Source organism: Dendropsophus ebraccatus, chromosome 8, assembly GCF_027789765.1.
Source record: "Dendropsophus ebraccatus isolate aDenEbr1 chromosome 8, aDenEbr1.pat, whole genome shotgun sequence".
NCBI classification, from domain to species: Eukaryota; Metazoa; Chordata; class Amphibia; order Anura; family Hylidae; genus Dendropsophus; species Dendropsophus ebraccatus.
Genome location: NC_091461.1, coordinates 14,989,328 through 15,053,243, shown reverse-complemented (window position 1 = coordinate 15,053,243; position 63,916 = coordinate 14,989,328). Strand labels below are relative to the sequence as shown.

Here is a 63,916-nt window from a genome sequence, read left to right as displayed (position 1 = left end):
CCAACACTACTATATCCTACACTACACTTCTACTACACATCTGGTCGTTCTATTGTCAAGTATTTATTGGGAACTTTGTCAAGTGTGTCTCAGAGGCACACTTGACAAAAAAAACCTTATATTGTTTACCCTGTATTACCTGCTGCACATTTACAAACAGTAAACCGACTCAACTATATCCTAAGACTCGGATTATTCGCAACCCACCGACACAGCACACACTGCAACCTTGGGACACTTCCCCTTTCTGTGGGTGGCGGGTCCTATCATCTGGAAGGGTCGCTATACCACTCTGGCCATCCGTGACATAACCCCAAGCGACCCAGTAACAACCCGGCAGGACACTGACCACAGGGAAAAAGTGTACAACCGGCCTTGTAAAATAAAAGCAGGGGTGCCATCACACCTGTGTGCCCTGCAGGCACTGGCGTCACGTGACAACGTCTCGGCTGTATCTCGGCCAACCACAGCAGTGGCGTCACACTACAACACTCTAGCAAGTGACCGGCCGATCCTCCGACCAACACCTCCAGGGGTACACCACAAAAGGATTGGTAGGTAAGGATAGTGACACAGGAGAAGGTTTGGTAGGTAAGGATAGTGACACAGGAGAAGGTTTGGTAGGTAAGGATAGTGACATAGGAGAAGGGTCGGTAGGTAAGGATAGTGACACAGGAGAAGGTTTGGTAGGTAAGGATAGTGACACAGGAGAAGGTTTGGTAGGTAAGGATAGTGACATAGGAGAAGGTTTGGTAGGTAAGGATAGTGACATAGGAGAAGGTTTGGTAGGTAAGGATAGTGATATAGGAGAAGGTTTGGTAGGTAAGGATAGTGACATAGGAGAAGGATTGGTAGGTAAGGATAGTGACATAGGAGAAGGATTGGTAGGTAAGGATAGTGACATAGGAGAAGGATTGGTAGGTAAGGATAGTGATATAGGAGAAGGTTTGGTAGGTAAGGATAGTGACATAGGAGAAGGTTTGGTAGGTAAGGATAGTGACATAGGAGAAGGATTGGTAGGTAAGGATAGTGACATAGGAGAAGGATTGGTAGGTAAGGATAGTGATATAGGAGAAGGTTTGGTAGGTAAGGATAGTGAGATTGGAGAAGGTTTGTGTTAGGAACCGGACAGCAGGACAAGACAAGACAGTGAGCCCTAAGCTCTGCCCCGCCCACTGTCCTCTACCTACTTGCCCCCCTAGGCTAAACCCCAGGGCAGCAACTGGGCGGCGGTCCCTGTACTGGCTTGGTGGGACAAAAAGACAAGACAGACAGACAGACAAAACACAATGAGAATGGTCAGGAATCCGGGTCACAACAGTCTGGCAGTGCAGTACAAAAACACAATCCAAGAAGCAAGGTCTATAAACAGGCAATATGGTCAGGGGCAGGCAGCTAGCAGGGATGGTCAGAACACAAAGCAGTAGTCAGGAGATGCAAAGAAACAGAATCCACAAGCAGGCAGAGACTAAGTCAGTAACCAGCAATGAGTGCAGAGACTGAGGTAGTTATATAGTAGGAGGCCAGGGTTCTGATCAAGAACATAATTGGACCATCCCCCTGATCTCCAAGCACAGACACCTGAGAACAAAACAGATCCACTGGCAGGAAGACCTGTCAGTCACAGCAGAACCAAAACACAGATTAACCCAGACATGGCCAGACAGAACTCAGCAGGTGAAGTCGGGTGTGTCTCCCAACATATAAACCAGCGTTCACACATTGCAAACAAAAACACAGAAACAGAAGACAAGAATATCAGCGCCTTCTCGGCCGCACAGCACGAGCCGAGGGGCGCATAATGCTCTGCAAAGATACCATCCTGACAGTTTGGTAGGTAAGGATAGTGACATAGGAGAAGATTTGGTAGGTAAGGATAGTGACATAGGAGAAGGTTTGGTAGGTAAGGATAGTGACAGGAGGTTTGGTAGGTAAGGATAGTGACATAGGAGAAGGTTTGGTAGGTAAGGATAGTGACATAGGAGGTGTGGTAGGTAAGGATAGTGACATAGGAGAAGGTTTGGTAGGTAAGGATAGTGACATAGGAGAAGGGTTGAGAGGTAAGGATAGTGACATAGGAGAAGGTTTGGTAGGTAAGGATAGTGACATAGGAGAAGGTTTGGTAGGTAAGGATAGTGACATAGGAGAAGGTTTGGTAGGTAAGGATAGTGACATAGGAGAAGGGTTGGTAGGTAAGGATAGTGACATAGGAGAAGCTTTGGTAGGTAAGGATAGTGACATAGGAGAAGGTTTGGTAGGTAAGGATAGTGACATAGGAGAAGGTTTGGTAGGTAAGGATAGTGACATAGGAGAAGGGTTGGTAGGTAAGGATAGTGACATAGGAGAAGGTTTGGTAGGTAAGGATAGTGACATAAGGGAAGATTTGGTAGGTAAGGATAGGGACATAGTGGAAGGATTGGTAGGTAAGGATAGTGACATAGGAGAAGGTTTGGTAGGTAAGGATAGTGACATAGGAGAAGGTTTGGTAGGTAAGGATAGTGACATAAGGGAAGATTTGGTAGGTAAGGATAGGGACATAGTGGAAGGATTGGTAGGTAAGGATAGTGACATAGGAGAAGGATTGGTAGGTATATATAATGGTATGCTGGGCTGTATATATATAATGGTATACTGGGCTGTATATATATATATATAATGGTATGCTGGTCTGTATGTATATAATGGTATACTGGGCTGTATATATATTGGTATGCTGGGCAGTATATATAATAGTATGCTGGGCTGTATATATATATATATATATATATATAATGGTATGCTGGGCTATATATAATGGTATGCTGGGCTGTATATATATATATATATATATATATATATATATATATATATATATAATGGTATTCTAGGCTGTATATTTATATATATATATATATATATATATATACATATATATATTGGTATGCTGGGCTGTATATACAATGGTATGCTGGGCTGTTTATGTATAATATGATGGGCTGTATATTTATATAGTGGTATGCTGGGTTGTATACATATAATGGTATGCTGGACTATATATATAATGGTATGCTGGACTATATATATAATGGTATGCTGGGCTGTATATATAATGGTATGCTGGGCTGTATATATAACGGTATGCTGGACTATATATATAATGGTATGCTGGGCTGTATATATAATGGTATGCTGGGCTGTATATATAACGGTATGCTGGGCTGTATATATAATGGTATGCTGGGCTGTATATATATAATGGTATGCTGGGCTGTATATATATAATGGTATGCTGGGCTGTATATATATATAATGGTATGCTGGACTATATATATAATGGTATGCTGGGCTGTATATATAATGGTATGCTGGGCTGTATATATAACAGTATGCTGGGCTGTATATAAAATGGTATGCTGGGCTGTATATATATAATGGTATGCTGGGCTGTATATATAATGGTATGCTGGGCTGTATATATAACAGTATGCTGGGCTGTATATAAAATGGTATGCTGGGCTGTATATATATAATGGTATGCTGGGCTGTCCCGGAGGAGCGATCCTCCCCACTAGACACCAGGGAAGTTCTGCATAAAGTAATCGGATGCAGTTGTCAACTTTGACAGCTGCATCCGATTACTGAATTAGCGGGCACTGCGATCAGACCGTGCACGCTAATAGCCTCAGTCCCGGGCTACACGCGGCACCCAGGATTGTGGCGGTTCAGAGCGAAGTCGCCGTGCGGCCCCGCTCTGAATACCTCTTGCGGCCACATGACGTACCGGTACATCATGCGTCCCTAAGAGGATAATGTTATGCTAGGCTGTATATATAATGGTATGCTGGGCTGTATATATACATAATGGTATTCTGGGCTATATATATATATATATAATGGTATGCTGGGCTGTATATATACATAATGGTATTCCGGGCTATATATATATAATGGTATGCTGGGCTGTATATATAATGGTATGCTGGGCTGTGTGTATATTTATATAATGGTATGCTGGGCTGTATATATACATATATATAATGGTATACTGGGCTGTATATACATAATGGTATGCTGGGCTGTGTATAGATATATACAACCTGAAAAGAATTCACATCGCTGTTTTGGTTCTCCATAGACGGGTGGTGAGTATCCCCGCTGTGATTTTCCATAGATGTAGGTATATTATCTAGAATAAATAGAACATAATGTTAGTTTAATGACATAGATCCACTGTTTGTACATACACTGCTGAGTATCACAGTTACATATCGGGTTACACTACAGGTATACACCACTCACTTTACTAAATGTTTAGATGTTTTGTATTCTACATTGAGTCCATCCGGACCCAATGCTTCTGTCATAAAGATCCACTGTAGTTCTCTTTTCTTTAAGGCCAATTGCCTATCACCTCCCCTCATAGGCATCATCACTCTGTCCATCTTTTGCTTTCTTATACTATACCGATGTTGCGTCAGTCTGGTTTTAAAGTCCCATGTTATCTCGCCTACATAAATTTTGTTACAGGGACACCACAATAAGTACACTACATAGTCTGGGTTACACGTGAGATAATGTCTGATCTTATACTCCTTCTTTGTTTTAGGATGTATAAAACTCGACCCCTTTACCATCTACCTGCAGTTGATACATCCCAGGCATGGAAAGGATCCAGTTTTACGTGCTGTCAGGTAAGTTTGTGTGTCCTTCTTTATGTCAGTTGTGTCAGTTTTCACTATTCTGTCCTTTAGATTTTGTACACGTCTGTACGAGAGTAAAGGGGGATTTTGAAACTCTGGTATGTCAGGAAAAGTTTGTTTCACTATGGACCAATGTTTGTTCACTATTTGTCCTATTTTAGGGGAAAGATGTGTATATGTCGATATAAATGGTATTCGTGTAACACTATCCCTTCTCTTAGTACTTTTCAATAGTGTGTCCCGGTCCATTCTAGTCACATCCCTTCTGCACTCAGTAAGCAAACTATGAGGGTAACCCCTATCCCTAAATTGTTTGCTCATATGTTTTAATGTATCTTCCAAGTTCTCATCTTTTTCCACAATACGTCTAGCCCGAATCATTTGGCTTTTTGGTAATGACTTGATCATTTTACTTGGATGGCAACTATTGTACAGTAACACATTATTGCAGTCAGTCGGCTTTGTGAACAGATTGGGGGTCAATCTATTGTTCTCCACTGTTACCTGCACATCAAGAAAATTCATCATTACTTTTATGGTGTCATCTATCCCATTTAAGTACATCACAAAATCCTCCAGGTTTGCACGGTCTCCCCTCCATACCATGAATATATCGTCTATAAAGCGCCTCCATATCAAAACATCTTGAAAATGGTGCGCTGTATAGATCTTGTCCTCTTCCAGTGATGTCATTACCAAATTAGCGAATGTGGGGGCTACATTAGCCCCCATGGCCACGCCCCTTCGCTGTAAGAAAATTTTATTGTCAAATCCAAAATAGTTGTTAGTTAGAATCAGTTCCAGTGATCTCATTACTAGGTCTTTTTCTTTTGATTTTAAATGTAATTCAGGTAGCATTTTTTCTATCGCCATTAGACCCATGTCTATTCTTATAGACGTATACAAACTCGTCACATCCAGTGTCACCAGTAGAGCATTGTCAGGTATTTCTAGATTTTTAATGTCATTGAGAAATTGTGTTGAATCTTTCAGATAGGATTTGACTCTCATAACCAGAGGCCTTAATATCCTATCAAGGAAGATTGATATATGGCTTAAGACTGAGTCTCGTCCTGACACAATAGGTCTCCCAGGTGGACATTCTATGTTTTTATGAATTTTAGGCAAGAAATACAGTACAGGTAATTTAGGATGTGTCACAGTAAGATATTCCATAGTTTTTTCATCTATAATATCCTGGTGCAACGCTTCTGATAGTATGACTTCAATGGCTTTGGCAATTTTAAATTTGGGATCCCCCGTCAGTTCTATGTATACCTCTTTATCGTTTAACTGTCTGTATGCCTCAGTGAGATAGTTCTTTGTCCATAACCACAATAGCACCCCCCTTGTCCGCGGGCTTAATAATGATATTGCGGTTCTGGGCCAAGGATTTGACAGCCTCCATGTGTGATCTACTCATGTTGGGATAAATGACCTCACCCTGTTCAACTTCTGACCGTAATTGTTTCAACTCTTGTTTCACCAAATCACAATATGTAGTAATACATGCAGGTACATCAGGGGGGACAAATTCACTCTCCATTCTGATATCAAGGTTTTTAACACTCAATTTTTTACATGTATTAATTGTGTCAGCAGATATAGGGTTATAGGGTTCTCGATGTCCCGTCCCTGACTCTAAGTTTTTTGTGACCTCTCTTTTCTTGATTTTTTATTATATATATATATATATATATATATATATATATATATACTCACCTAATCCTAAGAGCAGCACTCCTCCTCTTCTGGCTCCATCTTGCGAGCTGCGGGGACAGGACCTCCGGCAGGCGTGATGACGTCACATCATCATGCCTGCCGTAGAGGTCACGTCCCGGCATCCCATAGGCTGCTGGCATGAAGTGCCGGTGGCCTATGGGAGTGAATGTAGGAGCAGGAGACACTTCCTGCTCCTACATTATGCTCACTTTAGTGTTCTGCCAGATCACAGTGCGACGGAACATGAAAGTAATCCGTGCATCCCAAGAAGCTGCGTGGCCGCAGCTTCTCGGGATGCTTAAAGTGACAGCGCACATTTCCCACTGGGATCCCGCGGCACCCCTGGCGGGTTCTCATGGCACCCCAGTGTGCCGCGGCACCCCGGTTGGGAAACGCTGAGCTAGAGGTATAACCAGTAGGAAGATTGTGATCTTTCTCAGTTCTGGACACCTCACCTACAAAAAGATATTGATAAACTAGGTGGAGGGTGTAAAGGCCCTATTCCACGGAACGAATGTCGTTCGTATTCGGCCGATATCGGCCGCTACGAACAATAATCGTCCCGTGGAATAGAGTGCAACGATCAGCCGACATCGTTCATGTCGGCTGATCGTTGCAGTCGCTTGTTTTTCAACATGTTGAAAAACAAGCGACTGATACAGCAACGATCTGCTGCCGTCGCTCCGTTGAATAGGAACATCGGCAGCAGACGCTGCTGTATCCTATGGGCTGCCCGGACGATCAGTGATCCTCCGAGCAGCCCCCCGCAGCTCCCCGCCGCCCCTCCTACACTTACCCACTCGCTGCTGCCGCGTAGAATAGGGGTAGCAGCGAGCGGGGAACGAGGAGCAAACGAGCGCTGAGAGCACTCGTTTGCTCCTCTTAACGACCGGTGGAATAGGGGCATTAGACCTAAAACATATCTGGAAAGACTTAGTGCCACTGTCGTTATAACTTTCAAAATCTAAATCAACAGTAGATGTGATATAAAGCAAGTTTGCAATTTACATTTGTGGTGCTCCGCTGGGGCGCTCGACTGGTCACTTGCCAGATGGTGCTGTCTGACGACACTACTGTGGTGGTTGGTCGGAATACACCTCAGCCAGATGGTAGGTTGTCGTGATGCCAGTTGGGCACACAGGTATGGAGGCACACCTGCTTTTATTTTACAGTGGCTGGTTATACCTTTTCTCCTGTGGTCGGTGACCTGCCGGGCTGTGAGGGGGTCCCTTGGGTACTTATTAAGGTGGTCCGGAGTGGAGTTATGACTCAATCGGACTGTCGGTACCGCCACCCACAGAAAGGGGAGATGACCCTAGGATGGAATAGTGACTGTGTAGGTGCCAGAACAATAATCACTGAGTCCAGTTAACATAAATAAATCTTCTTTACTGTAGAAAGACTTGATACAGAAGCAGATAATAGACTTCTGACTAGACACAATCTGTGTTAAGAGGTTCTGGAGCAGGAGAGCTGAACGGACTTGGTTGTGTTCTGAGAAGTAAATCGAACTTAGAGTAGTAGAGAGGAGTTTGTGTTGAGAGTTCAGAGTAGTAGAGAGGAGTTCGTGCTGAGAGTCCCAACCCAGGGTAGAAGTGTGCTCTGCTTGAAGAAGAAGTAGAATACTAAAGACTTGAGAATAGAAGACTACTTGTGCCGGTGTTTTGACCTTTGTTGTCGCTGTACCACCTGTTGCCCTACAGTGTCTGGTGACCTGTCCTTCTAGGGTGACACAAGTCACAGACCTTGTTACTTAAGTTGAGCAAGGTGGCAAAATTACCTGGTTACATGTGCGCTGCAAGATAGAGTACGTAGGCTTGTAGAAACTTTGCTCTATCCGGATCAGTTCCTCTTGTTTCAGGATACGGTCCTGCACACCCATGACTAGACTACACTGGACTGGTGGGGGACCTGGCAGAGCCAGGGCCCAGCTAAACTACAGCAGGGACCGTCTTGTCTTGCATCCTCTCTCCACCAAGACTAGGATAAGACTCCTAAGTGTGGGTGTGTACTTCCTCTACCCATGTGACAACTTCCTACAGGGTGTGTAATACCTCCTGTGAGTGGTGGAGAAGAAATTGCAGAGAAAGAAAAAAGAATAGAGAGTAGTAGATGCTTGGAACAAACTTCCAGCCGATGTGGTTGGTAAATCTACAATAACTGAATGTAAACCTGCCTGGTATAAACATATATCTATCCTAAGATAATAGGAAGGGGAATACTAAAAGGGTGGACTAGACCAGGGGGCTTTTTCTGCCGACAATCTTCTATGTTTCTGTTTGTATTTAATTACATTTTCCACCTCACTGGACAGATTGTTGCTATGTCCACATGGAGTTCACAATCTGGGACACACACACTAACCTATTGGTATGTTTTTTTGGGGTGTAGGAAGAATTTAGAGCACTACTACTTAGACATTTTATGACACAATTATATGTTCACTTTATGGCACTGTAGATTGTATGGCAGTACTATGTAGATGTATGTTGACTGTATGGCATCATTATGTAGCTATTGTAAGACACTTATCTTTTGCATTGGGCGGTGGTCATTTTTGGGCTTGTTGTTGTGTTACATGGGTATTGCACGCCGCTATCATTTTGACACTGTAATGTGTTCTCTTTCTGGTAATATTACATAGACACCACATGGAAGTACTATGCAGAGACATCAGCCTCCAACCCATGGCTCCACAGCTGTCACAAAGTAGTTCAGCATTCTCTCACACCTGAAGGCTTTATGAAAGTAGCGAGTGGTCTCCAGGCTGTGGTTCTCCATCTGTTGTGAAAGCTTTAGACCACAGGCCAGGGAACACTCATACAGATACTTAGCTCTGTTATTCTGAACCAAATGGTGGTATTATGTATGCTGTTTATCGCTGTTTATGTGGTAACATTGTATGTTGGTATTGTGTAGGCACAGGGTTGCACTTGTATGGTGGTGGTACAGTATAGGCTTTGTATGGTGGTGTTAGGTACAGTATGGCCCTTGTATGGTGCTGTTGTTAGGCACAGTATAGGCTTTGTATGGTGCTGTTGTTAGGCACAGTATAGGCTTTGTATGGCGCTGTTGTTAGGCACAGTATAGGCTTTGTATGGCTCTGTTGTTAGGTACAGTATGGCGCTGTGGTTAGGCACAGTATAGGCTTTGTATGGCTCTGTTGTTAGGCACAGTATAGGCTTTGTATGGCTCTGTTGTTAGGCACAGTATAGGCTTTGTATGGCTCTGTTGTTAGGCACAGTATAGGCTTTGTATGGCGCTGTTGTTAGGCACAGTATAGGCTTTGTATGGCTCTGTGGTTAGGCACCGTATAGGCTTTGTATGGCGCTGTTGTTAGGCACAGTATAGGCTTTGTATGGCGCTGTTAGGTACAGTATGGCACTGTTGTTAGGCACAGTATAGGCTTTGTATGGCTCTGTGGTTAGGCACGGTATAGGCTTTGTATGGCTCTGTTGTTAGGCACGGTATAGGCTTTGTATGGCGCTGTTGTTAGGTACAGTATAGGCTTTGTATGGCGCTGTTGTTAGGTACAGTATGGCCCTTGTGTGGCGCTGTTGTTAGACATAGTATAGGCTTTGTATGGCGCTGTTGTTAGGCACAGTATGGCCCTTGTATGATGCTGTTGTTAGGCACAGTATGGCCCTTGTATGATGCTGTTGTTAGGTACAGTATGGCCCTTGTATGGCGCTGTTGTTAGCTACAGTATGGCCCTTGTATGGCGCTGTTGTTAGGTACAGTATAGCACTGTTATTTAAAGAGACATTACCTGCTAAAGGCAGCTGATGGAATTTCATTAGATGCAAAGATGCAGCATCCCATGTCCCTCTGCCAGGTTTTTTCTATAGCAGTACAGGTATACGTGTATATCATACAACAGGAGGTACAGCTGACTTCATTAAATGTCTTTATATTGCAATTGTTACATCATTACATGTATAGGGATACAGAGGCACAGATACATTGGAGGGGACATGTGTATTAGGTAGTGCAACTGAGTTATCCCTGTATCCCCGTCCTATTCCCAGATCTCCACCCCACACCAGTATACAGCTCAGTCTCCTACAAGCTGAGGTACGTACTGTTCCCTGGTCCCTACTGATGTCAGCATGAATGGCTCAGTAACCTTCTTCCTGTATTGTGATCAGCCATGGTGCTATGCCCTATGATGGAGTACAGGCTGTATACTCCTCCTATGCTCATCGACACTTAGAATGGGCATTATTTAATAAGCCTAGTAGATGTTACTTGGGATAAGAATAGGATGATAATACTGCCCCTATGCCACCTATGTACAAGAGTATGTGATGATCAAGTGTCTGTGTCCTATAATACTGCCTCCTAGGTATAAAGCTACGACTACTATAATACTGCCCCCTATTATCAACACTATAACTACTCTAATACTATAAGTAAAAGTACAGATGTGAGCAGGTAGGATGGTTATCAGACCAGACTAGAATTGCTCTTTAGTGATTGTGCAAATTTATTTCCCTAAAAAGTGTCCCCTATGTGCAATGACCCTGGGGTCCATGTGTGCCAGCACCGCCATGCATGGGGTCTGCATGGAGACGATAGTGGTAATGGGGTCAGGGAAAGTGACAAGACTGCTGTAAATTCAGTGTTCTGAAGAAGATCACCGCACCCCACCATGGGGAATCTATATTGGGGTTTTTTTGTGGTTAGTTCTCATCGGCTTCGGCCTCTTCTTGAGGTTCTGGCTGGCGGCGTGGAGGAAGCCCGGCAAGTTGGCGACACTTCTCATCTGTTTATAAGAGAGCAGAGATGTGACATAAAGAAGCTGGCTGGTAACATGGCCTCCTTATGGTCCTTAGTCTTTGCTCACCTTGGATGATCTCGTCTTCCTTGCACATGATCTTTTTACAGATCTCCTTGTTCACCATGTAAACGCGACGGACGCTGCAAGGAGAAGGCTCTGGTTAGAGGTACGGAGAGGAGCAGGACCCTTGTTGGGGAGGACGGGGCAAGGGAGTGTGATGTATACCTGGTGACACACAGGTAGCTGATACACTGCTTGACCGGCTTCTGTACCGAATAGACGCGGGTACAGGGATACTGAACCTCCTTGCAGTCTAAGAGGGAAAAGATTGAGAATTAAAGGGTAACTCCAACTTTGCATTTTTATTTGTGCTGATAATTTTAGGCTCCCCCCCCCCTCCAGATACAGAGCATAAAAACCTCTAAATAGCCCTTAAGGGGGTGCTCAAAGGGTATGAAGTGTTCCCTAACTGTCTTCATTCAGCCTCCCTCTCAAGAGCATAAAATACAATTTTATTAATCTAATAGTCTTACAAAAGTTTGACTCCCTAAAACCGAGTCTAAAGTTTCAGCCACTGTGCTCCTGTTGTTAGGCTCAACCTATCTCTAGTAACTGGGACACAAGACAAAACACAGAAAAAGGGGGTGTTGCTTAGCTGGGACTATGGGCAGGAGAGAGGAAGAGAGACATTTTGTAGCTACAATACGTGAGCCTGTCTACTCTGTGCCTGAAAGGTAAATCAAGGCTTCCCTCTTATTTTCGTGCACCCATAAAGTTCTTGGCAGCTGTCCCTTGTGAAGCTTTCCATTATCATCATTAGCAGCAGTCACAATCAGGTTCAGCACTCTGTCGGTGGGTGATGCACAGAGATGAGAACGACTCCCCCGTAGTGTAATCATATAATTCTCGGCACTCACCAGTTCAGTTTATGAAGTCATTATTGTATCAATCCATGAAACAAAAAACTTTACAGGACGCGTTTTAGCTGCTTGTCTTTGTCAACTGACAGACAAGTAAGGGAAAGGAACTACCCGAGTATGCACTACTGATAAGCCCTCCCCAAACTGAATTGCAGTTTGTATAGAGTTCCACCATGGTCAATGTACACTCACCTCCAGGGCCCGGAGTAACTTTACTCCCAGAATCCTCTGTAACAGACAAAGTTCATGTTATTGTCAAAGGACATGATGACTTTTTATCCGCACCGCTGTCTATAAATTATGGATTTGTTTCGAAGAAATAATAATCTTGGAATCTAAATAATGATTGATATGTAACCAAGTTATAGCATCTATTAGGATCCTATAAAGTTATTAGCATAGCAGTAAAAGTTGTCAGAGGGCGCTATAGCAAACTTACACTTATGTCTGATTGGACTGCACAGCTACACAGAAGAACGGGGTCATAACTAACAGTTATGGGGTTATATACTGGCCTAAACTGTGCTATAAAAGAACATAAAACACATCATTAAATACAATGCATATAAATACTATGGGGGAGATTTATCAAACATGGTGTAAAGTGAAACTGGCTCAGTTGCCCCTAGCAACCAATCAGATTCCACCTTTCATTCCTCATAGACACCTTGGAAAATGAAAGGTGGAATCTGATTGGTTGCTAGGGGCAACTGAGTCAGTCTCACTTTACACTATGCTTGATAAATCTCTCTCTCTCTCTCTCTCTCTCTCTCTCTCTCTCTCTCTCTCTCTCTATATATATATATATATATATATATATATATATATATATATATATTACACCCAAACCTACAGATACATAAACAGATCTGCAAACACATTCCTCCCAAGAGTTTTGCTTCAATCAGAACAGTAGATCCTGACAACTATCTGGAGGGTTTACGTGGTATCGCCAGCTATCGGAGACATTATATGAGACTCTACTAGTTAATGAGAATAGTACCAGCATAGGGTAACGTTACTCTCTGCACTGTACATAATAGTCAGCGACAGAAAGTGAAGCCGGTGGCTGGTTGTATAGTAATAGCCAGAGACTGTAGACATGACAAGCCACTATCTGGGCAGAATAGTGCATACAGAGAATTTCCGACGCGTTTCTGACTTTTCACACATCCTTCTTCATGGCTAAAATATATACAGAACAAATCCTTAAAAAACTTAAAATTTGATTTCTGGAATCGTTCTTAATGATTTGTTTTTCTATATATTTTAGCCATGAAGAAGGATGCGTGAAATGTCAGAAACGCATCGGAGGCGATGGCTTTTTGTGCAGGTTTTGGTGTAAGATTGTTGCAGATTTATGAGCTATCTCTCATTTGCAGAAAGAAGTGCGACTTTTTCTCTGTTTTGAGCAAAATTTGGCAAAAAACCACCAACCTTAGTTTTCTGGTGAAAGCAATAATACCACCCACTCCCAGCCTCAATATTCTTAATGGAGCTAGAGAATCTTCTGAGGTTTATTTTACACATACACATTGCACACTTATTGAACATATCTGACTATAATCTGCAACTAAATAAAATAGGGGGGTCTCCAGGCACAGGGGTTGGGGATCCGTTTGTTCCTTCTATTAGTTCCTGTAAATAAGCAGAAAGTCATGCCGAAGGTTGCAGTTAGTGGTGGAGAACATCCCTGTTGCTGCACTGTAGCGCCCTCTAACAGCATTATGGGTGAATGGCATAGGGAGCACAGTGACATATATATATATATATATATATATATATATATATATATATATATATATGAGGGCTTCATATACAATGTATATAGAACGTATAGAGAACCTATACAGACTGATGAGCTCATAACAGAGAATGGGACAATAGCGGAGCCAGGTAATGCCTATGTGATCTATCTTACGTCGTACAGACACTCACCTGTATCTGTAGCTTGGGTGACTGCATCATCTGAATCACAATAAGGAAATATTTTGTTAATGTTAAATAAAATAATGTGGAATATAATAAGAATGGATTCATTATGGTGACGTATAATGTGTTTTATTTAATACAATAGCATAAAGTATATGTTTATTAGAGTGGTTTCATGCTTTTCTTGACATTGTTGGGATGCCATGGTTTTACTACAGTTATTAGACACGGAATGCAGCATACAAGGGGTTAAACAATGTTTCCAGGGATTTCTGTGATCTCCACTGTTACCGCAGGAATGTCCATACAAAATTCATTATGAGACGCAATCTTAAAATCAGCCACTAGATGTCAGCAGCGCGACAAAGTACAAAATACTCAGCCCTTGTTCACCATCATTCTGAAGCCAAAATCAGGAGAAAAAAATATAAATACTGATAAAAGAAAAAAAAAATCCTTTAAAAAAAATGCAATGTGTGAATAAAGACCTAAAATCCCCCTTTATAAGTTGCTGCAGCTGCTTTGGATGGAAAAACTTATAGCCACCTGTGTGTAAAAACATCCAGATATTTAGCATATTATATCCCCTTCCTTAGATTTGCAGCAATTGTATGGGGTCTGTTATGAGGGTACTGTTACTGCTAGGAGGACATAGTGGTTGACACTTCTATGGAGAGTTATGGATGAGGTCATGGACTAGGTTTAGCGGCACTGACTATAGATGACAATGCTATGGGGGGCATTGACTATAGCTAACAATGCTACGGGGGCACTGACTATAGATGACAATGCTATGGGGGGCATTGACTATAGCTAACAATGCTACGGGGGCACTGACTATAGCTGACAATGCTACGAAGGGAACTGACTATAGATGACAATGCTACGGGGGGCATTGACTATAGCTGACAATGCTATGGGGGCACTGACTATAGCTGACAATGCTACAGGGGGCACTGACTATAGATGACAATGCTATGGGGGAACCGACTATAGATGACAATGCTACGGGGGGCACTGACTATAGCTGACAATGCTACGGGGCACTGACTATAGATGACAATGCTACGGGGGAACCGACTATAGATGACAATGCTACAGGGGGCACTGACTATAGATGACAATGCTACAGGGGGCACTGACTATAGATGACAATGCTACGGGGGCACTGACTATAGCTGACAATGCTACAGGGGGCACTGACTATAGATGACAATGCTACAGGGGGCACTGACTATAGCTGACAATGCTACAGGGGGCACTGACTATAGATGACAATGCTATGGGGGCACTGACTATAGATGACAATGCTACAGGGGGCACTGACTATAGATGACAATGCTACAGGGGGGCACTGACTATAGCTGACAATGCTACGGGGGCACTGACTATAGATGACAATGCTATGGGGGCACTGACTATAGATGACAATGCTATGGGGGCACTGACTATAGATGACAATGCTAAGGGGGGCACTGACTATAGATGACAATGCTAAGGGGGGCACTGACTATAGATGACAATGCTAAGGGGGGCACTGACTATAGATGACAATGCTACGGGGGGCACTGACTATAGATGACAATGCTACAGGGGGCACTGACTATAGCTGACAATGCTACGGGGGCACTGACTATAGATGACAATGCTATGGGGGCACTGACTATAGATGACAATGCTACGGGGGGCACTGACTATAGCTGACAATGCTACGGGGGGCACTGACTATGGAATGAGCTGCCTCGTGTCTCAGCAGGCTGCCTGCATTGTGCAGCTTACTCGTTCTCTCTGCTACGGGTCATGGCGGGGTATAGGTGAAGCATAAAGGTTTTGCCTCGGGCAATCTCCTGAATCCCAGAAGGTGCAGTAAGGTAAGTGTGGACGAGTAAGACACGGTCACCGCCCCGACTGAGAGATGGATCCAGCAACGTGACGTCTTTTACATTCACCGCATAGCTGACATGGCATCGCACTTACCAGAATTTCTCCGGACCACATTCCCTGGAGCGGGCAGCACTGCGGGCACAAAGCAACAGCACAATGTATCAGACGGGCACCAACCATTGTGTAATCGTATATAAGACAAGTGACATCACTGAGGTGTCAGGTACAGATGACTGGTGGTAAAGCTATAACTGGGCCGGAATATCTGCTTTGGGGAGATTCCAGATTATCCTGCAGATCTGTGTCTGTGCCGGATTATCAGAATGTCGAAAGTAAAGAACTTTATCCTGTTTGTAGTTCCCAGCATATCCCACGGCTATAGATGGTAAAGGTGGCAGTGACTCCGCTATTATACTCACCGACAGCCAAAACCGCGAGAAGCAACAAGCAGCAATAACCACTGTTCAGACCTGACATCTCTGTAGAGAGAAGACAAAAATACTAAATATATTTAACATGTATAATGTATTCTCTCCATAGTTAGTGCCCATATAATAGAGTAAGACACAGTGCCCTCATAATAGAGCCAGGTACAGTGCCCATATAATAGAGCCAGGTACAGTGCCCATATAATAGAGCCAGGTACAGTGCCCATATAATAGAGCCAGGTACAGTACCCATATAATAGAGCCAGGTACAGTGCCCATATAATAGAGTAAGACACAATGCCCATATAATAGAGCCAGGTACAGTGCCCATATAATAGAGCCAGGTACAGTGCCCATATAATAGAGCCAGGTACAGTGCCCATATAATAGAGCCAGGTACAGCGCCCATATAATAGAGCCAGGTACGGTGTCCATATAATAGAGCCAGGTACAGTGCCCATATAATAGAACCGGGTACAGTGCCCATATAATAGGGTCAGATACAGTGCCCATATAATAGAGCCAGGTACAGTGCCCATATAATAGAACCGGGTACAGTGCCCATATAATAGGGTCAGATACAGTGCCCATATAATAGAGCCAGGTACAGTGCCCATATAGTAGAGCCAGGTACAGCGCCCATATAATAGCGCCAGGCACGGTGCCCATATAATAGATCCAGGTACGGCGCCTATATAATAGAACCAGGTACAGTGCCCATATAATAGAGCCAGGTACAGTGCCCATATAATAGAGCCAGGTATAGTGCCCATATAATAAAGCCAGGTACAGTGCCCATATAATAGGGTCAGATACAGTGCCCATATAATAGAGCCAGGTACAGTGCCCATATAATAAAGCCAGGTACAGTGCCCATATAATAGAGCCAGGTACAGTGCCCATATAATAGAGCCAGGTACAGTGCCCATATAATAGAGCCAGGTATAGTGCCCATATAGTAGAGCCAGGTACAGTGCCCATATAATAGAACCGGGTACAGTGCCCATATAATAGGGTCAGATACAGTGCCCATATAATAGAGCCAGGTACAATGCCCATATAATAGAGCCAGGTATAGTGCCTATATAATAGAGCCAGGTACAGTGCCCATATAATAGAACCGGGTACAGTGCCCATATAATAGAGCCAGGTACAGTGCCCATATAATAAAGCCAGGTACAGTGCCCATATAATAGAGCCAGGTACAGTGCCCATATAATAGAGCCAGGTACAGTGCCCATATAATAGAGCCAGGTATAGTGCCCATATAGTAGAGCCAGGTACAGTGCCCATATAATAGAGCCAGGTACAGTGCCCATATAATAGAGCCAGGTACAGTGCCCATATAGTAGAGCCAGGTACAGTGCCCATATAGTAGAGCCAGGTACAGTGCCCATATAATAGAGCCAGGTACAGTGCCCATATAATAGAGCCAGGTACAGTGCCCATATAATAGAGCCAGGTACAGTGCCCATATAATAGAGCCAGGTACAGTCAGGGCTGTATTTGTTGAGGGGGGGGGGGGGGCAGTGCATCAGTGAGTTATGTAGCTGTTGCTGCCATGATGTGGCCTGAAGAGCAAAAAAATCTCTTTCTCCTTTTGATTAAATCCACACGGATCAGAACTAGAGATAAACAAACTCATTTATATTGAACAAGCGATTTTAAGAAACCCTGTAATAGGTTTTATGTACTAAAAGAGTTTCCTTCTGTAGTGAAAAAGCAATCTCCCAGCCTCCCCCCTCACATCAGATGAAGCAGGATTTCTGTCTCCATTATGTGGCTATGGAGAGGGGAGGTGCTGTTAGGAGTGACTGAGCACGGAGCAGTCCTGCACAGCACAACACCCTGCAATCTTCTCTCAGTAAGTTCATAGATAAGCACTGACCTTTCTGACCCCAGAATCCTGCGGTTTAGGTGCCCAGAGAGTCTACAAACAGCTGACCTTCATGTCACCTCTTCCTGCTCCCTCATCTCCCCCAGCCCCTCCCCCCTTCATAGGCTTACAATGGAGAGAGCAGAGCCCGTCTTCACTGGCTTCTCTGTAATGAAGACGTGTTTGCCTGATAATGCACAGATAAGAAGTCAGGGGGGGAGGCAGGGAGATTGCTTCTTGAGTACAGAAGGAGGCTTTTTTGGCTGATGAAACCTATTACAGAGTTTCTTAAAATCGCTTATACTACGGATTTCTGCAATAAAAAAAAAACATGACAGTTACGCTTTAAACAAACTGCACTAAAACAGCTAAATGATTGCAGGCATTTGGCTGTTATAGTGCGGTTCACAGGGTGCTCTCATGTATACTTACCTGTCCACTCTCCCCCTGTGTCCTCCTTCTTCAGTCTCCCTCACAGTCACCAAAAGCCTGTTCAGCCAATGACAGACTGAGATGGGACAGCGCAGTGGCCAGAGATTGGCTGAGCAGCCTGTCACTTCAGAGTCCAGCTCTGAAGTTCCACCAGCGGCTGTGGACAGCGTGCAGAAGATACTGGGGAGGGGAATGATACTCCTATTTCTGGATGATACTTCGATTTCATTATGTATTCCTATTATTTTTTATAACTAAGCTTGTCTCTCTTTGTTGCTTCCCATCTACCCCCAACCTGTCTTACTTATGGGCAGTGGAGTGGACTAAGGAACCAAGCACTGGTTGGAATGGGGAATAACTCAGATTTTGTCTATTTAACCCTCTAGATGCTGCTGAAGTGACCGCAGCATTTAGGCAGTTAGATGTCAGATGGTAGGCCCCTGTCTGCACTGACTGCTGACTAGTTTAAATGGCAGCCTAAGGAAATTCCCAAGGTCTGCCATCTTAGTACTCCTAGGACACCCAGCTGTGGCATGGATTGCATCCTTCAGCAATGAGTTAATAACTGCAATACACTGCAATCCATTGTTTCTACAAGTCCCTGGTGAAAATAAGAGTATGTGTAAAAAAAAGGAAAAAAAAAAAAACACACTTAAAAAATAAAAATTCATAATAAAATTCCATATACCCCAAATGGTATTAATAAAATTTACAACCTACAAAAAACGAGCCATCACTCAGCTCTGTAGACAGAAAAAATTATCTAATGTCTCTTGGATAATGAGGTACATAATACGAAATAGCTGGGGAAGGGGTTACATTACCAGCTCTTGTTTTGTACAGACACTGAACAAGCAGGGGGGTGCTGAGAGATGTGAAACCAGAACTAAAAAGCCTTCAGAAGCTTAAATAGCGATGTGGCTGTGAATAGAGATGGTGTTACTGCGGAATAGTGCACAGGGACCTGGTGTTAGTGCTGCACCCCCGCCTACCCCCCTCCTATAGGGAAGGGGGTATAAATGGCCCCAGAAAGTTGTATTTGTAGGTAATGTAAATTGGATGGAGGCCGGGTATTTCCTTCCATCTGGCTCCACAGCTCCTGCGATATTGTTGTGTGGCCCCGGAGCTACAAGCGGTGAGGAGCTCTGATGCAAAGAATGTTACATTGTTACTGACTTCTTCTTTTTAGGAAAAGCCGGTATGTGAGGTGGAACCAGTAAGGAGTCAGGAATGCATGAACAGGCCGCATCTTATTACAGATTGTGAGGGCTTCGTGCCAAGGTGCCTGGGGGCCGGAAAGTGAGAGACGAGGATTTCTCCACACTGTTTAGATTCACATTCAACACGCCACATTTAAGACCATATGTGAAGTCCCGTATAACAGATGGCGACGGTCTATACCAAACCTCCAACCCCAAATACTTTCTATACCCTGAATATTGGTAACTACTAGTGGGGACAATAGCAACCATTACTGTGCCAATGAGGATAGTCATCCTATATTCCCCACTCCCTCATCTATTGCTCTGCCCACGTGAGCATCCTCAAGCTTCTAGTGAGTGGTATGCATGCAAGCGCTGCGAGAGAGAGTGCATAGGCTTCTAGCAACTTTGCTCTATCCGGATCAGTTCCTTACTTCTTTGTGGATACTGTCCTGTACTGTGTTCCTCTGGTCCACAGCATGGGTTAGGATGATCCCTGACTTATCCTCTTTAGTAGTAGCTTAACACTGCATAGCGTGGAATACAGTTACTTGAAGAGAAACTGTGTCTAGATAAATGTGCTGTCCTTCTAGACCACAACTTAGACTGGGGACCTGGCAGGAGCCAGGGCCCAACTTGACTGCTGTAGGGAGCATCCTAGCTTGCGTCCTTCCTCTACAGAATCCAAAAGCAAAAGGACCTTACACTTCCTCTACCCATGTGACTTCCTTCCTACAGCGTGTGTAAACTGTGCTGTGAGTGGGTGAAAAGCGCGCGTGTGTAAAAGTAAAGAAAGAGATGATAGATGAGAAGAAGAAAGAACTCTCATTGGTGTACAGACCCATGTGGTACATAAGCAAAACAATAACCCTTTGGGTACTACAGCTGTGTAATATCTAGATATACATACTTGTAATAACGACATCTTGTGGCAAAACTCTGGTACTGCTACATTACCACTTACACTTAAAAGTACAGGCTTTTACGAAGGGTGTAGCCAATAGCAACACCGCGGTAGGACACCACATATGGAGCTTGATTTAGCCGATTATTGCTCCGTGTAATATAGATAACAATCAGCTGATAAAATGATCAACGGCTGATCGTTTTTTTGGTTCTGGATCCTAAAATCATTAGGTGTTGTGTGCTCATCACTACATGTAATAGCGATGCGTGGCCGATGGCTAAGGATTGAATAAACTATTATACATTACCCCTTCACGCTCCCAGTCTTCTCCTGCCATCTGCTTGGTTCCAGGCAGGAGAAGACCGTGGAGAGGTAATGTATGAACAGTTTAGGGGAAGGGCTGCACGGACATCTTTTAGGGATGTCTGTGCAGCCCTTACTAAATGATACTCGAGCTGTGTAATAGGCTCAATAAACGAGATCTAGCAGATCGGCGCTCGTTTACATTATTGATCGAGCCTTTGTCGGCCCGTCTTATAGGTTGGGTTTGCACTGCATTTTTGCAGTCAGTTTTTTCATACGATTTTTGAAAAAAAAAAGGGATTAAAACGGATGTATTTGTATTTTCCCATGATTTCTATTATAAAAAAAAGGGTCAAAAAACGGACCAAAACACATACGTCGACCACATTTTTGTGCACGCTAAAAAAGCTGATGAAAACCACACAAAAGCACACAAATACATCCATTTTTTCAGGGGGAAAAAAAAACTGACTGCAAAAACGCAGTGTGAACCCAGCCTTAACCTGGGACTATTGGGGCTGACACTGGGGGAACTGAAACTTACATCGGGGCACAATGACTGATCCTACGTTTCCTACCGGGGGCTCAGAGGCTTATGGTGGCCTTATTGGATACAGTGGGGGCTGCAATTGGGGTATCGGGCCTGACATAGGTGCCTGGCAGACATCATTCTTTCAAATGCATTATGGTTAGCATGAGGCATTGTGGCTGACACTGGAGCATTGTGGTTAATACTGGGGTCAGTGCTTACTTCTTGGGTCAAGGGGGGCTTACTGGGGACACTATAAAGTACGACAATGTGGGCTGGCGCAAATACTGACATTGGAGCACTGTCACTTTAATTGTTATAGACGCATAGAGGGAGATTTATCATCGTGTGCAGGGGAGCAGTTGCCCATAGCAACCAATCAGATTCCTGCTTACATTTTCCAGAGGCCTTTATTCAAAATGAATGCTCCACTGGGGCACTGGCTGACATTATGTGGGCAATAAAGCTTACAGGGGGCACTATGGCGTACACTGGGATTATTGGGGCTGAAACTGGGGCACATTGATTGATACTGGGGCATCAAGCTTTGTACTGGGAGGCCTGTGGAGGTGCTACGGCTAAGAGTGGGGAGCGGAAGATGCCAGAGGGGTACTGGGGTCAATGCTGCGGCATTACAGATGTCATTGTTACGTTACATTGTGGGGTGGCACTGTGTACATTGGAGGTGGCACTATGGGAGCTTAAGATGCCAACGGGGTACTAGGTCTGACTATGGGGCATTGTAATAGTTATGCCATGGTACATGTGCATTGTGGCACGCTCTGGGCACTGAAGCTTATATACGGGCCATTGTGGCACGCTCTGGGAACTAAAGCTTGCATTGTAGGCATTGAGGGTTACTGGATGCACCATGACTTGTACTGGGGACACTGGTGGGTTATGACTGACATTATTACAGGTGTGCTATACGTAGTACTGGGGCATTATGGCTGACACTGTTATTAAAGGGGTTATCCAGAAAATGCGCCACCCTTGTCCTCAGTTTCTGTGTGGTACTGCATCTCAGTTAGGTAGGACAGGGGTGGCACTGTTTTTAGAAGAAAACAATTCTATGTTGACTAATCCACCGCAGCAGGTTACATGCATCGACATCAACCTTTGTGTCTCTTATAAAAGATAGTGATCATAAACAGCAACTCCATAATATACTATACATCTCTAAGGGGAATTTCCATCCAAAAGTCCCTGCAAATTGGAATTCATGGGGGGTCAGGGGCACATTCATAGGTCATAGGATTTTAAGCATTAGCCCTATGCATTACTATATACCCACTAATAACTGTTTGTTGGGGCAGGAGCATAGTGATAAGGGGCAGCAGCGAGTACGGCGGCATGCAAATTGGCAAAGCAGCTGTGCTAATCACTCCATGCTATTGTTAGCCAAAGAGATAATAAAACCGTCAGCAGCAAAAGAGGAAGGAAAAGTGCAGCTATACACCGTGTAAGTATGGAGCATGTCCTCACTGCACCACCTGCACCATCCTAGGACATTACGTGCACAAAGCTTAAGGGATAATTCACCAAAAATGTTTCTTTCAAATTAACTGGTCCCAGCAAGTGCCAGAGATTTGTTATTTACTTCTATTAAAAAAATCTCCAGTCTTCCAGTACTTATCAGCTGCTGTATGTCCTGCAGGAAGTGGTGTATTCGTTCCAGTCTGACACAGTGCTCTCTGCTGCCACCTCTGTCCATGTCAGGAACTGTCCAGAGCAGCAGCAAATCCCCATAGAAAATTTCTCCTGCTGTCCAGACTGGAACGAATACCACTTCCTGCAGGACATACAGCAGCCGATAAGTACTGGAAGACCTGAGATTTTTTTTAATAGACGTGAATTACAAATTTTTGGCACTTTCTGGCATTAGTTGATTTAAAATATTTTATTGTATAAAAATTCTGCAATGTCCTGAAATATTTTATGTTTCAAATCATTTTCCTAATCCCTGCTTACTGTCTGTAAATTGGGGTATTTTTTGTTGTGTATCCAGAATCTAAAACAAACAAAAAAAAAACCTCATACCACCTAGTGAGCAGGACAGCTGCATACTTCTGTTTCCTGTCCAGATACCTTGTCAGGGGGCATTTACACACTCTGATTGAGAAGACGTGCTACATACTGGAATCAGAGATCTCCAAAAGACTTTAAAGCGACTCTGTACCCACAAACTGTCCCCCTCAAACCACTTGTACCTTCGGATAGCTGCTTTTAATCCAAGATCTGTCCTGCGGTCCGTTCGGCAGGGGATGCAGTTATTGTCCTAAAAAAATACTTTTAAACTTGCAGCCCTGTGTCGTGGCCTAGAGTGTGTGTGCATTAGGCTGGCACCAGCCCTCCTACCCTCCTCCCCACCCTCTTCATCATTAGGAATGCTCCAGGCAGATTGTCTCCTATTCCCCACCTGTGTCAGCATGGCACATGGGCTGGATCGTTAAGGCACCTGTGCAATGTTCAGCATGGAGAAAATGTTCTAGTGGCATTCCTAAAAATGAAGAGGGTGGGGAGGAGGGACGGAGGGGTGGTGCAAAGTTAGGACACAGACACTCCAAGCCACGGCCGTTGGGCACGGGGCTGCAAGTTTAAAAGTAGTTTTTTAGGACAATAACTGCATCACCTGCCGAACGGAGCCCAGGACAGATCTTGGATTAAAAGCAGCTATCCGAAGGTACAAGTGGTTTGGGGGGGACATATTGTGAGTACAGAGTCGCTTTAAACCTTCTTGCTGTACAGATACAGCCTAGTAACTGTGTCAGTACAGTAGCGCGAAGATGGAAACTTGAAACTTGATGCCAGGAGCTGCTACTTTAGTTCTGCAGCACATTGATTGTATTTACAGACGCATCAATGCCCCCTTTCAGTGTATGAGTGCAGCTAATGCAGAGGACTCTGTACCTAACCCTCGAGTCTGTCCAGGTTTTTAGCCTATGGACGCAAGAGTGCTGCCGTTCACTGACAGCAAGCAGAGAACATGAACATAGTGAAGAATCGAAACGCAAAGTAAATGAGAAAGTCAAAGAACTTTTTGTTATACAATTATAAAACAATGGAAACCCCCTTTAAGAGAAAAGCATGCAGAAAGTTTCTTAAGAGTCTCTGACCCCCCCCCCCATCCATATCTTGCTCTGTCTCTTTTTGTGCTGCCTCCCTACTGTCTCTTTCCTCTGTCCCCACACCCTGCGCTCACAATCCACTTACTGCTCCGTCTCCTGGATCTCTGCTTCTCTCCGCCTGACCCGACGCCTCTCGTTCTTTGCTCTGTCCCCTTCTCTGTTCCCCTTCTATCCCACTCGATATTTGTCTTTTATCCAATATTCCTGAATTAAAAAGCCGCACCCAGAGACACGCAAAAAAAAAAAAAAAAGTGAGCGCTTGGGCAGCTGCTTGGCCTTGACACAAGGTCTGCATGTGCTCATATAATGTGTAAGTATAGACGGCATAAACATGTCACACCTACTCCATGGAAAATAGGAATATCTTCACTATGGATGCACTGATTCCTATAGCTGCCATACCGGGCTCCCGTAATGTGAGCTGCAGTGGAAATTCCAAGAGATGGCAAAACAATCTGCAGACTTTTCCATCCAAGCTGAAAAAGATTAAAGGGGTTATCCAGGTTTTAAAAAAGCACAGCTACTAACCAGCAAAAACAGCGCCACCCCTGTCCTGAGGTTGTGTGTGGTGTTACAATTCACCTCCATTCACTTTAATGGAACTGAGCTGCAAAACCACATCTAAGATTTTCACCTTTTCTTAGTTTTGACCAACGCCTGGTTTCGGTTGAAAATATTGACTGAAATACTGTGTGTGTACGTAGCCTAAGGCTACGCCACAAAACTACGGCCGTTGTTTTGAGGCTCTTTATAATGACTGCAGTGCAATGTAACTACGGCCGCTGAATTCACACTACGTATCAGATAACGGGCGTTGTTTATACGGCCCCCGTGAAAAATGAACATGTCAATTATTTCCGGCCGGTAATACTGCAACAACGGCCGTGGATTTCAATGCGTCAGCGAAGGAGAACTTATATCTGCCGAATTAAACTTGATTTTGATGTGGTTTCTCGGACTGGGCGCAGTAAATGACTTGTTTCATCCCGTTTATAAACATGCTAGGAATCAAAATTAAACAACGGCCGTAGTTTCACGACTAGCCCGTACGATCATAATTCTACGGCCGTAGTTTTGGTCGCAAAAGTCCAGCCGGCGAAAACAATGGCTGTTTTTTTTTACATAGTGTGAACATAGCCTAAGGGTGCATTCATACTGAGGAATAGGCGAACAACTGAAGAGGAAATTTTCTTCTTCTTCAGCTCTGGCAGAATAGGAGCAGAATTTGAGCAGAATAAGGGTACGTGCACACTACAACAACCGCCTGTGCATAGAGTGGAGTCTATGGCATGGTGGAAATACTCGCAGCCATCAGAGTCTGTGAGCGAGTGCGAGCCGCGAAATCCACAATGGGTTTTCTATCGGGATTCCGTAGCGTGCATGTACCCTACAAGCCGAATTTAAGCCCCCGTTGACTTCTATAGGATTTCTCTAGCAGAATCCACCCAAAGAATTAACATGTCAATTTTTTGAGCGGAGAGCCGCGGAAGCGGAGGTGCACGAGCCCTCCCGTTGACACAGACAGCAGGGGAGATTCTTCGGCGGAGAGCTCCACCATGGAATTCCGCGTAGTTACTCAATGTGAACTGGCCCTAAGCAATTACTCAAGTGCCCTATGGTGACAACAAAATAACTATCTTTTTTAATTTTGTTTAAAAAAAGCCCGCTTTCTAATAAAAACTCAAATCACTCCCTTGTTCCAAATTAAAAAAAATATTTAAATACGTGAGGGTGCCCTCACATACACGTTTTGCCTGGCGTTTTTCAGGGGAAAAAAAACAAAAACAAAACACCAGTAAGAACTAATGATGAGCGAATACTGTTCGATCGAACAGATATTCGATCGAATAGTGAGATATTCGAATATTCGATATTCGTACGAATATCCCGCGAATATACGATAAGCGTTCAAATCCCCCAGCTTCCGGTTTCACCCTCCAAATAGTCAAATAGATGTTTTTCACTAATCGAATACTTGTTCCCATAGACTTTAATGGGATCGAATATTCAATCGAATATTCGAATATTCCTGGGATATTCGTACGAATAGCGAATATTCTAATACCACAATATTCGCTCATCACTAGTAAGAACGCCAATCCCTTGCATGTTTTTTTTGTTTTTTCATGCATTTGCATTTTTTTCTGCCATTTATTCTAGCGTTTTTTGCTTTGTGTATATTATTTTTGTTGTGGAGCTATTACGTCATAAAAAAAGAAACGACAATGCAATCGGAGTATTATTATAATCGAACCAACCTGAAAAATCAATGGCAACATGTCAGTATTACTACATGGTGAATGGCATAAAAATTCTCACATTTTGTTCTTTTCACCTAATAATTTTAGGGGGATTTACGGTATATTTTATGGAAAAGTACAGTTAGGCTAGGTTCACAATGCGTTTTTGAAGTCTGTTAAACTTCTACGTTTTATGGGGGGAAAGAAACAACTGCAAAAATGGAAGCAATTGTGTACAATGCTTTGGATCTGTTTTTCTACTGACTTTCATTAAACAAAAAAAAAAAAAAATCAACTCTTTTCACTTGGTGGACCACGTTTTTGTGTATGTTAAATGTATCCATTTAAGGCTGGGTTCACACTACGGAATTTAATGTTTAGATTAATTCTATAGAAATATATATATATATATATATACGGTATGAAGGTATAAGTCGCAGTATGGTGCATAATAAGTTTAATTAAAATTTTTTAGTTGGATATTGAACTAATATTTGAGAACTAAATGAAAGCAAGGAACTTAACAGCGGTGTAATCCCCCGACATACAGCGAGATCTTGGACATATCCCCCCCTGAGCTGCAGGATTATGGTCCTGTATAGTGTCCCCGAGTCGCCATCTCTTCCCATACGTCCAACTCTCTCTCCTTCTCCTGCGTCTCTGGCCGTCTTCCCGGCTCTCTTCTCACAGCTTCGGAATTTCTGGAAATTGACCTGTTATATAGTAGAGCTGCTCCCCTCCCTGCCCCCGCTCACACTGCAGATCTCTGATTAGAATGATGATATCACTGCGCACATGTAATGCAGAAAGCGGCCAGGATGGACGGACGCAATCAGATCTGGACGAACAAGATGAGATCAATGATTTGTCGTTTAGCGTTACATTTTGGAGTCAATAAAGCTATTTTTGAAAGTGATGATAATCAATAATCACTCTATGGTATTAAAATGAGCAGGTTATCGCCTTCTGCATCTCGATGACGGTCTGTGAGCCTCCTTGGCTATGGTGCTCGAACAGATGGCCAAATGGTCAGCTTGCCCCAGCGTCCTCTAACAGCTAGAGAAAAATGACATGGAGTTCAGATCAACTATAATACAAGAGACTGAATCTGATGTAATACAAGGGAATGATATTCAGAACAATGTTAAAACTGTGTCCTGTGTGGTGTAGTATAGAGGAGGTGTCCTGTGTGGTGTAGTATAGAGGATCTGTCCTGTATAGTGTAGTATAGAGTAGGTGTCCTGTGTGGTGTAGTATAGAGGAGGTGTCCTGTGTGGTGTAGTATAGAGGATCTGTCCTGTATGGTGTAGTATAGAGGAGGTGTCCTGTGTGGTGTAGTATAGAGGAGGTGTCCTGTGTGGTGTAGTATAGAGGATGTGTCCTGTGGTGTGTAGTATAGTGGAGGTGTCCTGTGTGGTGTAGTATAGAGGAGGTGTCCTGTGTGGTGTAGTATAGAGGATCTGTCCTGTATAGTGTAGTATAGAGGATCTGTCCTGTGTGGTGTAGTATAGAGGAGGTGTCCTGTGTGGTGTAGTATAGAGGATCTGTCCTGTATAGTGTAGTATAGAGGAGGTTTCCTGTGTGGTGTAGTATAGAGGAGGTGTCCTGTGTGGTGTAGTATAGAGGATGTGTCCTGTGGGGTGTAGTATAGTGGAGGTGTCCTGTGTGGTGTAGTATAGAGGAGGTGTCCTGTGTGGTGTAGTATAGAGGAGGTGTCCCGTGTGGTGTAGTATAGAGGAGATGTCCTGTGTGGTGTAGTATACAGGATGTGTGGTGTAGTATAGATGATGTGTCCCCCTGTGTGGTGTAATATAGAGGATGTGTCCTGTGGGGTGTAGTATAGAGGATGTGTCCTGTGTGGTGTAATATAGAGGATGTGTCCTCTGTGGTGTAGTATATAGAGGATGTGTCCTGTGTGGTGTAATATAGAGGAGGTGTCCTGTGTGGTGTAGTATAGAGGAGGTGTCCTGTGGGGTACAGTATAGAGGAGTTGTCCTGTGTGGTGTAGTATAGAGGAGGTGTCCTGTGTGGTGTAGTATAGAGGAGTTGTCCTGTTTGGTGTAGTATAGAGGATGTGTCCTGTTTGGTGTAGTATGGTGGAGGTGTCCTGTGTGGTGTAGTATAGAGGAGGTGTCCTGTGTGGTGTAGTATAGAGGATGTGTCCTGTGTGGTGTAGTATAGAGGAGGTGTCCTGTGTGGTGTAGTATAGAGAAGGATGTGCCCTGTGTGGTGTAGTATAGAGGAGGTGTCCTGTGTGGTGTAGTATAGAGGAGGTGTCCCTCTGTATAGAGGATGTGTCCTGTGTGGTGTAGTATAGAGGAGGTGTCCTGTGTGGTGTAGTATAGATGATGTGTCCTGTGTGGTGTAGTATAGAGGAGGTGTCCTGTGTGGTGTAGTATAGAGGAGGAGATGTCCTGTGTGGTGTAGTATAGATGATGTGTCCTGTGTGGTGTAGTATAGAGGAGGTGTCCCTCTGTATAGAGGATGTGTCCTGTGTGGTGTAATATAGAGGATGTGTCCTGTGTGGTGTAGTATAGAGGATGTGTCCTGTGTGGTGTGGTGTGGTGTAGTATAGAGGATGTGTCCTGTGTGGTGTAGTATAGTATAGAGGATGTGTCCTGTGTGGTGTAGTATATAGGAGGTGTCCTGTGTGGGGTAATATAGAGGATGTGTCCTGTGTGGTGTAGTATATAGAGGATGTGTCCTGTGTGGTGTAGTATAGAGGATGTGTCCTGTGGGGTGTAGTATAGAGGATGTGTCCTGTGTGGTGTAGTATAGAGGATGTGTCCTGTGGGGTGTAGTATAGAGGATGTGTCCTGTGTGGTGTAGTATAGAGGATGTGTCCTGTGGGGTGTAGTATAGAGGATATGCAATGCCCTGGCCCCTAGGGGCTACTCCGCAGTATAGATGGTGCTAACAGGCAGGAACTGGGGCAGCTGTAGGATATAGGGTTGTCACGGTGTAGGCACGAGGGTGATACAGCTGGAAACCGGGCTCCTGACAATGCGGGAATACTGGGCATGCGATTCTTCGTTGTCCTTAGTCAGGGCACCAATTATCACACCAATGCCAAGGTTCAGAAACAACGGTAGTTGTATATTTATTGTCTCTCCGGATGCAACCGGGAATAAGGCAAACTTGAATAAAGCAGAATAATGGGTGATGCTGCAATAGGCTGTGAGAGTAGCGTGCTGAATGATGGGAGTAGTAGTGATACTGAGGATAAGATGCTGGGTGGAATGAGACTTGAATGAAATACTTGCTGTTGATGATTAGAGAAGATAATGATTAGAGGAACTGAAGAATGACTGAAGAATCAACACCCAGATGAGAATCTTGAGACTTGAAACAGGAACACAGCCAGCGGACTGAAGCAGCAGAGCACACGCAGGCCTCTCTCCTAGCAGGGAGAGAGGACAGACACAACCTATTCCCTATGGGGCAGGGAATAGACTCTGAACTTGTCTCCTGAAGGTGGAGAACAAGACTGAGGTGGCACAGGATGTCACATGGTAACCCCAGCCAAAAGCTCGATGACCATTGGAGTTACCATGGAAGCAGGGCACAGTCACGTGACATCCAGCCATTGCATCATCACACCATTAGGCATATACAGAGAAATATACATGAGAAGTACCATACTTGAACACTAGAAGGCGACATAATACCATTAGGCACGGATACCTAAATATACCTGCAATAAATGAATGAAATAGCAGACCTGAATACTGCAGGGGTGACACAATACACGCAGTTTGCAGTGGACCATAGCTTTCCAGAACAGAACTGGTTATAATAAAAGTATGAGCATGAGAAGGGCTGTTCTGGGACACTGCAGATGTGTCCTGTGTGGTGTAGTATATAGGAGGTGTCCTGTGTGGTGTAGTATAGAGGATGTGTCCTGTGTGGTGTAGTATAGAGGATGTGTCCTGTGTGGGGTAGTATAGAGGATGTGTCCTGTGTGGTGTAGTATAGAGGAGGTGTCCTGTGTGGTGTAGTATAGAGGAGGTGTCCTGTGTGGTGTAGTATAGAGGAGGTGTCCTGTGTGGTGTAGTATAGAGGAGGTGTTCTGTGTGGTGTAGTATAGAGGAGGTGTCCTGTGTGGTGTAGTATAGAGGAGGTGTCCTGTGTGGTGTAGTATAGAGAATGTGTCCTGTGTGGTGTAGTATAGAGGATGTGTCCTGTGTGGTATAGTATATAGAGGAGGTGTCCTGTGTGGTGTAGTATAGAGGATGTGTCCTGTGGTGTAGTATATAGAGGAGGTGTCCTGTGTGGTGTAGTATAGAGGATGTGTCCTGTGGTGTAGTATATAGAGGAGGTGTCCTGTGTGGTGTAGTATATAGAGGAGGTGTCCTGTGTGGTGTAGTATAGAGGATGTGTCCTGTGTGGTGTAGTATATAGAGGATGTGTCCTGTGTGGTGTAGTATATAGAGGAGGTGTCCTGTGTGGTGTAGTATAGAGGATGTGTCCTTTGGGGTGTAGTATAAAGAATCTCTCAGTGATAAATAACAGGCAGGGATTATTTAAAGGGGCTTTATGTTTAACAGAATAGGGGACAAGTAAGAGATTGTGGTGGTCCAACCTCTGTGCCCCCCAGCGACCTGCAGCTTGCCCTATGGCTCTATTCATTCTCTATGGAGCCGCTGGAAAGACCACAGTGCTGACTGTTGGATGTATTTGAAACAAAGGAGTCGGGGGAGGTCACTGGAGGGCACAGAGGTTGGACCCCACCACTGTCTCTTACTTTTTCTTTAACTTTTATTTAGAAAACCCCTTTAAGCGGACATTCCCTTTAAAAAAAAACATCTGCTGTAACCCAAATAGAGATGAATACAAGGTACTTGTACATTCTGTGCACTTGGGCGTCTGTATCTCTGCAGAATTCCCCTTTGTAATTGATATTATTTTATTGACGTATGTTCCTATCTACAGATTGTTCTCCTTTACTGGAAGGTTTAAGTTTTTTTTTTTATAAGAAGTCATTTAAAAATCTGTATAACTCCTTTAACACTGCTTCATGGAGTCTTTACTGGGGAAGGGCTTCCAAAAGTATTCTCCCCCTGAAGATGGTTTTTCTCTGTCCCCGAGCAGATGGGCCAGTGCCGCATTGTATATGTGTATGTCAGTGCGCACTGTAAAATGCTCTGGGATGAAGGTGTATTATGCACACCCACCACTAAGTGTCTCACTATATTCTATGCATGTGGTACAGCTGAAGGGAAGGTTTGCCAAGGTTTAACTGCCTATGTGGCTGTTTGCCTGTATCTTTCTGTGTTATGCCGCAGTCAGTAAGGTGAGTAAGAATCTGTCCCTGTTTGAGTACCTCACAGAACTCCCACCTCTATTTATCTAACCTATCAGAGGTTAGACCGACCTGTCCTGATGTGTCTTTCCCAGTCAGAAAGCTCCCTGAGGCCTATTATGGTAGAGCAGAGGGGTAGTTAGTTCTGGTTTGGTTAGAGTGAGAGAAAGTACAAGAGAGAGTGTTCACTGTTGCACAATTTTACAGGGCCTGGCCTGGAGGCCAGGACCCATTTGCGGAGTTCCAAGTGGATGTTTTATCCTTTCCTTTATAGAGTTTCAGAGCTAGCCATGCTGGGCTAGTGAAACCTGCGATGAGGCTACTGTAAACAAGGTTTGAGAACGATAAACAATGGTTTATCAAAAGATGAGATCAGTGACATATCAGCGACTGATCGTTGTCTTTCAGCAGGTTATTGATTATTGCAGATCCAGTTAGTGTATGTGAGGAGATTTTTCTAGGCCCTGGCCTGAGGTCAGGGCCCTGTCACAGGACTATTCCTGATTTCTTTATGTTGGATTCCACTATAGCCATGTCCGTCTACAGCATCTCAAGTAGGGACTGCAGTGAAAACTGGGACTAACACCTGTTCATGCTGGGCTGCTGTATCTTCTACCTCTGAAGGCTATACAAGTGTATTGAGGTATAGTACAAGCCAGCAGTTAATTGCAAAGGCCGAGTCTCTACTGCTAACACGCAAGGACCCTGAGAGATACTCCCAGCAGCTAGCTCTACCCACTAGGTGGGGCTGTAATCCCTGATCTTGTGTCACTCTGTGCCCACAGGATAGCTCAGTCGGATGTTCATTCCTGTGGATACAAGAATCTCTTCTAACGGCCCCAGCTGAGTACTTAGGTAATTAGGTCCCCTAATCTGTAGCCTTCAGACTTCCCAAAACTACAACTACTACAAGTCAAGGCTATTCAAAGCTATTCTTGTCAAGGTCTTTTCTACTTCAAGTGTCCACACTGTGCTGTGCCTGAATGTAGCAACTCAAACTGTGAAAGAACTGTTTATTGCCCTGATGGGACCTCCTGCAAACTATATATCAAACAACTATACTGGGAAAACCCACTGAGCTCTGAACCTGCAGACCCACAAGCAAACACCCCAGAGAAAACAAAACCCAACTGGTATACTCCTGGTATACCCCTCCACAGGACCTTGCCATGGCACTATGCTGTTTAGTTTTTTTTTTTTTTCTTTTTTACAAACTATTGACAATAGGTCAATAAATAGTGAGGATGGGTCAACTAGATAAGCACAGCCCTTCTTCTTGGCATCTTTGCTGGTCCCGGAGTCATGTTGCTGGATTTCCCAATGAGACCTGGGTCACTATATAGAGGATGGACGAAAGGGAAAGCAGCTGTGGAAATCATGACTCATCTGGGATTCATCCACATTCCACTCTGCAATAGTCAACTCTATACAATGGCTTCAGGGATGTGAGTTCACTGACACAATCACCACTCCCAGCCACACACAATAACGTTAAATAAAGACAGATAAATAACAACAAAACTACATATAAACTACAGAGAAAAGGGGATAAGATACATTCATTACCATATACAAACCTTGAAATGTATATCCTGTATTATACTCTAGAGCTGCACTCACTTTTCTGCTGGTGGGGTCACTGTGTACATACATTACATTACTGATCCTGTACTGATCCTGAGTTACATCCTGTATTATACCCCAGAGCTGCACTCACTATTCTGCTGGTGGGGTCACTGTGTACATACATTACATTACTGATCCTGAGTTATATCCTGTATTATACTCCAGAGCTGCACTCACTATTCTGCTGGTGAGGTCACTGTGTACATACATTACTGATCCTGAGTTATATCCTGTATTATACTCCAGAGCTGCACTCACTATTCTGCTGGTGAGGTCACTGTGTACATACATTACTGATCCTGTACTGATCCAGAGTTACATCCTGTATTATACTCCAGAGCTGCACTCACTAGAGTATAAAAAAGGTGCAGTTGAAGCATCATGAATTGTTAACATAAAAATCTATGAAACAAAATTTTACCCAACTAGAACTGCAGAAATTGCAAGTTTTAAAAGAGAAGTGAAAAAGTTGCACATGACATGTTGTAAGCGGCGCTCTGGTCGGCCTGTCTGGTCTGGCTGCGCCTTCTGCCTGTTTTGCTGATCGCTGCCGCCTATGGATCACACATCTGTAGCCTCAGCTACTTGGAATAAACTATGACAGAACTCTGGTGCCTTTTTGGCCCATGGTGCCACATCTTAAGCCACACCCCCTTGATGAAACCACTCCTCTTTGTCAGATATTGGGGAATAGTTACTTATTTATTATTATGTGTTACATACTCATCCCCCATCCAGCATGCAACATTTATAGAGCTGGTGTCTTCTGATGTAGCAGAGCCCAGGTGGGTCTAGTTGATGAGTCTTCTTTATACCCTTCATTTGCTTTACTGTGAGTGACAGCTAGTGGGGTCACATGATCAGCGCCCGGCTACCGGGAGATCAGCAGAATGTGAAGTGCAGCTCTGGAGGTGACACAGAATATAAAGAGAAGGATTTAGAATAAGACTCCGCCTTCTATCTAAGATGATTGAGAGTGAAAGTTTTTAAATGTGAAGCTCCGCCTTGGTGTGCAGTGTAGTTATAAGGAATGGCAATGAGTGTGAGTGAGCGAGTGAGTGTGAGCGTGAGATGGCAGGCGGCCAGAGAACATTCAGTGGTAAAAACAGGGGTGATGGATACTATAGGATTAATGTGTGTGTCCAACTGTATCTAACAGAAAATGACATTTAGGAGGAGCATAGCAAGGACAGTCAATCAGAATTGTTCAGAACTTTCTGTGATACCGATTGGTTGCCCCTCACAATGCTCCACCCATAATTTTTCTTTTTGGTTGCATGCTGGCAAGACTGTGCCTTGACTCCTCCCCTTTGTCTTTTACTATGACTCCTCTCTCATCGCTATCCCTATTCTCCCTCTTCCCCTCTCTTTTCCCACTTTCTTCTCCCCTCTCTCTTGGATTTCTCCCACTTCCCTCACTCTATGGCTCCTCCCTCCTTTCTTCTCTCTATGGCTCCTCCCTCCTTACTTCTCTCTCTATGGCTCCTCCCTCCTTTCTTCTCTATATGGCTCCTCCCTCCTTTCTTCTCTCTATATGGCCCCTCCCTCCTTTCTTCTCTCTATGGCTCCTCCCTCTTTACTTCTCTCTCTATGGCTCCTCCCTCCTTTCTTCTCTCTATGGCTCCTCCCTCCTTTCTTCTCTCTCTCTCTATGGCTCCTCCCTCCTTTTTTCTCTCTATATGGCTCCTCCCTCCTTTCTTCTCTCTATATGGCCCCTCCCTCTTTTCTTCTCTCTATATGGGTTCTCACTTTTTGCTCTCTCTGGTTCTTTTTGTCCCTTCTTTCTCTTCTACTCTTCCTACTATTCTAAGGCTTTATGGCTCCCTCCTCTTTTCCTCTTTCTGTGTCTCCTTCCTCTTCTATCTTGGACTTAGACTCTTACTTTTCCTTCACTTTCTATGACCTCTCCCCTTTCCTCTTTGTGGCTCCTCCTGCCCCGTATCTATTGCTCCACCTTCTATGCTCTCTCTATCTTTCTACTCTCTTCTGGACTCTTATCACTTTTATCACTTAGGCTCCTCACCCTTTTTTCTCTCTATGGCTCCTCCTGACCCTCCTTTCTCTTAGGCTCCTCCCCCTTTTTCTCTCTATGGCTCCTCCTGACCCTCCTTTCTCTTGGACTCCTCCTACTTTCCCTCTGTTTCTATGGCCCCTCCCCTTTTTCGCTCTATTGCTCCTCCTACCCTGCCTCTATTGCTCCACCTTCTATACTCTATACCTGGCTACTCTCTCCTGGACTTCCCCACTTTTCTCATTTTCCTAGGCTCCTCACCCTTTGTTCTCTCTATGGCCCCTCCTGACCCTCCATTTTCTTAGGCTCCTCCCCCTTTTTCTCTTTATGGCTCCTCCTTACCCTCTTTTCTCTTGGACTCATCCCACTTTTCCTTAGTTTCTATGGACCCTCCCGCTTTTTCTCTCTATGGCTCCTCCTGCCCTGTCTCTATTGTTCTACCTTCTATACTCTATCTGGCTACTCTCTCCTGGACTTCCCCACTTTTCTAGGCTCCTCCCCCTTTTTCTCTGATCTTTTTGGCCCTCCTCTCTCTTGGGCTCCTCCCACCTTTCTCTCTATTGCTCCACCTTCTATACTCTACTTGGCTACTCTCTCCTGGACTTCCCCACTTTTCTAGGCTCCTCCCCCTTTTTCTCTGGTCTTTTTGGCCCTCCTCTCTCTTGGGCTCCTCCCACCTTTCTCTTTATTGTTCTACCTTCTATACTCTACCTGACTACTCTCTCCTGGACTTCCCCATTTTTCTAGGCTCCTCCCCCATTTTCTCTGGTCTTTTTGGCCCTCCTTTCTCTTGGGCTCCTCCCACCTTTCTCTCTATTGCTCCACCTTCTATACTCTACCTGGCTACTCTCTCCTGGACGTCCCCACTTTTCTAGGCTCCTCCCCCTTTTTTTTCTTTTCTTTTTGGCCCTCCTTTCTCTTGGGCTCCTCCCACTTTTCTCTCTATTGCTCCACCTTATTTACCCTCTTTATCTGGCTCCTCCCTCCTTCCCTCTCTCTATCTTAATCTATGGAGATCGAGAAGAGTTTTTTTTGTTTGTTTTTTTTGCAACCAACAGAACTGAACTATAGAGAGGAGCTTTTTATGTGGTGATTGTGGTGACCTTTACCCAACCAATGATTATCCTCAAGGGGGTTATACCACCACTGGGGTACCCAATACACGGGGGTAACTGGCACCAGCCGGCAGCCCCTCCCTCCATAGCCCCAGCCGGTGCAGACTAGACCAATCCAGAACGCTGCCGCTGGGGTCGAGAAGGGGTCGAGAGGTTCACAATATTATAGCTATTAGCTAAGTGGCCAATAATCCCTTTCCCTGAGTGCTTGGTGACGTCCTGTCATAGTCCGCTGTATGAGCTGCAGGTCCTGGGGCTACGGAGCGGTTACGGCAGCCGTCATTAACCCATTAGCTGCAGTAGGACAGGTCATGTAGATAATGCACAGGTTATAATCACCGGGTTATTATCCTTCTCAGATATTCTGCGCCTTCCAGATTCTCCACGTACATCCTCCATTATACCTCCCCCATCATAGATGCCTGCCCATTACATTAACCCATAGGAGTTATCACTCAGCTTTCCACAGATCCTTAAAGGGGTAGTTCACCATTTATTTTCTTTCACTGTTATAAGGATTGTAATTTATTTCTATTAAAAAATCTCAAGTCTTCCAGTACTTATCAGCTGCTGTATGTTCTGCAGGAAGTGGTCTGACACAGCGCTCTCTGCTGCCACCTCTGTCCATGTCAGAAACTGTCCAGAGCAGCAGCAAATCCCTATAGAAAACCTCTCCTGCTCTCCAGACTTGAAAGAATACCACTCCCTGCAGGACATACAGTAGCTGATAAGTACCGGAGGACTTGACATTTTTAAATAGTAGTAAATTACAAATCTATGTCACTTTCTAGCAGCAGTTGATTTGAAAGAAACATTTTAATGGCATCTCCAAACATCAAGAAGATGTTCAAGGATCCCAGCGCTCCATCCTACCGCCGCAATGTGTGTATGCCAGTCTCCACTGTAATTACAGCATTCTGTTCATGAACCAGGAGGCTCAGGATGACTGTGCCTATTGCGTCTGGTATAGTCACATGACATAAAGCTTTCAGTAACGGCCATTCCCCTGAGGACAGAGCAGTCTGCCAGCCGTCAGATGGGCCGCAGAGGAATCATTGTCATTACTATAATCACAGTAAGGTGCATGATAGGTCAGGGCACCATCACTGGGGACAGGGGTCAGAGGGCAGGTCAAAGGTCACACATAGGTCAGGCAAAAAAACATCTTCCAGGTCTCTATGTATCTGTTCTTGTCTGAACTCGCCTGCTCACATAGCTGAGGGTCTGTTACAATGTATCTGCCACAGCAGAAGTAAGTAGGACTAGATCAAGACATGGCACCGAGAGGGTAACGCGCCTCCAAGCTAGTGTAGGGGGTCTTATAGGCCATGCAATGCTCCCTGGGAAAATCTATGCAAATTTGATCTCCTCCAGAAGGTGCACATTACCTCCCTCTGCATTGGGATTTCTCCAAATTGGACATGCCTGCCATGGACAGAGGTGGCAGCAGAGAGCACTGTGTCAGACTGGAAAGAATACACCACTTCCTGCAAGACATACAGCAGCTGATAAGTACTGGAAGACCGGAGATTTTTAGATAGAAGTAAATCACAAATTTATATAACCACTCCAGCTGTTGCACAACTACAGCTCCCAACATGGGAGCACGGTAAAGGCTGTCAGAGCATGATGGGAGCTGTAGTTCTGCAAATGCTAAAGAGTGCACAGTAACACCAGGGGTAGGAAACTACGACTCCCATCATGCCTGGACAGCCAAAGCGACATAATGGGAGTTGTTGTTTTGGCTGTCCATGCATGATGGGAGTTGTAGTTTTGCAACAGCTGGAGGGTTGAAGGTTCCCCCCTTCAACCCTCCAGCTGTTGCAAAACTACAACTCCCATCATCCCTGTTAAAAGTAATCATTATATTCCAGGACTTGCATGCAGTACACACCATTTGACACCAGAGGTCGCTGTCTCACCTCTCAAAATGTAACTGTGCTCTAATTCTGCTGACACACAAAAGGGTGGAGGATGGGGGGGGGTCATCCAGCTGGCAGCCCACCTCATCACGTGGGTGACCTGAAGAGCTTGCAGTCGTGTCCCCTGCACATGCTTACAGCCCTGGGGTATCAGCAGCAGCCTGGTCCTCTCCCTCCCTGGACTGCTGCAGTGAGGGGAGGGGGAGGGGCAGTGCTGCACTGATGGCTGCAGGGGGGAGGGGTGTCCTCCAATCAGCTGGCAGCCTGCAGTCACACCTCCCCTGCAGCAGCATCCAGCGATGACATCATCAGGACAGGAGGGACACGTCACCAGCATCTGCTGCTGCTCCTGTGACCCCCAAGAACTCGGAGCCCCCTCCTCCCCTGTGTGCAGCCTGAGCAGCTGCTGCCTCAGTGTCTGCCTGCTGGGACTTGTAGTGCTACAGTGTCAGCCCCCTCCCCCATCTGCAGCCTCTCTCCACCAGCATCGTGGGACTTGTAGTCCTACACTAGCTCCCAGCTGCCCCTGTATACCGTTGCCCTTGTACATAATGCATCTTGCTGGGAGTTGTAGTTCCTCAGCATTTCCTCCCTGGTTATAAGATCCAGCATGCTGAGACTTGTAGTACCACACAGCTTTAGCATAGAGGGGGGGATGGGCATGCTGAGACTTGTAGTACCACACAGCTTTAGCATAGAGGGGGGGATGGGCATGCTGAGACTTGTAGTACCACACAGCTTTAGCATAGGGAGGGTGAGCATGCTGAGACTTGTAGTACCACACAGCTTTAGCATAGGGGGGGATGGGCATGCTGAGACTTGTAGTACCACACAGCTTTAGCATAGGGAGGGTGAGCATGCTGAGACTTGTAGTACCACACAGCTTTAGCATAGGGGGGCGAGCATGCTGAGACTTGTAGTACCACACAGCTTTAGCATAGGGGGGCGAGCATGCTGAGACTTGTAGTACCACACAGCGTTAGCATAGGGAGGGCGAGCATGCTGAGACTTGTAGTACCACACAGCTTTAGCATAGGGAGGGGGTGGGCATGCTGAGACTTGTAGTACCACACAGCTTTAGCATAGGGGGGATGGGCATGCTGAGACTTGTAGTACCACACAGCTTTAGCAGGGGGGGGCGAGCATGCTGAGACTTGTAGTACCACACAGCTTTAGCATAGGGGGGATGGGCATGCTGAGACTTGTAGTACCACACAGCTTTAGCATAGGGGGGATGGGCATGCTGAGACTTGTAGTACCACACAGCTTTAGCATAGGGAGGGTGAGCATGCTGAGACTTGTAGTACCACACAGCTTTAACATAGGGAGGGGGGATGGGCATGCTGAGACTTGTAGTACCACACAGCTTTAGCATAGGGAGGGGGGATGGGCATGCTGAGACTTGTAGTACCACACAGCTTTAGCATAGGGGGGATGGGCATGCTGAGACTTGTAGTACCACACAGCTTTAGCATAGGGAGGGTGAGCATGCTGAGACTTGTAGTACCACACAGCTTTAGCATTGGGAGGGGGGATGGGCATGCTGAGACTTGTAGTACCACACAGCTTTAGCATAGGGGGGATGGGCATGCTGAGACTTGTAGTACCACACAGCTTTAGCATAGGGGGGTGGGCATGCTGAGACTTGTAGTACCACACAGCTTTAGCATAGGGGGGGGTGAGCATGGTGAGACTTGTAGTACCACACAGTGTTAGCATGGGGGGTGAGCATGCTGAGACTTGTAGTACCACACAGCTTTAGCATAAGGGGGGCGAGCATGCTGAGACTTGTAGTACCACACAGCGTTAGCATAGGGAGGGGGGCGAGCATGCTGAGACTTGTAGTACCACACAGCGTTACCATGGGGGGGCGAGCATGCTGAGACTTGTAGTACCACACAGCGTTAGCATGGTGGGGGGCGAGCATGCTGAGACTTGTAGTACCACACAGCTTTAGCATAGAGGGGGGGGGGTGAGCATGCTGAGACTTGTAGTACCACACAGCTTTAGCATAGAGGGGGGGGGTGAGCATGCTGAGACTTGTAGTAAATTAAGAAAAAGTTCAGATCTTCCTAGGCAGGAGAGGAGTTTGTCAATGTAGCAGAGCTGACTTTGTCCGCTGAAGCAATTCATGCCGACAGCGCAATGAGGTTTCTATAGTTTTACATAGGACTGCAAGCAGGTACTAAGCCTTTTCTATCAGTGACGTTATCAGATCTTTTATATATCCAGGGAGATGCGCTTGTCAATGTAGCAGAGCTGGATACTGAGCGCAACATATCCTGTATAATTTTACATAGGACTGCAGGTAAGCCTGCTACGTCTTCTCAGTAAGATTATCACTACTGTTCCGTCTGCAGTGGTCGTGGGATGTAGCAGAGCTGAATCTGTCATGTGACCAGTGTAGCAGAGCTGAATTTGTCATGTGATAGTGTAGCAGAGCTGAATTTGTCATGTGATAGTGTAGCAGAGCTGAATTTGTCATGTGACAGTGTAGCAGAGCTGAATTTGTCATGTGATAGTGTAGCAGAGCTGAATTTGTTGTGTGACATCGGTGTAGCAGAGCTGAATCTGTCATGTGACGTCAGTGTAGCAGAGCTGAATCTGTCATGTGACGTCAGTGTAGCAGAGCTGAATTTGTCATGTGACATCAGTGTAGCAGAGCTGAATTTGTCATGTGACATCAGTGTAGTAGAGCTGAATTTGTCATGTGACATCAGTGTAGCAGAGCTGGATTTGTCATGTGACATCAGTGTAGCAGAGCTGAATTTGTTGTGTGACATCAGTGTAGAACCATAAAGTAAGTGACAAACTCAGCCCTGCTACATCTGTGACTTCAGTATCCGGCTGAACCCCTGGTCTTATTGAGTTGTCGTTCTTGTGTCGCTCCGATAACAATGCTCCATGTCTGCCCAGCGCACAGACCGCCACAGTCCCCCCCCCCCCCCCCCTTCTCAGCCCAGGAAGCAGTGCATGCTGGGAGAGTCACCCACTGACACACATACCATAGCAACCATGTCTGACAAAGCATGTCAGCGCCGGCCTTGGGGTGATGTCAGGCGACAGCGCACGCTGTCATTAGATGCGGAGTCGTCGCCTTTGTGCCCGGGGCCGTCGTTCCATACGGTGGATGTTATGTATGGCGACAACCTGTACAACCGCTTATCTCCCAATTCCCTAAAACCTGCAGAATTAACCCATTATAGGCAGGAGCATTGATGGACACGCACATACTGTGTAACAGTTCCGTGACCGCTACAATATAGGCGTCGCGGATCAGCTGATCTCGAAACTCGCTTAGAGGGTAGAAGCGTCTTTCCAGGAAATATGATGCAATGACTTAAAGGGGTTGCTCACCAATTTTTTCTTCTTTTAAATCAACTGGTGCTAGAAAGAGCCAGAGATTTGTAATTTACTTCTATTAAAAAAATCTTTTGCAGTACTTATCAGCTGCTGTATGTCCTGCAGGAAGTAGTGTATTCTTTCCAGTCTGACACACTGCTCTCTGCTGCCGCCTCTGTCCATGTCAGGAACTGTCCAGAGCAGCAGCAAATCCCCATAGTAAACCTCTTCTGCTCTGGACAGTTCCTGACATGGACAGAGGTGGCAGCAGAGAGCACTGTGTCAGACTGGAAAGAATACACTACTTCCTGCAGGACATACAGCAGCAGATACATACTGGAATTACAAATTACTGCCTGAAATTAGTTGATTTGAAAGATTTTTTTTCCCTGTTAAATAACCCCTTTAAGCTGTTTTCTGACTCTGCAAACAGAGTTCCAGATCCTGCCTCCCCCCCAGCACCCCTCCCCCAGAATTAGTCATTCCTTTAGGGTACGTTCACACATTCAGTGAACACAGCCTGAAGCTCAGCGCTTTGGGAGGGAAGGAGTTAATAGGAGATACTCCTTGTATGCCAGGCAGGATGCTGAATTGTTAACCGTATCATGGCTGCACCGTCCTGTGCACAGTCCCCTGGGGGCTCACATGGGGGTGATGCTGCCCCAGAGGGGGCAGATGACTGGTGGGAGGGAAGGAGAAGTGTTGGGTGGTCTCTGGTGGAGATGAGGTGGAGTCCGGGCTCCTCTCTCCAGTTTTTTAGTTAATATCTGTTTCTAGGACAGCTGGGTGACAACCACCATCAATTCCATTAGAGCTCCTGCAGAGGTTGTCAGCAAGTTCCTGAGCAAATGTATTCTACTATGAATCAATAAAAGGGGAGGGGCTGTAACATCCACAGGGGATATCCTGCCCAGACTACAAGGGGGTGTCCTGCCCTGACTACAAGGGGGTGTCCTGCCCTGACTACAAGGGGGTGTCCTGCCCTGACTACAAGGGGGTGTCCTGCCCTGACTACAAGGGGGTATCCTTCCCTGACTACAAGGGGCATCCTTCCCTGACTACAAGGGGGCTTCTTACCCTGACTACAAGGGGGCATTTTTCCATGACTACAAGGGGGCATCCTTTCCTGACTACATGGGGGAATCCTGCCCTGACTACAAGGGGGCATCCTGCCCTGACTACAAGGGGGCATCCTGCCCTGACTACAAGGGGGCATCCTTCCCTGACTACTGGGGGCATCCTTCCCTGACTACTGGGGGGTGTCCTGCCCTGACTACAAGGGGGCATCCTGCCCTGACTACAAGGGGGCATCCTTCCCTGAATACAGGGGGCATTTTTCCTGTACTACAAGGGGGTATCCATCCCTGACTACTAGGGGATATCCTGCCCTAGCTACAAGGGGGCATCCTTCCCTGACTACTGGGGGATATCCTGCCCTAGCTACAAGGGGGCATCCTTCCCTGACTACTGGGGGATATCCTGCCCTAGCTACAAGGGGGCATCCTTCCCTGACTACAAGAGGGCATCCTTCCCTGACTACTGGGGGGCATCCTTCCCTGACTACTGGGGGGCATCCTTCCCTGACTACTGGGGGACATCCTTCCCTGACTACTGGGGGACATCCTTCCCTGACTACAAGGGTACATCTTTCCATGATCATAACGGGGATACATACCTCCCAACTTTTGTTGAGAGCACAGAGGGGCAGGTGTGCCAAAGTCTGCATAATCACACCTCCATTGCTTCCCGCCCTCATTATGTCCCATCACCACACATTGCTCCACAATGTAACAGTGCTCACCTTGTGCTCCCATGCAGTATTCAGGCCCCCTCTGTGCACCCATATAGTAGTCAGGCCCTCCTCTGTGTCCCCATATATTAGTTAGACCCTCCTCCGTGCCTCCATATAGTAGCCAGGCCAGGGGCGTAGCTAATGTCCCTTGGGCCCTGGTGCAAGAGTTCAACTTGGGCCCCCCCCCCTTCCTTGACCAAGCTATGCGATAGATAGATAGATAGATAGATAGATAGATAGATAGATAGATAGATAGATAGATAGATAGATAGATAGATAGATAGATAGAGATAGATAAAGACTGCTATTACCAATAATACCAGTATATAGGATGGAAATATAATCACCATACATATTACCGCCATGCTGTTACTGACCAAATCCTGTATACTGAGACCAATATTACCAAGGCGCAAATATTACCGCCACACCACAACCACTACCATCACCACCATATTGTTACTGACCAAATCCAGTATACTGAGACCAATACTGACTAATACCACCACATACTACCACCACTGCTGCTACTGACTAACACCACCACATACTGACTAATACCACCGCTGGTACTGAATAACATCCACTGTACACAGGTCCTATAGTGTCCAGCACAGGTTCGCTGCTGGAAAGACTTTCAGCATGGTTGGACGGTTTATTACAGCCGTTGGTCAAACGAGTGCCGGGTTACTTACAGGACTCCAGAGATGTTCTCACGTCCCTCAGCGACGTTACATGGCAGCCAGAGTGGCACTGGCTGTCATGTGACGTCGTGTCGTTGTATACATCCATCCCTTGGTCAGTTGCATTAACTGCTTTAGAATTTCACCTCCATAAATATGGGCAGTATACAAATGATTTGTGCAACTTCATTTTGGATGTTGCATCCTTTTTGTTGGGTCATAACTTTTTTATGTTTGATCGAAAATTCTATCTTCAGCGCAGTGGCGTTTCAATGGGGGCTAGACATTCCCCCTCATTAGCAAACTTAACCATGTCATTCTGGGAAGAACAGTATATTTTTTCTGTGTCCAACCCTTTCTCTTCCCAATTGCAATGGTACGGGAGATTCATCGATGATGTCATCATCATTTGGAACGGAGATGAATCTTCCGTACCATTGTTCCTTGAGTATCTCAACTCTAATAAATATAATTTGAGATTTACATACAACCTCAAAAAACATAAGATTGAGTTTTTGGATTTGCTATTACAGGGTATACCAAACCAACAAGTGGAATTTTCCACCTTTCGCAAACCCATTTCAGGGAACACACTACTAAGAGCAGATAGTAATCATCCCACTCATACCATACGGGCTATTCCTGTGGGGGAACTGACACGTATCAAGAGGAACTGCACCAGTATAGATACATTTAATCAGGAAGCCCTAGCTCTAGAGGGTAGATTGAGGAAGAGGGGGTATAGTAATTTCCATTGTGATAGGGCCCGACATATAGTGGCTAGGAAAGACCGTCAAACCCTGATACAGACTAAACAAAAAACACGGAACAGCAAAATGATATCTAAACCAGTTTTGTCATTAACTTATACTACCATGTTTAATCAAATTAAGCACATCATAAAAAAACATACACATATTTTACAGGAAGATGACAAACTAACTGAAATCTTGGCCCAGGGTTGTGCCATTGTCCCCAAGAGAGCAAAAACCCTTGGGGATATACTATCCCCCAGCCTAGTCCTATCCGAGAAAAGGTCACCTACATGGCTGCAACGACATGGTTCATTTAAGTGCGGAACTCATCCATGCCGCACGTGCACATATGTTAAAGTATGTAACACGTTTCATAATCATGACCACACACGCCAATTTCATATTGGACAACACATAGACTGTAACTCCGTAAATGTGGTATATGTTATAGAATGTACGGAGTGTAGAATCAAATATGTCGGTTGCACGGGTAGAAAACTTAAAACACGTGCATTAGAACATCTAAATGACATCACAGGCAATCCACTCAGGAACAAGTCAGGTGCCTCGTTACATTTCATTCATGAACATCACAAAAGCAGTAGAAACTTTATAATATATGGTATTGAAAGGGTTATTCCAAAAGCAAGAGGGGGTGACACACAAAAACATCTAAGAGATCGGGAAGCTTTTTGGCAGTATACTTTAGGGACACGAACCCCCACGGGCATGAATATACGTAGAGAGCTGTTATTCCACTATTGATTTTAGTTGCCCTGGTCTTCATTTGCTTCCATTCACACACACACCATGCGTATTACTTTCATTGGTTATCATTCACACACATGGTGCATGTGATCTCTTCTTATGGCACTCATCACAGTACATACAAAAATAAATATAAATCATGAATTATATTGTATAAACAATTTCATTATCTCATTACCCTGGGATTATTTTTGCCATATGATTACTATTGTCCCCCCTCCGCATTTCATAATTTTGCAATTTTATTTATTATTGGCATATTTATGTTTATGAGTATCATTTGTTATTGGGCACATCTATGCAGGCTTATAGTGATGACTATGTTACACTAATATTATATTTTATTACAATTTATTTGTTTATATTTGGGTAGTGTAGTTACATGATATATGGAATATGATCAATCTTTATTACGATTATTATTTGTCAATATCATTATCGTCATTATCATCCAGTCTGCGTCCCTTCTGCGCTTTACCTATGGTGGGTTTATTTGGGTGTATATGGTTAGTAATGTTAAATTTCTTCTCTTTTTATATATATATATATATATATATATATATATATATATATATACCATTTGGGATTAGTGTACCCCACACACCTACCATTTGGTGTTAGTAAGCTATGTATATCCTTTTTATGTGATTGATTTGATTTAATATTATTTTTCTTGTTTGTACTACATAGTATGCAGTCATTTAATCATTCTTTACTTCTTGCACCTGCATGTTGCACCTGTGGGTCTGGTTATAGTGGTTGGAAGTAGGGGGTGGAATCATCAGTGAACAAGAGTGCGCATGCGCTCGAAACGCGTCAGACTGTGGGGTCCCTGCACTATGGTGTTTCACTTGTAAGAACTGCATTTTGAAAATAAAGGCTAATTTTCCTCGCAATGTGCTGGATCGCTGGTCTCTCTGACACAGATCACTATCACCTCATCCAGAAGAGGCAGACCCAGCTCTACACAGGTTCTGTACACCATATACATTACAGTGCAGTTACATCAGGTGACTCACAGGGGACGTCTTCTTTGATCGGAGTTCTTCCCTTTTCATCATCTTCTCCATCTGGGCCATTATGAGAACTTCTTCGAGCCACGAATCCACAGAATCTGCCAGACAGAGATATTAGGCTCCTCACTCTGTCACCATCCTCATCTCTATACAAACTGCACATCTGTATTGGCCCCTTTACACCCTCAGTTAGTGGGTAGGCTGACTCTGTTACCCACCCCCCCTTATAGTATATGCCCCCCTCTGTGTAGAGATGGCCCCTTGTTCAGTCTTCCATATATATGGCCCCATGTGCATCTCCTTGACAGCCCCTCTCAGTGTAGTCCCCCCTTTTAGATGGTCCCCTCTCTGTTGTCCCCCTTATCTTTTCCCCATATAGATGCCTTCCTTATGTTTCCCCCCCTTGTAGATGCCCCCACTGTGTTGTCTTCCTATACTTTCCCCCTCATGTATATGCCCCCATTGTGTTGTCTTCTTATACATTCCCCCCTATGTTACCCCCCCATGTATATGCCCCCACTGTGTTGTCTTCTTATACATACTGTACCCCCCTATGTTGTCTTCTTATATATCCCCCCATGTATATACCCCCACTGTGTTGTCTTCTTATACATACCCGCCCTATGTTACCCCCATGTATATGCCCCCACTGTGTTGTCTTCTTATACATCCCCCCCTATGTTACCCCCCCATGTATATGCCCCCACTATGTTGCCCCCCATGCATATGCCCCCACTGTGTTGTCTTCGTATACATCCCCCCCATGCTACCCCCCATGTAGATGCTCCCACCATGTTGCCCCCATGTATATGCCCCCACTGTGTTGCCCCCACTGTATATGCCCCCTTGTCAAGTAGATAAAAACAAAAGGGGGGGGGGAAACAACAACTCACCTTTAACCTCGTTCCCCCGTCGCAGCTCCCTTCTCATCTGCGGTGTTGGACGGCCCCCGGCTGACGCTGGCTCCCTCCTTTCATCCCCTGTGCCCACCGCTCCGCACTCCTGAACTCCCGGCCGATGCTCCACTACCTGGCGGTGTCCCCGGGATTCCCCTGCAGCACATGCACCAGGAAGGTCAGTGTGCGCGGGGGCTTTTACTTCCGGGTCAGGGAGCGCTCCCTGACCCGGAAGTAACAGCCCCGGCGTACACAGCTCCCTGATGCGTGTGCTGCAGGGGAATCCCGGGGACACCGCCAGGTAGTGGAGCATCGGCCGGGAGTTCAGGAGTGCGGAGCGGTGGGCACAGGGGATGAAAGGAGGGAGCCAGCGTCAGCTGCGGGCCCGTCCTGGAGAGCGGAGGGCGCAGAGGATACAGGGAGAGGGGCCGCGGGCCCCTCTCCGTGGCGGGCTGGGTCGCAGCAGCGACCGCTGCGACCACGGTCGCTACGCCACTGAGCCAGGCCCTCCTCTGTGCCTCCATATAGTAGTCAGGCCCTCCTCTGTGTCCCCATGTAGTAACCAGGCCCTCCTCTGTGTCCCCATATAGTAGCTAGGCTCTCCTCTGTGTCTCCATATAGTAGCCAGGCCCTACTCTGTGTCCCCATATTGTAACCAGGCCCTCCTCTGTGTCCCCATATTGTAGCCAGGCCCTCCTCTGTGTCCCCATATTGTAGCCAGGCCCTCCTCTGTGTCCCCATATAGTAGCCAGGCCCTCCTCTGTGTCCCCATATAGTAGTTAGGCCCTCCTCTGTGCCCCCATATAGTAGTCAGGCCATCCTTTGTGCATCCATATAGTAGTCAGGCCTTGCTCTATTCTCACATATTAAAAATAATAATCCTGAATACTCCTCTTACTATAAGGGGTAGCACTGACAGACATGTATCCCTGTCCGTCTCCAGCTCAGGGGCGGGGCTTCGGGCAGCATACAAGGCTAGAATCTTCCTTAGGACTTCAGTATTATTATTATTATTTTTTATTGCAATAAAGTAGAAAGCATCACACATACTACCCCTCCCATATCATCCCTACCTCGTCTTAAACATGGGTATGATTTCAGACCTGCCATTCAGGACCCTGGGACAGCTGGGTGACAGCCATGAAAGTTGTCACCCGGCTTCCCTGGAAAAATCTATAGACAATGGCTGCGGGAGCTGCCCTGGATTTTTGGCTCCAGTTTCCAGTGCAGGAGATGACTCTGGCTATCTGTAATATTATCGCTCAGGCTTATAATAACCCACCAAACCTTGGAGCGGCTCCCTTATTCCTGGACGAAACCTAAAAGTGTAAGTAAAAGCCAAGTGACCCATCCCCGACCCGGCCCATCGGTACACAGCCCTGGGGCCCAGAGCGCACAGCCGGACATCAGGGATAACATAGAAGGGTATTGTTTATATATCATCCCAGCCTGTCTGGATTCCATTAGCAGGTAATACCACATACTGCCTGAAGGGGCACTGCAAGAAAAATGTGCGATCAACTGCACCCTCTCAGTATCTGAGATGATCGTATGGTTTGTGGATCTGTATATGACACTGTTATAGGGGGATGTGTAGATGTCTTTGTTATGGGGGATGTGTAGATGACACTGATATGGGGGATCTGTAGATGACACTGTTATGGAGGATGTGTAGGTGACACTGTTATGGGGGATGTGTAGATGACACTGATATGGGGGATCTGTAGATGACACTGCTATGGGGGATCTGTAGATGGCACTGCTATGGGGGATCTGTAGATGACACTGATATGGGGGATCTGTAGATGACACTGATATGGGGGATCTGTAGATGACACTGATATGGGGGATCTGTAGATGACACTGATATGGGGGATCTGTAGATGACACTGCTATGGGGGATCTGTAGATGACACTGATATGGGGGATCTGTAGATGACACTGATATGGGGGATCTGTAGATGACACTGATATGGGGGATCTGTAGATGACACTGTTATGGGGGATCTGTAGATGACACTGATATGGGGGATCTGTGGATGACTCTGGTATGGGGATCTGTAGATGACACTGTTATGGGGGATGTGTAGATGACACTGCTATGGGGGATCTGTAGATGACACTGATATGGGGGATCTGTAGATGACACTGATATGGGGGATCTGTAGATGACACTGTTATGGGGGATGTGTAGGTGACACTGTTATGGGGGATCTGTAGGTGACACTGATATGGGGGATCTGTAGATGACACTGTTATGGGGGATGTGTAGGTGACACTGATATGGGGGATCTGTAGATGACACTGCTATGGGGGATTTGTGGATTTCCTCCATCCTCAATGTCAGGTGAGTGAGAGGTTAGCATAGAGATGACCTGACTGCAGAGATACCAGAAGATGCCTCTAGGGGCAGTGTGGAGTTGGCTACAAGGATGCAGAGAGGTGTGTGGTGTGTAGAAGGAAGAATTGACACATGTAATGGACGCTCCATGGACGCTGGGGGTTATAGTTATTGGCTGACTAAGGGACGTTGGGATGTGGGTGTCCCTCTCTTGCAGTACGTCCATTCCTCCGTACTGTTACTCCTGAAGGAAAATGCTGTTGGGTTCCTGACTATAAATAAATCTCTTGGCTTGTGATGATGCCCCCCCCCCCAAGACGCCTTCACCCGCCTAGAGGAAGTACATTTATTACTGGGACGGGATTAATGGATCGGCTGTGCGGCTGCAGGGAGGATAATTTCATCTCTCCTTAATGACATGTAGGAGTTTGGAGAAAGTGCGACCAGTCAAACCAGTCCGGCAGCCGCAAGACGCACATCTTACATTATACTCCAGAATTACAAGCCTCTTAGAGAGCATCTCCTGAGACTGTCCAGCCTAACCCGCCATCTACTGTCACATCTACTCAGATATTATATATAATTATATACAGGAGATCCCCAGGTTATACCAGCTGTACATATATAATTATATACAGTATATACCCAGGTTATACCAGCTGTACATATATACTTATATACAGTATATACCCAGGTTATACCAGCTGTACATATATACTTATATATAGGAAATACCCAGGTTATACCAGCTGTACATATATAATTATATACAGGAGATACCCAGGTTATACCAGCTGTACATATATACTTATATATAGGAAATACCCAGGTTATACCAGCTGTACATATATAATTATATACAGGAGATCCCCAGGTTATACCAGCTGTACATATATAATTATATACAGTATATACCCAGGTTATACCAGCTATACATATATAATTATATAGAGTATATACCCAGGTTATACCAGCTGTACATATATACTTATATATAGGAAATACCCAGGTTATACCAGCTGTACATATATAATTATATACAGGAGATACCCAGGTTATACCAGCTGTACATATATACTTATATATAGGAAATACCCAGGTTATACCAGCTGTACATATATAATTATATACAGGAGATCCCCAGGTTATACCAGCTGTACATATATAATTATATACAGTATATACCCAGGTTATACCAGCTATACATATATAATTATATAGAGTATATACCCAGGTTATACCAGCTGTACATATATAATTATATACAGTATATACCCAGGTTATACCAGCTGTACATATATACTTATATATAGGAAATACCCAGGTTATACCAGCTATACATATATACTTATATATAGGAAATACCCAGGTTATACCAGCTGTACATATATAATTATATACAGGAGATCCCCAGGTTATACCAGCTGTACATATATAATTATATACAGTATATACCCAGGTTATACCAGCTATACATATATAATTATATAGAGTATATACCCAGGTTATACCAGCTGTACATATATAATTATATACAGTATATACCCAGGTTATACCAGCTGTACATATATACTTATATATAGGAAATACCCAGGTTATACCAGCTGTACATATATAATTATGTACAGGAGATGTCCAGGTTATACCAGCTGTACATATAGAATTATATACAGGAGATACCCAGGTTATACCAGCTGTACATATAGAATTATATACAGGAGATCCCCAGGTTATACCAGCTGTACATATAGAATTATATACAGGAGATCCCCAGGTTATACCTGCTCAACATATATCATTATATACAGGAGATACCCAGGTTATACGAGCTGTACATATAGAATTATATACAGGAGATACCCAGGTTATACCTGCTGTACATATAGAATTATATACAGGAAATACCCAGGTTATAGCAGCTGTACATATATAATTATATACAGGAGATACCCAGGTTATACCAGCTGTACATATATACTTATATACAGGAGATACCCGGGTTATACCAGCTGTACATATATAACTATATACAGGAGATACCCAGGTTATACCAGCTGTACATATATACTTATATACAGGAGATACCTAGGTTATACCAGCTGTACATATATAATTATATACAGGAGATACCCAGATTATACCAGCTGTGTATATATAATTATATACAGGAAATACCCAGGTTATACCAGCTGTACATATATACTTATATACAGTATATACCCAGGTTATACCAGCTGTACATATATACTTATATACAGGAGATCCCTAGGTTATACCAGCTGTACATATATAATTATATACAGTATATACCCAGGTTATACCAGCTGTACATATATAATTATATACAGGAGATACCCAGATTATACCAGCTGTGTATATATAATTATATACAGGAAATACCCAGGTTATACCAGCTGTACATATATACTTATATACAGTATATACCCAGGTTATACCAGCTGTACATATATACTTATATACAGGAGATCCCTAGGTTATACCAGCTGTACATATATAATTATATACAGTATATACCCAGGTTATACCAGCATGGTGCACATCTCTGTATGTAAGTGGTGGCGGCTGGCTGTGGTAGATGTGTTGCTGGGTGTGTTGTTTCTGTTTTTGCACATTTTGGGTTACCGAGTGCAAATTATTCTGCAGATCTGCAAACACGACAGGAGAATAGAATCCAGCCAGTGCTCTTCTCAGTCTCCCTGGACGTCTGTTCTTCCTCCTCCTCCCGCCCATCATCATCATCATCATCCCCCCCCTCTCTCCGCCTCTTGCGTCTGGTTTAAGCCAGTTCAAGATGAAAGACTGCAGGCAGAAAATATCCACCCAGCCAATACACACATATCCAGTGTGCAGCACAGCCAGCCATGCATCCCGTACACCGCAACACTCAGGCCGCTCTGTATATAAGGACCGCCGAGTCCCCAGACACCCGCAGCTGGCGGATAAAAGAGGTGACGCCAGGCGCCTGGACCGGCTGCCAGACACATAGGAGGAGGGATGAGATCAGACAGTGTTAGGTAGCACTGTATACAGATAGGCTGCGGGCTGGACAACAAATACCCCATGCCAGGTTAGAGGGATTGTCCACTGTAGAAAACCTATTGTCCACTGTCATACACTCTATTAGGAAATTCTCAGTTCAAATTTTTTTTCTTTAAATCAACTGGTGCCAGAAAGTTATATAGATTTGTAATTTACTTCTATAAAAAAATCTCCAGTCTTCCAGTACTTATCAGATACTGTATGTCATGCAGGAAGTGGTGTATTCTCTCCACTCTGACAGAGTGCTCTCTGCTGCCACCTCTGTCCATGTCAGGAACTGTGCGGAGCAGAAAAGGTTTTCTATGGGGATTTGCTGCTGCTCTGGACAGTTCCTGACATGGACAGAGGTGGCAGCAGAGAGCACTGTGTCAGACTGGAGAGAATACACCACTTCCTGCAGGACATACAGCAGGTGATAAGTACTGGAAGACAGGAGATTTTTTAAATAGAACTAAATTACAAATCTATATAACTTTCCCAGTTGATTTGAAAGAATTTTTTCTTTGCTGGAGTTCCCCTTTAAATGTGTGCAACCTGTGCTGAAATACAGACTGTGTCAGCTCCAGCTACAGGGGAAGCCCAGCTCCAATGGCTTGACCGTCAAGAGTCAACAACACTCACCAGGATGGGCAACAAGTCTCTGCTGGGACCCCTTCTGATCACAAGAGCCGGGATCCGTTGTCTCTCATTTCAAGGGAGTGTCAGGCTGAGCTGCTGGTAGTCGCTCCATTCACCTTATCACATATAGTAAAGACCAGCATAGGAGCCTAGCTGGTGAGAAGACCCCTTTAATCTTGTTTGTATGGCGGTACTATTTTGTGAGCTGTTATATGGCTATTATATGAGCACAGTGTGGCGGTATTTGCTTAGGAATTTCATATGAATATTAGTATGTTGTTTGTCCATATACCATATGAAGATACCAACATAAGGCCGGCAGTGGGGGCGACATCTTAGAGCCCTGTTATGTTGCGTTTACACGTAACGATTATCGTGCAATTTCGCGCGATAACGATCGAATTTGAACGATAATCGTACGTGTAAAAGCTGCGAACGATCAAACGACAAACAAGAAATCGTTCATTTTGATCTTACAACATGTTCTAAAATCGTCGTTCGCAAAAAATTCGCAGATCGTTCCGTGTAAACAGTCGTTCGCCGATTTAACCAATGCGTGAGATAGGCTTAAGGGATCGCAAAACGAATTTCCATACGATATATCGTAGCATCTAAACGCTGACCGTTATGGAAAAAAAAACGTTACTCCGACATCGTTAATCGTACGTTAGGGCCAATTATCTTTTTGTGTAAACGCAGCATTACACGGGACGATTATCGTGCGAAAAATCGTTAAATCGTTCGAATTTAAACGATAATTGTTCTGTGTAATTGCAGGCATCGATCAGAAAATTGTTTGTATGTCGTTGATCGTTAATTTAGATCTGGACCTAAAATTATCGTTAATCGTTTGCTGTAATTCCACATTCGTTCGCTCAAGTTCCGCATTTGTTCGCTAATTGTTCAGTGTAATTGCACATTGTTCATTGTTTCGCTGGGATCAGAAGGAATAAACGATCATAGTAACGATTGCAATGACGACTATCGTTCTATGTAATGCTGCGTTTACACGGAACGATTATCGCTCGATTATCGCATAAACAATCGCATTTGAGCGATAATCGTACCGTGTAAACACAGCAAACGATCAAACGATGAGCGAGAAATCGTTCATCTTGATCTTTCAACATGTTCTTAAATCGTCGTTGGTCGTTCGCTGAACGATTGGGCGAATTATCGCTCTGTGTACACGTAGCATAATACGGTGAATAATTTCAGGTTAGTGATAAACAATCTCGTCTGCGATCATTTATCGTTAGTCGTTAAAAATCGCTCAGTGTAATAGGACCCTAACGATTGCAATAACGATCGTAGTAATGATCGTATCTAACGACCGTCGTTCTGTGTAATATAGTGAACGATTTCAGGTTCACGATAAACATTCTAATTTGCGATAGTTTATCATTAGTCGTTAATCGTTAAAAATTGCTCCGTGTAATAGTACCTTTACAGTGAATGTACCATCAGGCCCGGGCTGAAGCACTGGAGGCAGGCCGAACCACCCCCAGTGGGAGGAAACCGCCGCCCCTCTATGATGCGGCTTCATTGATTCAAATGGAGCCACGTCATTGAGGGGCGGCGGTTTCCTCCCACTGGGGGTGGTTCGGCCTGCCTCCAGTGCTTCAGCCCGGGCCTGATGATACATTCACTTTAAAGGGGTTATCCAGCACTACAAAAACATGCCCACTTTTTCCCCACTCTTGTCTCCAGTTTGGGTGGGGTTTGGGACTCAGTTCCATTGAAGTAAATGGACCTTAAAGGGGTTATCCAAGGCTACAAAAACATGGCCAATTTCCCCCTACTGTTGTCTCCAGTTTGGGCGGGGTTTTGAAACTCAGTTCCATTGAAGTAAATGGAGCTTAATTGCAAACTGAACCTGGACTTGAGACAACAGTAGGGGAAAAAGTGGCCATGTTTTTGTAGTGCTGGATAACCCCTTTAACCTCAGGTGCCTCTACTGAACTGACCTCAGATCCTCGTATTGTTATGTAGTAATCCCCTTAGAATCCACTAGAGAGGAGTTACGGATCTTGGTGAAACAAGGTCACAGGTCAGATAAAGTCAGGGTGGAATTTGGAGGGTCTGGAGATCTTGAACACTTTGAGATCATCCCTATGTGTTTCAAGGTGATTCCAGGTCAGGCCTAAATTAGACTAGGTTTAAAGGCAAAAAAATGTTTTATACCTCCTGATTGTCAATTTACAGTAGTTTGTTACCAAGTCAGTGTGAAAACATTCACATATGTGTTTTTCCCTATACAGGCAGGATCACACACGGGCTGCCTCGTTCTTATAGCCCTGTGCCGGTCATTGTAGGCTGAGAGTGTCACTCATCATATCGGGCTGACTCATTCATTCAGCTGCTCGGCTCATGACGTACACAGAATGCTGAGGATGCGTTCACTTTCCATGTTAAATAATGCAGCAAACCCTCCCGGCTAGCAGTCCTGACTACTGCTCTTTGCATGTGATTCATTGATTTTTCAGCAGCTGCGCAGCAAGAATGCTGAATCCAGGCCATAAAAATAAGTCCTGCCCCTAGTGGTCACATTGATAATCTGCATCATTTGATCACAGTGCTTAAAGGAGAAGTCCGGCGAAAATTTTTATTAAAGTATTGTATTGCCCCCCAAAAGTTATAAAAATCACCAATATACACTTACTATGGGAAATGCTTATAAAGTGCTTTTTCCCTGCACTTACTACTGCATCAAGGCTTCACTTCCTGGAAAACATGGTGATGTCACTTCCTGGATAACATGGTGATGTCACTTCCTGGATAACATGGTGATTTCACTTTCTGGATAACATGGTGATGTCACTTTCTGGATAACATGGTGATGTCACTTCCTGGATAACATGGTGATGTCACGACCCGACTCCCAGAGCTGTGCAGGCTGTGGCTGCTGGAGAGGATGATGGCAGGGGGATGCTCAGTGTCCCTCCAGTGCCCTGTGTCCCTCAGTGTCCCTCTGCCATCATCCTCTCCAGCAGCCACAGCCCGCACAGCTCTGGGAGTCGGGTCGTGACCTCACCATGTTATCCAGGAAGTGACATCACCATGTTATCCAGGAAGTGACATCACCATGTTATCCAGGAAGTGACATCACCATGTTATCCAGGAAGTAAAGCCTTGATGCAGTAGTAGTAGTAGTAGTAGTGCAGGGAAAAAGCACTTTATAAGCATTTCCCGTAATAAGTGTATATTGGTGATTTGTATAACTTTTGGGGGGCAATACAATACTTTAATAAAATTTTTCGCCGGACTTTTCCTTTAAGAAGTCTTATTGTTTCTTGTTATATACTTGTCTTAAAGGGACATTTCAGATGGGATCTAAAACATTGTATTTCTTTGGTCTCGGCCGCTGGTTTGCACTGATCTATTAAAGGGGAACTCCGGATAAGAAAAACTTGTTTTCTATTAAAAGTACATTAAAAGTTCTATAGATGTGTCTATACAATGTATAACCGTATCTGTACGGTTCTGCCACACTGGTAGCTGATAGAAATCCAGGAAGGGAAAAAAATGGCCCCTGTGCCAATCCACATTGTCTCCTGCTCCTGCTGCTATCCCCCCCTAGGAGACAAATATTACATGCCTCTGTCTCACATTGTGTGTGTTTGCTGAGCACAGGCTGATGATGTAGACAGGGGGCAGGGTGTGATGTAAGTGATCACCCATCTCTGAATGGCCAGAAGCAGGTCCAGCACTAATTTTACTGATTCTTATGGGTGGGGGACTGATGATCACCTGAGGGAAAGCATTGCATTCTGGGAACTGATCAACCAGGAAGGACAGAAACACCAAAGAGAACCAAAACCCCCCAAACAAATGGATTTTTGGTAGTTTCAAAACTGGAACAGATAGGTAAGTAATACGTTATGCTTCTGCAGAAGTTTCATTTTTTTTAACCTCTACCTGGAGTTCCCCTATTAACCCCTTAAGGTCAAAGCCTATTTTCGTTTTTGCGCTTTTGCTTATTCCATTTTAAGTTTAAAAGTCCATAGCGCTTGCATTTTTTCACCTAGAGACGTATATGAGCGCTTATTTTTTGCGAAACCAATTGTACTTTGCAATGACAGGCATTATTTTTCCATAACATATGCTGCGAAACCAGAAAAAAATCATTTGCGCTGTCAAATTGAAAAAAAAACGAATTTGTTTTGATTTCGGGGAGTTTTGCATTTACGCCGTCCGTCCTATGGTAAAACTGACTTGTTATGCATGTTCCTCAAGTCGTTACGATTACAGCGATATATAACATGTATAACTTATATTGTATCTGATGGCCTGTAAAAAATTCAAACCATTGTTAACAAATATACGTTCCTTAAAATCGCTCCATTCCCAGGCTTATAGCGCTTTTATCCTTTGGTCTATGGGGCTGTGTGAGGTGTCAGTTTTTGCGCCATGATGTGATCTTTCTATCGGTACCTTGATTGCGCATATACGACTTTTTGATCGTTTTTTATTACATTTTTTCTGGATTTGATGCGACCAAAAATGCGCAATTTTGCACCTTGGAATTTTTTTGCGCTGACGCCGTTTACCGTGCGAGATCAGGAATGTGATTAATTAATAGTTCGGGCGATTACGCGCGCGGCGATACTAAATATGTTTATTTATTTATTAATTTATATTTATAAAATGGGAAAAGGGGGGTGATTTGGACTTTTATTAGGGGAGGGGATTTTTTATTAATAAAATCACTTTTTTACTTTTTTTTTTTTACTGTAACTAGAAGCCCCCCTGGGGGACTTGTATATCCACAGCAATGATCTCTCATAGAGATCAATGCTGTGTATATACACAGCAAAGATCGATTAGATCGGTCATAGATTACTATGGCCTGCTGCAGGCCATAGCAATCTATTGCCGAGCCGGGATCAGCGTCATTCCGACGCTGAGGCCCGGCACGGGCAGAAGAACGGATCTCCCCCCCCCGCGATCGCATCGCGGGGGGGGGAGATCCGTCCCACTAGACACCAGGGACGTGCGGCGCAGTGCCTCTAAGTGCAGCTGTCAGGTTTGACAGCTGCACTTAGAAGCTTAATTAGCCGGCGCGGCAACGGGACCCGCGCCGGCTAATAGAGGCACTGCCCGGCTGCACGTGTCAGCCGAGATCAGCGCCGTTCAGAGCGGGGTCCCGGCGGGACCCCGCTCTGAACACCCCGAGCGGCACCATGACGTATCAGATACGTCATGGGTCGCTAAGGGGTTAAAGGAGTTATCCAGCGCTACAAAAACATGGCCACTTTTCCCCCTCTCTTGTCTCCAGATTGGGTGAGGTTTCAAACTCAGTTCTCATTGAAGTAAATGGAGCTTAATTACAAACCACACCTGAACTGGAGACAAGAGAGGGGGAAAAGTGGCCATGTTTTTGTAGCGCTGGATAACGCCTTTAACCCCTTAACGACATCGGGCGTACCCATACGCCCCCGTTGCCTGGGCTTTAACGCAAACGGGCGTATGGGTACGCCCGATGTTTCCCCGATCGCTGCGTGTTCACACACAGCGGTCGGGGAAGATGGCCTGCTATAATGTATAGCAGGCCATCTTAGCTTCACGGCACGGGGGGTGGTTAACACCCCCCGTGCTTACGATCGCCGCTATAGGCTGATCAATTCAGATCAGCCAATAGCGGTGATCGGAACCTTTCCGGGTCATCGGTGACCCGATGACCCGGAAAAAAATGGCGGTCGGTGCTGTCCGAGGACGGCACCGACCGCCATTACTGTAAAAAGTAATGTTGATCGCCGTGCCACCGGCCCGATCGCCGTGAACGGCCGGCCGGCCGTTCACGGCGATCGGGCCGGTGGCACGGCGATCAGAGTCCAGCAAAATAGTAAATACCTGCCCTGGACCCCTCAGCTAGAGAGCCGAGGGGTCCAGAGCAGGTATTTGTACATTACTCACCTGTCCCGGGCTCCTGATCGGCGTCTTCCGGGTTCGCGGCGTCCTCCGTCATTCCGTTCGGTCTTCGGGTCTTTCCGGCGGTCCTCGTCGTCTTCTTTCGGCTATTTTCGGCTCCAGCCTCGTCATTTTCCGGATTTTGCGCTCTGCTGCCCCCTAGCGGCTGATATGTGTAATACACTTATCAGCAGCTACAGGGATATTCAGAATATAAAAAAAAATTATTTTTTTTTCCCAAATTTTTTTTTTTTCTATTTTCCGCACCCTATCGCCGCTGAGTGTTGATCAGCATCGCACGAAAGTGCGCTGCTAATCAGCAACTCCTCCTTTTTGGCGTAGGGTGTTTTTTTTCTATATTCTACTGCCACGGTCTGCTTATAAGTGCCGGACACAATAGCGGCATTTATCAGCAACTCCTTTGTTGGCGTAAGTTTTTTTTTATACTTACTGTAAAAAAAAACACGTAAAAAACACTACATTACACCACACTACATTGAATAAAGTTTGACACTACACCACTACATACCCCATATACCAATCCCCGTATAAAGATGGCCCCCAGGGTGTTTTCGGTGTCAGAGGGATACGTTATTATTGCCTCCGACACCGAAACAGCCAGTGAGGATGAATGGGGGGGATCCTTCTTTCCTCCATTCATCCTCATCATCCTCATCATCCAGTGACGTGTCTGGGGGGTAGCGTAGCGTACGCTGCCCCCCAGACACGTCTTTTCCGCCAGTACCGTCCCAATAAGAGATGGCGGTATGGTGTGAAATTCTACAAACTCTGTGAGAGTACCTCAGGGTACACTTACAGATTTCGGGTACGTGCAAACTGCGGAATGGCGAAGGATAACCCTTTGTGCATTCCGCAGCTGGCACCCGCCGGCGGACTGATGCGGGCGCATGTCTCTATCCGTGTCATAGACTCCATTCTATGCACGGGCGGAATCCGTCGTCCATCCAAAGAATGAACACGTTGGACGGAGAGCGGAATCCGCCCGTGCATAGAATGGAGTCTATGACACGTGTGGAGACGTGCGCCCGCATCAGTCCGCCGGCGGGTGCCAACTGTGAAATGCACGAAGGGTTATCTGTCGCGATTCCGCAGTGTGCATGTACCCTTAGAGTGTATGAAGGAAGGGACACCCGAATCCAGCCCCCAGATGCCCCCAGATGCCCCCTCCCCCCCCATCCTCGGAGTTAATGGGGAGATCGTCCGGGAACTGATCTTCCCACTGCTGGATAAAGGTCACCACCTGTACAGGGATAACTTTTATACCAGCACCCCCTCTTCCGGTCCCTCGCTGCCCTGTAGCTTGCGGCACGATCCGTAAATATCAGAAGTAGTAATAGCGCCCTAATATTTAGCAGCCATGGAGCGGACCCAGCACTTCTGGATATGAAGGACCCCGTATCGCACCAGGACAACATTCTCCAGGTGACGTCCCCCACACTGGAGAACAGGAGACCCCAGAAGAAGTGCAGAGTGTGGGGTAACAGGGGGATCAGGAAGGACACCATTTTCCAGTGTGACACCTGTCCTGATCGCCCAGACCTCTGCATACTGGATCGCTCCAAGGCGCACCACACGTCACTGGGGTTCTACATTATCTAAATTCTGTCCCTTATTCCTATTTCAGGGGTCACGTTGATTCAGGGATTATTCTGATCGCCATTATGGAGTCAGGAAGGAATTTTTCCCCTGTGATGAGGCTACTGTCGTCTGCCTTACGAGGGTTTTTTGCCTTCCTCTGGATCAACACAGGTTGAATTTGATGGACACCTGTCATTTCCAACCTTATAAACTAATAATTGGCCTAATACCCCCAAATAAATTAATAATTGTCCCTTTTCCCCAGCTAAATAGGTATGGCCGCCATTCCCATTAGAGGATGCCATGATGCAATTACAAAGCCTCTGTGCAGCCAGGACAGTAGAAACCCCCCACAAGTGACCCCATTCTGGAAACTACACCCCATATGGAATCTAACAAGGGGGTCAGCGGGGATATGGCCCCCTGGTGACGGCCACATTTGGGACGTGAAAATGAAAAAAATTGTATTTTTTATTTTCTCGGCACATGTTCCACTTATGTGCCAGTCACCAGTGGGGTCCATATGCTCACTGCACCCCTTGTTAGATTCCTTATGGGGTGTAGTTTCCAGAATGGGGTCACTTGTCGGGGGTTTCTACTGACCTGGCAGCACAGGAGCTTTGTAATTGCGACATGGCCTCCATCCTCCATTCCAGCCTCTAAATGGCGCTCTGTCCCTTTGGTGACTTGCCCTGTGCCCATATGGCACATTATGCCCACATGTGGGGTATTTTCGTACTCAGGGGACACTACCCTACACGTTTTGTGTTCATTTTCTTTTTTAACCCCTTGTGGAAATGGAAAAAAATCAAGGCTAGACCAACATTTAGTGTAATTTTTGTAAAATTTTTACTCTAAATTATTAATCTTGTCATGTTTTTTCATTTTCACAAGGGGTTAAAAGATAAAAAAAAACATTTAATGTGTAGAGCAATTTCCCCTGAGTACGGAAATACCCCACATGTGGACATAAAGCGCCATGCGGGTGCAGGGTAAGCCTCCGAAGGGACGGAGCGCCATTTGGTTTTTGAAGGCTGGATTTGGATGGAATGGATTTCGAGGGGCCATGTTGCATTCAAAAGGCCCCTGTGTTGCCAAGACAGTTGAAACCCCCCACAAGTGACCCCATTATGGAAACTGCACCCCTCAAGGAATGTAACAAGGGGTGTAGTGAGCATATGGACCCCACTGGTGACGGACACAAATGTGGAACAATGTGGCGTGAAAATGAAATATTACATTTTTTACACTATAATGTTGGTCTAGCCTTGAATTTATCATTTTCACAAGGGGTTAAAAGAGAAAAAAACACACAATATGTGTAGAGCAATTTCCCCCGAGTCCGTAAATACCCCACATGTGGACATAAAGCGCCATGTGGGTGCAGGGCAAGCCTCCGAAGGGAAGGAGCGCCATTTGGATTTTGGAGGTTGGATTTGGCTAGAATGGATGATGAACGCCATGTCGCATTTACAGAGCCCTCGTGCTGCCAAAACACTGGAAACCCCCCACAAGTGACCCCATTCTGGAAACTGCACCCCTCAGGGAATCTAACAAGGGGTGCAGTGAGGATATGGACCCCTTGATGACGGACACATTTGTGCCATGAAAGTGAAAAAATGAAATTTTTCCCTTTCACGTCACATTGTTCCACATTTGTGCCCGTCACCAGTGGGGTCCATATGCTTACTGCACCCCTTGTTAGATTCCTTGAGGGGTGTAGTTTCCAGAATGGAATCACTTGTGGGGGGTTTCCAGTGTCTTGGCAGCACGAGGGCTCTGTAAATGCGACATGGCCCTTGAAATCCTTTTCAGTGAAATCCAGCTTCCAAAAGCCAATTGGCGCTCCTTCCCTTTGGAGGCTCGTCCTGCGCCCCCTTGGCACTTTATTGCCACATGTGGGGTATTTCTGTACTCGGGAGAAACTGCGCTACACATTTTTTGTCTTTTTTTGCCTCTTATCCCTTTAAGAAAATGAAAAATTGAAGGCTAGAACAACGTTTTAGTGTAAAAAATAATTTTTTCTTTTTTCACGCCATATTGTTCGGAAAATCTGTGAAGCACCTGTGGGGTCCAGATGCTCACCGCACCCCTTGTTACATTCCTTGAGGGGTGTAGTTTTCTAAATGGTGTCCCTTTAGGGGTGTTTTTTAGGTTTTGGCACCCCAGAGCCTCTGCCAACCTGAAGTGGTACAGTC

The 63,916-nt window shown here is 45.1% G+C and overlaps 1 protein-coding gene and 1 long non-coding RNA gene across 2 annotated transcripts; both read right to left on the bottom strand.

Annotated features, from left to right (window-relative positions):
• Positions 1–10,295: 10,295 nt before the first annotated feature.
• Positions 10,296–24,922, bottom strand: MFAP5 (microfibril associated protein 5). Its single transcript, XM_069978841.1, has 8 exons — positions 24,808–24,922; positions 16,337–16,396; positions 16,011–16,049; positions 14,040–14,069; positions 12,294–12,329; positions 11,407–11,494; positions 11,248–11,321; positions 10,296–11,166 (listed from the first exon to the last, which is right to left on the bottom strand). The coding sequence occupies exons 2-8, from the start codon at positions 16,392–16,394 to the stop codon at positions 11,084–11,086; spliced, it is 408 nt and encodes a 135-aa protein (XP_069834942.1). The 5' UTR covers positions 16,395–16,396; positions 24,808–24,922; the 3' UTR covers positions 10,296–11,083.
• Positions 24,923–27,412: 2,490 nt separating this feature from the next.
• Positions 27,413–39,118, bottom strand: LOC138798400 (uncharacterized). The gene is made up of 3 exons (XR_011364071.1): positions 38,939–39,118; positions 38,405–38,503; positions 27,413–28,018 (listed from the first exon to the last, which is right to left on the bottom strand). It is a non-coding gene; the product is annotated as an uncharacterized lncRNA (long non-coding RNA).
• Between the last annotated feature and the right edge of the window lie 24,798 nt (positions 39,119–63,916).

Bases quoted from the DNA above. Each gene is read 5' to 3' on its own strand.
- MFAP5 (XM_069978841.1), bottom strand. From the start codon at position 16,394: ATGTCAGGTCTGAACAGTGGTTATTGCTGCTTGTTGCTTCTCGCGGTT. The intron at 12,330-14,039 runs GTGAGTGTCTGT...TGTCTGTTACAG, and splicing joins CACCCAAGCTACAGATACAG to AGGATTCTGGGAGTAAAGTT. The intron at 11,322-11,406 runs GTATACATCACA...TTCTCCTTGCAG, and splicing joins AGCTACCTGTGTGTCACCAG to CGTCCGTCGCGTTTACATGG.